Below are 72,089 nucleotides of genomic sequence, written 5' to 3' on the forward strand. Positions count from 1 at the left end.
CAAAATACCAAAAACATTAAATGTCAGGAGTCAGACGTAGTGGCAGAATCACTGTATGTCAGAAAATAGGCATGACACCCTCAAGCATTCCACAAGTCATTCCGCTCCAAATTTTATCTTGTACGCTTATGGACACTAAATCTGCATATTTATAATCAAGAAAGATGTTTCTGCATTTCCAGAAGGAAACTGAGCTACACAATCCCTCTGGTCTTTTAAAAAAACAGGATTTCTGGTACACATTTCAATTCTCCAGAAGTAGCTAGAGAAATTAAAATTAACATTCATTTTCATAATCAGTTCTTTTTCTCTAGTTTCAAGAGAGAAAATGAAAGTTTTCTCAGGAATAGAAAAACCACAGATAAAAGATAGGGCTTTTATTGGTTGCCAACTTGCAGCTTTAATCATTTTACAGGGCACCCCTAATTGCGCACATTAGTATTACTGGAAAAAATATTGTGTATAATTTCTGGTTTCATCTGCACTCACACACTTTCAGGCAAACCCAATCTCCGGATCACAACAAGCAGGTGTGCCACTCAACAGAACTAGCAACAGGGGTGCCCGTGGTGGGCATTTAACAATCAATTGCACAGTTGTTTTTAACCATATCTTCCAGACTTCCCTGGCTAGATATCAGCAAACAAGAAAAAACGATTAAATGATAAAAATAGAACAAAAGGCAGGCCAGAGAAAAAGAGAAAGAGACACGAACAACAGGCTAAAAATAGAAGGGTATTGGAGTTAATATCCATAACCTACTTTATGTGTATTTATATATCAAAAGACAACAACTTTGCAGAAACAATACTGTGGATCATTAGGATGGTCAGTCCCAACGGGAGTTGTCCCTTGTTTATTCCAGATTCAATCCTTTTAGGTATATAACAATAGTAGAATGAAAATGGAAAGAAGGACACCAGGTGATCCCTTCTGTATTCTGAACCAAGACGGAAACCATTTATTCCCCTTTGCCTTTAAAATAAGTTCCTCCCAAAACAGCCCAAAACTTGTGAACAAAAACAGCAATTTTAGATGTAAATAATGGAAAGGAGAATTATTTTTCTCCATATGTTTCCTGTTCTACTTCCATCGTTACCTGAGTTCATATGATAACTAGATCCCCAAACACTCAACACCAATTCCTACCAATGATGTCACATCATGAGACAGCATCCCGGCTCCCTCTAGAGGTTGTGAGGCTGAACTACTGCCTCTATTTCTCAAACACTGCCTAACTCTGTGATAAATAGACTCCAGATTTGCACCAGACCACATTATTCTCCAGGGTATAACACCACCTTCTTGGAACAAAGAGGAACTGTTCTTTTGTTTCCCAGCAAACAAATAAGTGGAAGCGAAAATGCTATTTAAGACCATTGATATCATTACTTCCTGTCAATCAAAGGTTCTTGTTATGCCACTTAATAAATGGAGGCTTTAACTATTACACTGAGCTACACAAAAGGTCCATCCAACCAATGGCAATTTTGCACTGTGACCAATAATGAGTACTTTGGAGAGCAGCACTACACAATTAGGAAGACACTGAAGATTTATTATACACGCTCAGAAGTGATTTAGGAACATTTCACATCAGTCCAATGTAACATCCTCTCTCCTGGTCATCCACCACCGTTCTTTTGTTCCATTAATCTTCTCCAAAAGCCACTGCTGCTTCAATGCTTGACTCTTCTTTGCACATCTTGATTTAAAGTTCAAAGAGAGGACCTCGGCTACCTAAGGAATATTACAAGCAAAAATGCTTGTAAAACACTCACTTTTTCATTTTTAACAAAAAGTAAAAGAAAAAAAGAATTATCTGTAAAATCTTTAAAGGACTGGCTCATAAAACATGAATTTCCTGTAAAGGAAAAGGGCAGAGGATTTTTTTTAAATACATTTTTATAGTCATTTAATTTTTATAGGACATCTAATTCGCAAAATTACTTCGAAAGATACAGCCCGACTGAATGCAAGAAAAGAAATAGAAGGTTATTAGGTCTGATTTTCCAACTCCCTTTTTGTTAAAGCATTCAACAGCAGCATAAACCAACTAAAAGATCAGAAAGCTTGGATAATGGAAAGGAGAATGATAAACATTTTCACTGATGTCTTGTATTACCGTTGATAGTGATTTTATATATTTGTACTGAAACTCCTCCGAAATACTACTGGGAGATAGAAATTATAGAAAAAATATTATCTTAAACACCACCCAAGTCTTTCATTTCTTTCTAAATGGGAGTTATAATTGAAAAGATATGATTCAAGCACAAGCCGTTTCTTCACAATTAACTAGAGATCAAAAAGGACGCAAAACGACGGGATGAAAGTCATATCTTGGTTGGTACCAAGTACCCTCTCAGTGCAGTCTACTTCAAGCAAGTAGCTTTTTTAATCATTTAAAACACATTTAGTTTCAAACTTTAGTTTAAATTAGAAATTTGCTGTTAATCAATAGCGGGTTGGCTCTTTTAAGTTTTTTTAATAAATATATTAGAAGTATCAATAAACTGGAAACACAATTATGCACTGAATATTTTACATGTTCTAATCATATGTTGTGACTGGAAAAAGTTCCATATATCCCTTTATTCTTCATACATTTTTGTACATGCAGATCTTTAAAAATGTGAACTTAGTAATGTTCTTTTTAAATCAAAATAGGGCAGTTTCATCCTTATGACTTTCTGGAGGAATGTGAGCAGCTATTTGTGCATGCAATGACCATTTTGTGTTAGAAGCCTGCTTGGTCCCATATTTTGAACATTAAATTAGGATTATCACCACATCAACTCAGATTCTCTAACACCTGACCAATTGGTACTCTGAGATTTCACATAACTGGACCACACCAGAATCTGAACCTGGGGCTATTTCCAGTCAAAGGAAATATTAGATAACCAAAGAGATTACCCACCCGTTACGATTGCAAAGGTTTTTTGTTTTTTTTAAAGAGCTTTCGATCACAATTTAATTTTCTTTATATATTCCACATATGTTGCTCTGGAGCACTCTGGGGAAAATCATAATCAGCCACTGCTACCAAAAGGGAGTACACAGAAAGATTCTATAATTTTGTTTCCCCAAAATGCAGAAATATTCCCCTGGGCCATTTTGCAAAAATGAGGCATGCTTCCATTACCGTTCCCAAAATACATTTTGCAGACATAGCAAAAACACTCATAGAAAGAAAGAAGGAAGGAAGGAAGGAAGGAAGGAAGGAAGGAAGGAAGGAAGGAAGGAAGGAAGGAAAGAAAGAAAGAGAAAGAAGGAAGGAAAGAAGGAAAGAAAGAATTAAATTTCTAAATATCAAATGTTTATCATTGCCTTGCTCCTTGTCATGTGTAGGGCATACCTAAACTTATTCTTCTACAGTCTAAAATCATTCTTAGTCTGGCCCTGCTTGTAATATTTAAATTAAGCTGTTATTATCCTAGTCGAGTAAACCATGAGCATTCTATTCATCAACAGTAGCATGACAACAATTCTCTGGTCAATGGTACAATGTTCAAGTGATGTCAATTATAAAGAATATACATTCAATCTCTTCCATGCACTTCAGGATTATAAATATTCCAACTGTTCAAAATATAAAAACATCTTGATAGGCTTGAACATTGGGCTCTATCCAACAAAATGCTGATCAATAGTGAGAAATATATTGTTCTGAGCTAAGGGAGGGGGAAAAAACACATGGACAGATACGAGGTAGATGGCACCTGGTTTAACAGTAATACTTGTGAAAAGAATGTAGGTGGTAGATCTAGATTAGTAGACCACAGATTAAGCATAAGGCGGCTATGTGTCCAAGTTGACAAAGAGTCAACGGGTTGTACCAATAGAGATACAGTGTTAAGATCACAAGAAGCGATAGGACCGGATCATATTGCATCTGGAATACTGTTTCCAATTCTAGTTAACACAATGCATAAAGAATGCTGAAGACTGGGAAAGAGTGCAACGGAAGAACAACATTGATAGTGACAAGCTGGGGGTTTACGCTGCAAAAAGCTATTACAGAAAACTTGATATGTCTAGCCTAAAGAAGAGAAGACTAAGAGGTACCATGGAGAGGACATGATATCAGTTTTCGAATACATAAAGGGATACCCAGCAGAAGGTATGGATTTGTTCTTCACAGCATCCAAGAGTCAGACAGTACAAATGGGTAGAACCTATACAGAGAGAGAGATCCAAACTCAAAATAAAAAGTAATTTCCTGGCTGTGCGAGCTGTTAGGCCAGTGATGGCTAACCTTTTTTGGCTTGGGTGCCGAAAGTGTGCATGTGCAAGCGATAGCACGCGTGCCCGTAACCACACCCATAATTTAATGCCTCCTCGTGCCCCCCATAAACACATGCATGACCCCACTCCCACCCCATTTTGGGCCTAGTAGGCTCCGGAGGCTTTCCTGAAGCCTGGGGAGGATGAAAACGGCCTCTCCCGGCCCCTTGGAGGCCCTCTAGAAGCCAGAAACAGATCCTTTCCAAACTTCTGGTAGGCCTGTTGGGCCCGGATTTTGGGCTTTTTTTTTTTGCCCTCTCCAGACTCTGGAGGCTTTTCTGAAGCCTGGGGAGGGTGAAATGGCCTCCCCGGGCCCTCTGAAAGACCGAAAATCAGCTGGCCAGTGCACGCATGCGCACTGGAACTCACCCTAGGGCAATAGCTTGCATACCCGCAGATATGGATAGGCGGTGGAAAAGCCTGCTTCCTGAAGTTGTGGGTGCTCCATTACTAGATGTTTTTAGAAAAGACTTGCCAGACATTTGTCTAGTATGGTATATGGATTCCTGCCTTGGGGAGTAGGTTGGTCATGAAGAGGAACCCATGATTCTATTATTTCCTTTCAGGGGGAAAAAAAGAAAGAAACCAATTTGCATTTTATTTATTTTATTTTATTTTTGAAATACCTAATAAATCTATTCAGCAAGTGCTAAAGAAAAATGTGAAAGAGATCACAGAGCGCTAGAGACAGGCACGTATATTCATATATAAAATGCACTACAGCAGGCATTGCAAAAGCACATATTCTCACTGCCGTAACAATAACATTCAGTGTAAATACGAGTCTGAAACAAATCAAAAATTTGTGGATTCAGTCTATCAGCCGAAAACTTCGCTACATATGAAATCCATATTACGCCTCCCACCTCTAAGATACTCATAAGCATTCCGTACCCCCTGTGTATTCACTCAATATTTTGTGCATTTGAAGTAGATGAAGATGTCAGAGATTTCGTCCTCTCCAGTTCCTTTAATAGTCACACAGAGAAAGAGCAGCATTGGTGTCCAGATGGGACGGAGTGCCCATTATTTTTCTCTAGTAACAGAAGTCAGAAGGTTAAATAGACAATTTTGCTCGATGCCATCACTAGATAAGCCAGCAGGTAAAGGTCTAAGACCCCCACATCTCGGGACCATTAAATGCAACTGACATTGATCATGCCTGTCCTTCCTTTCTATGACATTTAACACAACTTACATGGAAAACATGGGAGGAATGGAGAGTGGGGGAGGTAAATAAAATTTTAAAAAATCACAGAAAGGCACAACAAGATCACACACTAGGCACTCTGCCGTGACCAGTCCAGAAAAAAAAATATCAAGTCAAAATTAATGAATGGTGAGGAACCTAGCTGGTGGAGAAAATAATGATTTATAACCTGTTTGAACCAACTTAACAATAAATGACAATCTTGACTGGAACTCTGGAATAAAAGGTCACAAAATCTGAAGATTAAGTTGTGTCTGAAGTTTCAGCACTGAACAAGTGTCTCCATAAACAAGCAGATGTTTCTAAAATTGCAGCAACTCTAGGTCACATTAGCCAAAGAGAAAATACTTTTATAATAAGCAGCGACTTGCTTTTCACACTCTTGGTCTTTGGAAGAATGCTGGAGAGAGGTCTACCAAAATAGCAAAACTTGGTGTAAAAAACCATTTAATGAGCACTCTGGTGGTATTGTCTGTCATCAGCTAACAGATTTATACTCCACAACTCTTAACACTTGTTCAGAACCAGATTGACATTGTGAACGGATAGGTCTCCAGAAATTAAAAGCCCGTCATTAAAAAGTACCAGAAATACCGTAAAATCAGTTTTCCAAAAGGGAAGGTAGGTCGCATTACAACATTTATGGGATCAGAATGATAATATGAAAAATGATTATGACAGAAGATCTGTAGGTAACCCCAGAAATCCAATAAGCATCAAAAATGATCCAAGATCTCAATGTTTCAAGTTCCACACCAGAACTTTCCAAATTCCACATTTTAATTACCGTATTTTTCGGAGTATAAGACACATCAAGGTTTTGAAGAGGCAAATAAAAAAAAGTTTTTGCACTGTGCAAACCTCCCAAAAATGGCCCGTTTTTTGCAAAAACGAGCCCAATTTATTTTTCAAAAAAGGGCATGAATAGCCCTTAGGAGGCTTGTAGAGTGTTCCTGTGGGATGTGGGGGCAAAAACAAGCAAAAAACAGCCTGTTTTTTGTGAAAATGGGCCCATTTTTTGTCAAAAAAAGGACATTAGGAAACTTATAACATGCTGCTGGGGGAGGCAAAATTGAGCAAAAAACAGGCCATTTTTTGCTCATTTTTGCCCTCCCCAGCCCCGAGGAGCTCTCTGAAAGCCTCCTACAAGCTATGCACAGCCATTTTGGTGAAGGGGGAAGGGTTTCAGGAGGCAAAAAATGCTGTATTCAGTGTATAAGACGCACCCAGATTTTCAGCCTCTTTTGTGAGGGAAAAAGGTGCGTCTTATACTCCAAAAATACAGCATAACATTTTTTAAAAGTTATGTTTTTAATTAAGAGCACAAAATTCTTGTCTTTTAAAGTCAACTCTCCTCACACAAAATATGTAAAGGGTTTCTCAATTGTTATTATTTAGTAATACATTTCTATGTTGCTTTGTCTCCTAGAACAGCAATTCACCCCCCCAAAAAAAACAAAAAAAACCCAACCATCTTAAATAAAACCTTCAATCTTTAAAAATGATAAATACAAACATTAAAAAGCTCATTTTAAAAATGCAACTTCAATGGTAATTTTAAAGATTTATGAAAGACTTTTAATTTCAGACAGCATTAAGGGACCATTAAGAACCACCTCCATCTAAAAGCAACTGAAATTGTACTAACGGTGCATATAATTTTAACATTACTTGGATCTTAATTTAAAACAAGACCAACAATATCCTTTAAAATAAATAGCTCATAATAGCTACGATAACTCCTTGTATATGGGCAACATCTGCAGATGCCACATTGACGAAAGGCTACGTTACAGCTCCTGATCAACTATTCTTTCATTCGGCAAAATTGCATAATGATTTCCTGATTGAAGAAAATAGTTCTGACACAGTGAACAATATTTTCCTAGTATCTGAATGAGACAGCAATCAGACCTTAAGGAAAGTGAATCTGCTTTGTACAATTAAGGGGAAGGGTTGGGGTAAAGTGATCTTGTGCCTCTGGATTCCATGCGGGAACATCTGCTGCTGTATAGAGTTACATGCTTATGTTTTCTTTTAAATAGCTCTAAACAGAAGGATATTACAAAAACACTACAGTTCTCAAGAGCTATGTCCTCCAAGGGAAACCTCAACTGGGTAACGCAACTCTAACGAGTATTGCCATGCCTTGGAAAGTGCACTACAATTAAATTACATCCTTTTAATTAAAAAGTTGCTTCTAACAGCCATCCTGTAAACCTCCTTTATATGTTTATTTAAACCTATATTTTGATTTCCAAAATGCTCTGGCCCAGGGGTGTCAAACTCAAGGCCCACTGACCAGATGCGGCCCAAGGTGTGCTTAAATCCAGTCATGGGGCCAGCCTGGAAATATCAAAGGACTGCCCCACAGTGCCTTTGCTGGCCAAAACAGGCCAAGTGCATCTCCCCTGCACCCCATTTTGGCCTCAAAAAGGTAAAGGGCCTCAAGAGGCCTACACCCTGTTTTGGCCAGCAGAGTGCTGCAGGAGGCATCCATCCCATCTTCTCCCCCTGCCCTTGCCCACGAAGGAGAACTGCAATGCTGATCCGGCCCTCAAAGAAATCCAGTTTGACACCCTTGCTCTAGCCTTTTTCTAATTTTTTTTCTTCCCATAAGAAGAAATATTTCCAAATGATATCTACTGAAGTTTGTGAGGAATGTTTCAATCCAATTCTGGAAACTTTATATACAAACTAACTGTGTTAACTTCTTTTCAACCATTTTCTGATCCTGTTAGAAAAATTACCGAGCAATCAAACTTTCTTCTGAATTTTAAAAAGAGCATTCCAAATAAGAGAGGAACAAAATATGCATGTATACTATTGTCAATTAAAATTATTCCAAAGCCTGATTTGTGTGTGTGTGTGTTTGTGTGTGTTTGTGTGTGTTGTGTGTTTGTAAGAATTAAGTGATCAGTGAGAAGAGAAAAAAAAATCCTGTTCTCTAACAACTAGCATCAGTAACTCCAATGAATTTCCTTCATGCAAAGTACAGTAGGTGAAGGAGTAGGAAGATTTCAGGTCCGTCAACATTTCTTGATCAAACCAGCTGTGATACAATAAAAAAGTTTTTAAAAAATTATTTAACATATTCTTTGGCAAAACTGCTATGATTCACAGCAACCTGACAGCTCAACTCATGATTTTATGTATGAATCTGATCATGGAAGTCTTTGGTCTGGAGAAAGTTATAATGGCTATAATATAAGCTTCTGAAAATTAAACCAATCTCTAGCCAGCGTTAAGCTTCCATTTACTAAAATGATTGAAGGATGAACACAATTCTTTGCTGTCCCGAAGCAACACACAAAACAGTTAATGCATCCCTTGCCAATTTATATGCATGCCAATATTTTCAGCCTTCTCCAACCTGGTATTACCAGCTAGGCCGTGTTAACTATCACTGTCAACTTAATACTGAAGAATCAAATCAGTTCTACAAGCGGAAGAACACAGTCAGGCAAGGGCAAAGTGTGTTTTGCTATCTTATTTGAAAGAAAAGATGAGATTATAAGCATTGTATATAAACAGAGAACACAAAGGACAAAGCATTCAGTAGAAAAACCAAAATAAGGGGGTTAGGTTTCATCTTTTCAACTACCAAATATGGACAAAGCAAATCCCTCACTGTCAAAGTTAGATGAGAAAATAATTGTTATGGATCCAGGGAATATTAAACATAATTTCAAACAGTCTGTCAACAACTCAAATCCCAAGAAAGTGAAGATTATCTAAGGCAAATAACAAAGACTCAAGGATATCTAAAGTGTCTTCTTCAGTTATGACATTGTGATGAAACCAGATGCAAGCCATAAAAATTGTATCTTCAGTGGTCTATAAGGAAAATTATTTTCTTTCGTATTCTATATATACAGATCCCAAGAAAAGGGGTTTCTTCACATTGTGTGTGCGTAGGGCGGAACTAGATATGAAAGATTATTAGGGCAAGATACCTAAAACCAGAAGAATAAAGGATCTACCATAATCATCATCTTTTTCCTTCCTTGTGTATTAATTATATACCTAATCAGAACATCCGAAGAGTTTCCACCCCATCAATTACATTTGATAGCGCAGAATGACTTGGGATTGCTTATTATTCACAGGTGAACAATTGGCAAAACGATTGTCAAGGGAGCACAACCTAGCTGATCATAAATACAGGCCAGCAGCTGCAATTAGAGTGTTTACCTAGGGTAGGAGCCATTCCAAAATAATCAAATACTTAACACAATTTCTGGGTTTAAAGTGGAAGCAATCACCAGTGTTTCTTCTCCAGGATAATACCTTTAATGCTTTATTGGAAATACAATTTCAAGATGAAAATATTTCCTCCTTGCTGAAATTACAAAACAGAGAAAATTGAAGGAATGATGAGAAATCTAGCACTGCTATTATTACACTTCTGTAAACTTCCAATAATCCCATGCATTCTCACTCAAATGAAAACCATATGGAATGAAATACGGTAGAAAAGACTCAAATGCAGTTTAGAGATACAGGGCAGTCCTACACATGTGTAACACAAAATCAAAGCTGGATTGATCCCAAGTGCACAAGATTGCAACACTGAATTTAAAAAAGTATTTGTTGTTTTATTCACTTGGCTAGTTTTCTTTCTTTTTTTCCATCCTACCTTCTTTCTTTCTTTTCACGGTTTGTGTGTCTAGCTGTTTTAAGAAGGATATGTTTTGTATTAAACTTGTATGTGTTAATTACATCCCTGGGGGCTCCTCTTTAACCAAAGGTAAACAATGAAATAGCACAATCCCAAGTGGAGAATTTAATAAGAGTGGAAGCCACTGAAGAGTCCCCTGGTCAGACTTGTGGAACCAACATCTTCCAGAAGACAGCACTGCCATCAATAATCATTTATTGGTTAGAAAGAACAGAAAAAATGCTTTTATTTCAAAGTATTCCTCCGTAGAACCTTTCAAGTTAAAGATGTTATTTGTACTCCCTTTCCAACAATGAAAGGGAGTACAAAAATCATAAATAACATTGGAATCTATTTGATAAATCTCCTCCCTAGGTTGACACCATCCAGAAGTTTTATGGCTGAAATTCCTCTCCACACAAATGGTGATTGCAAGGAGTTCCAACTCAACATATCTAAAATGGAGATGATTGGAAAAGGCTTCCGTGGACGCCATTTAGACCAGATACTGTGTAGTAGGTTCCACAAAAGACCTTTCATGAAAGCTGCTCTAACCATGAAACTCCGCTGCACAAGGAAGCCTACCACTAAACTGATTTCAAGGCTCAAGCAAGAGAATAAGTATTAGTTATTTTTTGCCAGACTAGCAACCTAAGGATCCACTCTTTCAAAGCTAATAATGAGTGATAGAGACCATGCTCACGTTCTTGATACACATTATCCACATTATTGATAACCCAATGTTTGACTCCCAACTAAAATATCTGCAGTAGCTTCGCTGAACTTCCTCTTCCTATAAATTATCATTAATCTATAAGAAAAACAAGAGGAAGCTACACTGATATTGAGTAAACCAGAATAAGACCGAAAAATGATACAGCAGGGGTGTCAAACTCGTGGCCCATGGGCCAGATGCGTCACGCACTGGCCATGCCCACGCCCGGTTTAGCAAAAGGGGGGAAAGTTGAGATATGTCACATGACCACGATGTGAGTTTGACACTCCTGTGATAGAGCATTGCAGAGTACCATTTCTCCCGGTGCAATCCCACATGAAATTATATCAGAGACACAAAGAAATAAAGCCAAGAGCTGATTCTTCTGAAACAATCTCTTCAACGTGTTATGGTTGATGAACTCGGGAAAATCAGATTTAAACAGCATGCTTTGTTTTGTTATTATTACAGTCACATTTTGCTTTTCCTCTGAGAAGCCAAGGTTTGCACAGGATTGTGTCCTCATTTTTCTCTCCACAATCTCAACTCTGGATGGTTGGCTGCAAGACAATGGTGAAATTCATTTTTTTTTTTACTACCGGTTCTGTGGGCCTAGCTTGGTGGGCGTGGCAGGGGAAGGGTACTGCAAAATCCCCATTTCCTCCCCACTCCTGGGGGAAAGATATTGCAAAATCTCCATTCCCACCCCACCACAGTCTGGGGCCAGCCAGAGGTGGTATTTGCCAGTTCTCCAAACTACTCAAAATTTCCGCAACCTATTCTCCAGAACATGTCAGAACTTGCTGAATGTTACTCCTGCTGCAAGACCATCCTAATCTGGTCAGTTTCCATTCTGAAAATGAACTCCAACCTTCACTTGTCCCAATTCACCTTTTTAAGCTGTACCCAATAGACCCTGTCAGATGTTTTTTTCCCTTTTAGAATCCTATATTTGTGTTACAGAACAGGCATGAATTGTTTGATTACTAATATGTGGCTATAGTTTAATATCAACTTGCAGAAGTGCATGTTCAAAAAACATACAAAGAGCAAAAGGCCAAGCTCTGTATGCCCACCTTACAGAATGGGTGTATGACTGATTGTCTTTAGTGGCCTGTTAATCCACTCCTGTCTCTTTAAGCCTTCTCCCCAGCAAGCAGGGCAATCCTGACTATAAAAACTGGGCTGAGATACAGGTGTGTAGTGAAGAAGGTATGTGTTTGCAAAACAGCCTGAAGCCATTTAAAGCATCTACTGTAGAAAGAGAAAAAATTCTCTAGCAGTATTCTCAAGAAGTAGAGATAGTCCTTGACTTATGATCACGATAGAGCTGAAAATTTCAACTGCTAAGCAAGACAGTTGTTAAATGAGTTGCACCCCATTTTATGATAGTTTTGCCATGGTTGTAAAGTGACTCACTAAGTGAATCATGTAGTTATTAAGTGAACCTGGCCTTCCCATTGACTTTGTTTGTTGGAAGCCAGCTGGGAATGTTACGATTGGTAATGACATGATCCCAGAACAGTGAAACTGGCATAAATACATGCCCGTTGCCAAGTGCCAAATTCTGATCACATGATCAGGAGAAGGCGTCAATGGTTTAGGTGTGAAAACCAGACATGTCACTTTTTTCAGTGCTGTTGTAACTTTGATCACTAAATGGTTATAAATCAAGGACTACTGGTAGTGGTAGAATCACAATGAGGAAGAATGGAGTAATGATGAGTCATAGCCTATGAAGTGTGTGCGTGTCAGTGGTGGGTTGCGGGCGGTATGCCCCGGTACGGGCGTACCGGTGCCTGCCTGAAGCACCGGGTAACATTCCGGTATGGTGCTCTGGAAGGCCCACCCCCTGCCCAAGTTCCTTACCTGTATTTGAGCTCTTCGGCGCTTCCGTGCACACGCCCAGAGTACACGGTGCTTGAGGCTCACGGAGGCATCACAAGACGTAAGAATGCATATGCGTGCTGCACATGTGCGCAGGTGCGCTGCACACATTCATGTGGTGGATGCCGGGCCCCATTGCAACCGTATCGGTTGCAACAGGATCCGGAACCCACCACTGGGGGGGGCGGGTTGTTGTCTAGAGATCTGTCTTGTGTTGGGTCTTTTGTACTTAAAAGAACCTGTGACAAGGGGGACAGAAACAGACATCTATCTCCTGGCCAGTAAAGACTACTTTTTACCTGTGTACTTCTTTAAACCAGACTTCAGCACAAATAAAAAAGCTTTAAAAAGCATAAACCCACCACCACCACCACCCCAAACAAAAGCAGGCAGCAAGTGGAACAGTTGAGCTATGAACCAGTGAACTATGCACAATGTTCCATTTTACTGCTGGCCATCGCTTTCATATCCGGAAAGCAAAAAATGGACCAAGAACTGTTTTGCATTTCTGACCAAGAAAATGGAGGAAAAAACTGAATTTTACCCATTTTCTCTCTTTCCCGGATGATTCACAAGCTTTACAACATATGTGAAAAATCCTACTAAACTGTAATTCTTGAGCCCTAATTAAACCCCATGTTGTGCAACATGGTTGGGTTTTATTAAAAATGTCTATTTTTTTTTAATTCCTCTACAGATTGTTTATGTTGCTTTTGGGATCTTCTGTTGCCCTTGTATTTATGGCTTCTGAAGGATCTTGTGTCAGAACCTCTCCATTAGATAATTAGGAAAGAAGACCACGAGACTCCATGAGTAGAAATCAAGTGTACTTTTACTAATTATAAATGATTAAAGGCATAGCGAAGTGAAGACTGGTTATTTAGGCGCGAAAGCGATTGATATATAGAATAACCCATACCCCTCCCCTTGGCATCACAGTTACAGTCCAATCATAATTCTCCCAAGTGTCAGGTGTGAGATAACTTCAAAAGGCATCACGAAGATGGAATGTCGGTGCTGTTAGTCCTGGCGGGAATCTCCTACGCATGCGTAGTCCGACAGGCAGCTGAGCTCCAGCCTTCCTCCAGCACAATTAGTAACCCCTCCCAAATACCATGCCCTCCCTCCCCGTTTCATGGCAGCCGAAGCAACAGCAAAGCAGAGGCTGACATCTTGTCTGTACAGGGGCTAAGATTGTTAATAAAGTCAGTCAATCTAGTTTCTTAAATGTCAATGCCACATTGCATTTTAGCATACAAAAAGAAGGATAATAAAATGGCAGGGCATAATAAAACAATTGGCCTTGACATAAATACATACAAACTATGTAGAACAACAACGGAGCAGTGAAACTTGGATAGCTTCTTCAAAGAAGAAGAAAAATTATGAATTTCAAGTGAACTGTAACTCTGTTCTATGCAGTAACTATGCAGATCTATCTTTTCCTGAAATCTTCCACACAATAACAGAAATAACAATTTGCACATAATCGAGTTTTGGATTTACATAGTCTAAAGTTACATGCATCTCAGGATAAAATGTTTTAGTGACCCTAGACATGCCCATGTAGCTTTTAGCCAACAATACACAAATAATGCTCCAAAGCTAGTGCTCAACCTACAACCACAATTGGGACAAGAATCTTGGTTGTAAGTTGTGACGGTCATAGTTGAGACACCCACATGATCAGATCCAATCTTAAAACCCTTTTACTGTGGTTGGTAAGTGAATTGTGCAGTCATAGGTCCAAATCCATTCTCCCAAATGAGTGCTTTTTTTGCCAGAAACTGGGGAAAACATTGAAACTGGCAAAAAAAGACACAAATCACAGTCACATCACTATGGGACACCACAACCAGTCACAAATGTGAGTCAGTTGGCAAACTACTACCTACATTCTTCTTCCAATATTTGTTTCCTGTCTTGTCTACAGACTTAGAGTTTCATGAGCCTGCCCATTCAAAGTAAGCCAATCCCAATGCTGCTTAGATATACAATATTAGCTAGTAGGTATTGTCAAAAAGTCCCCAAATCCAAGGAAGGAGCGACACCAGAAGACATGTTTTTTTTTTTATGTTGGATTATATATATGGGTTGTGTATGTACACACATACAGATATATCTTAGGAGCAGTAGTGACACAGTGGTTAAAATATAGTATTGCATTCTAACTCTGCCTAAAGTCTGGAGTTAGATTTTGATGTGTCTCAAGATTGACTCAGCCTTCCATCCTTCCAAGGTCAGTAAAATGACAACCCATTTGATGTAAGGGTATATAAGTGCTATTGAGCTACAGTGGCATGGTGATTAGAATGCAGTATTATAGCTATTTCTGCTGACTGCCAAATGTCTACAATTTGGCATTTCAAATCTCACAAGGCTCAAGGTTGACTTAGCTTTCCATCCTTCCAAGGTGGGTAAAATGAGGAGCCAAATTGTTGGGGGCAATATGCTGAATCTGTAAACTGCTTAGAGAAGGCTGTAAGCACTGTGAAGCGGTATATAAATCTAAATGCTATTCCTATTGCTATGCTATATACATATATCTTACACATATACCCATATATAAAACACCTCATAGATTTTTTTTCAAACTTTCCTAACGCATCATTAGCAGGGACCAACAAGCATCCCAAGAGGCAAAAATCAATATATATTTTAATCTTGTGTTCCATTCTTGGTCTATTCTCTTGCAGAATACAAAAAACCAAACAAACTTTGGTCTAAGAGCTTTCCTGGATCCATTTCTGTTTAAAGGTATGATCTCAACATGTGGTATACACTAAGACAAAAAATAAATCTTAACAATTGAACGTGTAGCACCCTTTGGGTAAATACATTTAGTCTCCAATATTTATTTGCAGAAATGAAACTGTAAATGGCAAGTACCTGAAATTTAGGTACCTTGGCCAAATAAGCTTTATTACACATTGCATCTCAGATTTGCTCTACATAACCTCTGTCATTGCAGTAAAAGAGATTGCCGAGCATCGATTATACCACAGACCTGGTTTCTTTAAAAAGCAACACAATGCATGCTACCGCATCGCTTAAAGAGGAATATTACAGGCTGCCATATCACCTGCGATACGTCTCATGCACCTTTTTATTTTAGTTGCTCCTCCTTGCCCTTTGCATGCCTAACACACAATTAATTGTTAATAATGATGAATTCCTCAGTTTGGAATTAAGCAAGAAGAAAATCTCAAACTGCATATGCATGCCATTTACAGCACATACTAAGATAAGAGAACCATGTGAAAATTGGATGCTATATTTTAAGGATATTAACCATCTTGGAAACTCTATTTGGGAACCAAAGGTGATATTGTAGATCAGGCATGTCCAAATACAGCCCTGAACAGCTAGCAATGTGGCCCCACAAGATTGTAAACTTTTAACAAGATTATGGGGCTTTATATTATAAAACTATGTTATATTTTATTTGCGGCCCAAGATGATTCCTCTTTGCTCAATATGGCCCAGGGAAGCCAAGAAGTTGGACAACCATGCTGGAGATAATTTGCAGAATGAAAATGATAGAGAAAGTCTTAAAGGCTTGCCTTTCAACTAACTAGAATGGCAAATAAAAGTGAAAATAACTGCCACAAGAACTTTAAGACTAGCATACAAGTAGTCCTTGAATTATGACAGCAATGGAGCTTGCCTGCCATCATAAGCAGGGGTGGGCTGCTGGGGGTTCATAGGGGTTCGGGAGAACCTCTAACTAAGATTCTGTGCAGGTCGGAGAACCTCCAAATCCCACTGCTGGCTGGCCCTGCCCTGCTCACCCCACCCCTCCCAGGAATCCCCATACAGCCCATTTGGAAGCAGGTAAGTGCAGGGTACACGCGGAGGCATGGGGAGGGTGAAAAACGGGTCTGCCTCTGGTACCTGGAGAGGCCATTTTCACCCTCCCAGAGGCTTGTGGAAAGCCTCCGGAGCCTGGGGAGGGCAAAAACACCCCCCTGCCATGGTACAGGAGCTGACTAGGCCCACCCAGCAACTGGGCAGAGAACCCCTTGCTAAAATTTTTGAAGCCCACCTCTGAATAAGCGTAACTCATGATGGTCATAAGATTTTTACGACTTTTGCAGTAGCCATCAGGAAAATCCATGGTCCTTAACTGAACTCCACAATCATTAAGTGAACCAACAGTTCACCAAGGGTGAGGTTTTGCCAAAAACTAGAAGTAATTGCCATTTGTTTTGCAAAATCATCATAAAATGCAGTCACATGATCACAGGGGGCTGAAAACATCAGAGTGATTGTCAAGCACCTTAAGTGCAGTCATGTGACTGTGGGGAAGTAACCATGACAACTTCAAATCTGGACCCCCAGATAGGTCCATCAGAACTCTGAATGGTTGCTTAACCATCTTTCGTAAGTTGAGGACTATATAAGGTTGGGCATGTTGTGGCCTACCAGCGGCCAGTGAAGTTGGTGGCAGACTCAGACAGTGAGGAGGTTGGGGAGGAACATGGGCGAGTCTTGGAGCCTGGGGAAGGCTCTGATGAGGGCTCTGTGTCGGAGACAGAGATGTGGCCAGAACTGTCAGACAGTTATCAGCTGCCTTCAGAGTTGGATATCAGTGGGGCAGAAGAACAACTGGAGCCTATTCCCAATGTATGCATGGGCAGAGCTGCCAGGAGAAAAGAACAGCTAAGGAACAAGGGCCAACTCGGGAGTAAAGGCACAGGTGAACAGTGAATGGCCTCTCCCATAGGGAATAAAGAGGAGTGAAAGGGGAAGGGAATTTGCAGGAGAAAATTAGTTCAATTTATTGTGGCTTTATTTATTGTGAAGATCTGTTCCTCTTCAAGTACAGCGTGGCATTTGGAAGATATTGGCCTGGCAACTCTCCAAACCTGATAAAGTTGTGAAATCTCATGAAAGACTGTTTGTCAGGACTTAGTAGGAAAATAATTCCCTTTAACCTAAATAAAAGAGGTTTTATTGGGATGAGGAGTCTGCTTCATGATCAGGGGAGGCTTAGGTCAGAACAGGAAGGTAATTTAAATTCAAGGGCAAAACAGTGTGCTGGGTACCAAGTGGGACAGCAATCTGCATCTCCTGGAAGTCTCTGGACCTCTTCCCAGGTTCAAGTGGCCGCCCTCAGCTGCTGCACTGGGATCTTCAAAAAAGTGAGTTTGGCTTAAGCGTTGCAAACAGATGCGGCAGGCCTGCCCAGGTGTGTTCCAAAGAACCATTTTGCCTTTGAATCCAGCTCTATTAGTTTATGTGTATAATCCATTATACAAATAATGCATCTGGGATCAGATATTTAAAAAGGGTGACTCTGAGAGCTGCATTTACAAAATTAGAACACATCCCTTCCTGTTTCACCTTGGCCTAAAATGAGTATAATCGTATGGATGTTTATCCCCATATGCGTTTTTTTTCCTTTTAACGATTTGCAGTCATATAACTAAATCATTTACTTAGGTTTTCCTTTTAAAAATGCTATTTTGAAATTATTCCCTTAGTCTATATTTCTAGCATTAAACTACCTTTCTCAAGGGAACTATTCTGCTTTTCATACTGCAAGATGAGCAAATAACAGGCAGAAAATATACACATTCTTATTTAAAAATGAACATTGATCAGGTCCATTCTAGTTCTCAGATAAATCTGTTCCTGGGAGGCTCAGAAGTGGCTGTTTGCGAACATTTCGGGGAACAATCTACAATTGACTGAATGGGCAGAGTCCCTCTGAAAACCTCCCCAGTGCTTCTCAAGATTCATAGCTTTCCCAAAGCAACATATAACACAACCACTGGAGGGTAGTTGCAACCTCTCAAAAGTGCTGCATTTTCCTTCCAATGTTTTATTTACCTCTCCCCCCCTCCCAATATTGCTAGCATTGCTGGTTTTATTTACCCCACCAAATATTGCTGTGTGTTATTTTAGGAACGGAGGAAGAAAAGCTTATAGCTGGATGAAAAGGACCCAGTGCGTTTCATAAAGAAATAAACGCTTCGATAGCCACAGTCAAAAAGGGAATTTGGATCTCTCATCCATTCCAATTAAAAGGGTTTTTAAATCAGATCTAAATCTGTGTTCAGTCGCCTCCTAACTCTCTATTAATTCCCTTTCTGCTATCTTCATTTTCATCTTTCGCAGCTGCTTTCTACTGCAACTACTTCCAAGTACAGATCAGCACAGGTGGCTTCCATGTCCATAGCTCTAAGCTCTACAAAACCAAAATTAATGGAGACCTTCTACAGAACCTAAACCACTTAGAAGGTAGTCATACAGGGCAGTGGTAGGTTTCCAATTTTTTTACTACCGGTTTGCTTGTGTGTGCGTATGTTCTTGTGTGCGCACACTCGTGCGTACGCTTGTGCTAGTGCAATGCTTCTGCACATGTGCAGAAGCGTCCAGGCAGCGGGGTGAAGCCTCCCGCCACCACCACTACCGGTTCGCCCAATCCGGGCCAAACCAGTAAAAACCCACCTCTGATACAGGGCATGAAAATACTTATACTGTCTATGTCAAAACTTTCTTCCATTGCCTTCCCAATGGTTTCCGTTTGTGTGTGTGTGTGTGTGTGTGTGTGTGTTTGTGTTTGTGTGTGTTTGTGTGTGTTTGTGTGTGTGGGTGTACACATACCATTGAGTCAGTCTGGATTCCTGGTGACTGCCTGGGCTTGTAACCACAATTTGCTTAGCAAGATTTCTGGATATGGTTTGCGTTGCCACTACTTGCTTCCTAAGGCTGAGGGAGAGTGGCCGGCCTAAGGTCAACCAGCTGGCTTTCTGCATAAGGCAGGAATAGAACTGATGGTCTCCAGGTTTCTAGCATGGTGCCTTAACCATTGCACCAAGCTGTCCCTCTGTTTTGGCTGTACTCAAGTCTCTATTTTGGCTTCCCCCTTTTTAGAAATGGGAAATAAAGTTATCTTGTAATTTTTTTTCTTTCTTATCTTTAAAGGTTTACATTATTAATATCATACTGCTCATATTCTCTAATTCAGTGTTTTTCAAACTTTTTGTGGATGTAACTGCGTCTGAAGAATAATTCAAGCCATTTTTACATGGAAAGTCTTTTTAATATGATCACAAGAGAGCAGAGGCCATGTTTGCAATCTGCCTATGTCCCCAAAATGTCTCCCCAGCTATTCATATGATTACTTCCTCCATGAAGACATCCAGGCTGGCTTGTGCACATCCAGGCAGACGTCCTACTGTTAACCAGGAGTGAGAGATTTGGAGATAGAGCATGTCAAAGACAACATCTGAAACAACTGTAAGAGCTCAGTGTATCCCTTTCTTCTACGGATAGAATCCCAATCGCATTTACAGAGGCTGGGAAATCAATTTAAAAATTAGACACACATCGCCCCCTGAGAGCTAGGGGAAGACCAATCCTTTTATAGACTTTAAAAAAATTTAGAAAGGACTATGCTACAGCTTCACAGCAAAAAAATCTTGGGAGTATCAGAGGTGCTCTCCAAGAGAAGCTCCAAGTTATGGTCTCTACTGTCTTATTCCCTGAAAGATAGTGACTTCTTAACAATAAGCCAACCATTTGTCTAGGGTTAGACAATTAACCCTAGGCTGGACCATAATTAAAGAAACTGAGTCAAAATCCATGTTTATAGGCAGGGGGCAAAAAGGAGTCTTTAAACCACAGTCTGAATCATGGTCTGGTTTGGATGATGTAGTAATTCACAGTAGAGCATTGTGCAAGCCAAGTTTATATCTCAATAAGACAACTCCAATATAGATTAGTGCCGGTCTAATGCTTGTCTTAATACCAAACATAATTTACCAGCTGGATTTATACCAGGCACTGAATATGTCCTTATCTGCTGTCTTAAACCTACCCAATCTATCTTCAATAAGCATTATTTGGCACTATATTTATTCAAGCATTTATATATCTTCCTACTGAAACAACGTAAGTCAAATCTAAACCATAACTTTGCAATAAAATTCTATAAAACCATTTAAAGACAAGATTTAATCAGAAGTAAGAGATTTACACATTAAAATGCAGTTCCAAATAAAGCAACCAATTAACCCTAAACCCTAACCAATTAAAGAAAAATAAACCAACATCCACGTCCATAAAATACATCCAATGTGCGAGCAATTCAATCCCCACAAAATTGTCTTCAGTGACCTCCTAAAGGACAACAATGAAGAGCCCCATCCAGGCTTCTGAGCGGAAGCAGTTCCGTAAAAATAGGGCAACCACTGAGAGGAACTTCTTCCTTCAGATTCCCTCTCCCATCTCTTGGAGGGAGGACCCTAAACCGCCAATTCAGCACAAGATAGAAAGATTCATCTCAAAGCAGATACCCCCATAGGTGCAGGGAATCCTCAACATGCAGCCATAATTGAGCCCCAGGTTTCCATTGCTAAGCAAAACTGTTGTTAAGTGAACTTTGCCCCATGCTATGATCTTTCTTGTCACAGTTGTTAAATGAATCACTTACTAACAGAACTAACATGTACTGAAATGAATCTGGCTTCCCCATTGACTTTGCTTGTCAGAAGGTTGCAAAAGATGACCACATGACCCTGGGACATTGCAACAATCATAAATACATGTCAGTTGCCAAGCATATGAATTTTTATCACATGACCATGAGTATGATGCAAAGGTCATAAGTGTGAAAAATCATCATAATTCACTTTTTGTTCAGTGTTGTTGTAATTTTGAATGGTCAACAAATGGTTTATGTTGAAGACTACCTGTACCGATACATACTTCATATATAAATTAAAAAGCAATGCAAGATTATATTGACACCACTGAACTAATCCATTTTAATAGCCATCTGCTCTTAAAACCAGATGACAACTATATCCAGGGAGAATTAAACAAAACAAAAAAATTACCCAAGAAGATTTCATAACCTGATTCTTAAAATCATTTCCCAGGATGATTAATTGTGTTATCAGTCTATATATAAATGAGAAATCTTTTGTGAGTGTTTCCCATTGACTTCTCAGACCATCTGTTCCTTACAAAGTATTTTCAAATACTCTACATAAAAACTATTTCACCCATTTGGCTTTGATTCCATTCGTAAGAACTCTATACTTTTGTGACTGTGGTTATATTACCCTTTTATCTATTTCTATGAGTAATCTTATGTCTGAATAAGAGTGAATATGATGATTATGAAAGTGCAAACGGAAAGAGAAGGAGGAAAACAAGACCTATAGAAAGGGCTGTAATAACACCCTGTATATGTAACTATTTCACAACTGCAACAATTAACGTAGGTAAATATTTATCATACACATTATTTCCTGCTGATAATTAAGGTCACGTGGGGACTTATCCCACTTCTTCCCCAAGGGCTATGAAGAAATTTGCCAGGCTGGAGAATGAGCTAAGTATATTTAAAATACAGCAGAACAGGGTTATTTGTCCATTTTTCTCCCTTTTTCAGAAAGAGGGCAGCTGAAGGCAAAGTGATCCCTCCCCCACCCTGGTTGACTCATCAGAGAACTGATACTGCCATTAAGCCAGCTGCTGTTGAACATCTGGCAAGGATAGTCATTTGCCATCATAAGCGGTAATGACTGGGTTCACACATTGTGTTAACCTCATAGTATGTTTTGCTTAGTTCAATTTAGCCTGCAGTATGAATCTTTATTTACTTCGTATAACATACTTAAAAGAAACAATAGCTTAGAATGTGGATAGGCTCCCAGTACAAACTATCAGTATTTATTTCAATGACTATTGAGATTATGGCACGATTAGAACATGGCACAGAACTCCAAAATTCTGTGCGGATTTGGAGAATTGTTAAAGAATGTTATAGCTTGGGAGTCTACCAAAAGAGAAGGGGAGCTGTACAGTGTCTGAATTCCTGAAGGGGTTCAAGAAATCAGCTTCTGACTCCTACTCTGAGCCTTAGTAATATTATGGAACAACAACGTGAGTCTAAAAATCACAAAAATATTTCATAAAGTAGCATGCAGCTCTTTGTACTTATATTTAGCAGTTGACACTATAGAAAAGGTTTCCTCAGATTATCTAACTTTAAAAAAAAGGATCAGAAAAAGAATCAGGTCCATAGCCAGAACTGTAAAAGTGGGGGTGAGGGTGGGGATTACAGGCAAACAGCATCTTGCAAGCAACAGCTACAACACATCAAACTTGTTTGAATGCTCTTCCTGATCCAAATGTAATGAAGGAGGAGGGAACATGACTCCAGGGCACAAGTCAGCAGCCTACCATAATGCATGCATATGGAGCACAGCAGCTAGCATCTGTCTAGTCCTCCAGGTACAGGATGAGGGGAGGGAGGGATGAGTACTAAAATGGTGCGCCAAAAAATACAAATGGAGGTTACAGTCCTATGCACAGTTAAGCCCCTTCAATCCTATCAACTTCAATGGGGGTTTAATCATCCAACCAGCAGCGTTAGCCTCACGTCTGAATGCATTGGGGGCTTCTATTCAGATCAGCACATCTCTGCTTAGCCAGGCATGCCTGTTAATTTTAGCAACGTCAATTGTAGGCATAGACTGAAATTCAGAAAAGGCTATTTTATAAAATATCCAAAATGGAAACAAAATTATGTGGATACACATACGATGGATTTCCCCCACAGAATTAAACCTCACATTTTCATCATAGCTATCTATGAAGCAGTCAAATATAGCACAATATTAATACCACAGTATTAATTTATTTGTCATAATCCAATGATACTTTATGGATTGTGAGCAGAGTTTTTCCTCAGGGAGAAAGAAGATATATTTTCCAAACAGAGTAGCAGTCTCTTAAACGTACTTGTACTTACCAGTGTCCTCATTTAAGGACCATTTGTTCAGCAACCATTCAAATCTACAACAGCACTGAAAGAATGGTAGTTATGACCAAACCTCATACTTTTAGCTATGATGACAGCATTGCAATTTGCAATCTTCTTCTTTGCGCCAAGCAAAGTCCATAAAAAAGGTGGCCAGAAGTGAGAGTCATCTAAGGTCCTCGCTTAATGATCCATGTGGTCCTCACTTTATGACAGCAGTCGGGACTGTCATCATTGCTTAACAGCAGAATTTTCAGTCACAATTAGCATCATTAACTGAGAACTATTTGTATTCCTATAGCAAATTCCAATGGTCCGCTATGGCTTCAGGCCTACACACTCATCCCTGAGAATAAGCCTTATTCAGTCAAAAAAAAGTTTTTATTTTTAATTTATTTATGGTATTTATAAAGTTTATTAGCCACCCATCTTACCACAAAGTAGCTCTTCTACTTTTCAGCAGACACATGGGATTGAACTACACATTCCCCTCATAATTGAGCCATCTACATTATTGGATCCAATATGTCTAAGCTTCACAGTAGAGCTTGACAATAAATCTTGATGCTTCAGACACTTAACCCATTATTAGGGAATAGGCTTACTCAGCGGAAGGCTGTTGGATAGGACTTGGCTAAGTCAGACTCTACTGCAGACAAAAAATGAAGCCATGTACAGATTTGTCCTCTGCGGTGCAAAGAAGTCAAAGCCTTTAGATAAATCTAAGCTCCAGAGCTTAAACTCCAGTCATTTTTCTCCCTGTCTCACCAAGTTAACAATGATTGACAGCTCATTTGGCAGCCCTGGACAGCTCTCCTGGATTTCTAAAAGGCTTCCTTGGAAGCAGAACTGTAGGCGACTCCTTGCAAGATTCAGCCCTTATGAAGATGACACTTCCTGTTTTATGAGTGGGTAACAAGGTTAAGCCCTCTTAGCCCTGTTATTAGGTGGGAGGGGCAGCCTTCAAAAACCAGAAGGGAAGCAACTCTTGACTTTTCTATCCATGTTTACTATAAAATAGGAAAGTACATCAAAGCAATCCTGTGTAAAACAAAAGAAAGTCAAAAGTAATGAATACACAAAGGATTGGGCTAGATAGGAAGGAGGACCACTTGGTGGTTTAAAAAATGAGATTGAAGGTTATTATTACAGAAGAAACATTAGTGTTCACTTATGGGGAGAGGAAGTTTCTTACTCTACATTCATACAGTTGTAATTCTGCCATCTTCTTCAGCCAATGTGGTCAATGCATTTGAGAACATCAAAGGGAAAAGTGGTCCAGTACAATCACTCATTCGTATGTGTGTGTGTGAGATTGATATTGTCTTGGCAACGTTTCGGCGAGGTCTCACTCGCCATCTTCAGGCTGGTGTTTTCTTTTGTGTTGTAACGACCTGGGTGGTGGGTGTGGTTCATTTGTTGACTAGGGCTGGTTTCCAGATGTCTGGTAGGCGGGAGGTATCATCACGTTTATTCATGTTGTGGAATGTTTCTCTATTTCGATGGCTTCCATAATTATTCTCTTGTTGAAGTGTTCTGTTTTGGAGATTGATTGGTTCCTTCAAAAACAATTTCGTGTCCTGTTGCTTTAAGGTGCTAGAAAAGGGAGGAAGTTTTTTCTTTTTTTCTGACTGCGTTCTTGTGTTCTGCGATACATGCATTTATTCTCCTATTAGTTTGTCCAATATATGTGGCAGGGCCGATTTTGCATGGTATTTCGTAGACTCCTTGGTTTTCTATCTGGATCTTGTCTTTGGGGTTTCTTAAGATGTTGGCTATTTTTTGGTCAGCCCTGAAGGCTCTCTTGATATTGTGCTTTTGGAGAATTTTGCTGATTTTGTCTGTGGTGCCTTTGATGTAAGGGAGGAGGGCGATGCCGTTGTCCCGTTCTGTGTCTCGGTTCTTGGGGGGGAGTCTCCCTTTAGATTCGGTTGGTAATTGTTTTTCTTTGGAATCCGCTGGAGATTAATACATTTGTGAGTGTGTGTAATTCAGTTTTCAGGTGGTCTTTGTCGGCTAGGCATCTGGTTCTGGAAATGAGGGTCTTGGCTGCAGAGTTGATCTGTGCAGGGTGGTGATGGGATTGTGCGTTTAAGTAGCAGTTGGTGTGTGTTTTTTTCCGAAAGATGGTGTGTCCTAGGGAGCCATTGGGTTTTTTGTAGATTAGGATGTCCAGAAAGGGAAGTTGGTTGTTTGCTTCTATTTCCATAGTGAATTGTATTTTGGGGTGTAGGCTGTTGAGATTTGTGAGGAAATTGTCCAGTTTTTCTTTCTTGTGTGGCCAAATCAGGAAAGTGTCATCAATATATCTAAGCCAGAGTTTGGGTTTGTGTTCAGATTTATTTAAGGTGTTAGTTTCAAAATATTCCATGTATAAGTTTGTGATGACGGGTGAGAGGGGTGATCCCATGGATGCTCCTTCTATTTGTTTGTATCTTTCTATCTGTTTGTATCTTTGTCCATTATTGGTTAGGCAGTGGTTAGTCAGGTCCAGGATGTATTTAGGGAGGTTGTGTTTGTTCTGGATAGCTGTCAAGGCTTCTTTTATAGGAACTTGGGTGAAGAGGGATATGACATTGAAGCTCACGACTAGGTCGCTGGGTTGTAGGTTTTGTTTCTTGATTGTTTCTATGAAGTGGAATGAGTTTTGTATGTGTGAGGTGATGGATTCTGTGTAGGGTTGAAATTGTTTGGCATGGAATTTGGCAAGATTCTATAGAGGTGAGCCTATGGGGCTGACTATGAGTCTGAGTGGTGTGCCTTTGTGTATCTTGGGGAGGCCATAGAGCTTGGGAATAGAAGCAAACAACCAACTTCCCTTTCTGGACGTCCTAATCTACAAAAAACCCAATGGCTCCCTAGGACATACCAACTACCGGGGGAAAAAACACCAACCGCTACTTAAACGCACAATCCCATCACCATCCTGCACAGATCAACTCTGTAGCTAAGACCCTCATCTCTAGAACCAAACGCCTAGCCGACAAAGACCACCTGAAAATTGAATTACACACACTCACAAATGTATTAATCTCCAACGATTCCAAACAATTACCAACCTAATCCAAAGGGAGACTCCCCCCAAGAATCGAGACACAGAATGGGACAACATCATCGCCCTTCTCCCTTACATCAAAGGCATCACAGATAAAATTCTCCACAAGCACAATATCAAGACAGCCTTCAGCACTGACCAAAAAAATAGCCAACATCTTAAGAAACCCCAAAGACAAGATCCAGAAAGAAAACCAAGGAGTCTACAAAATACCATGCAAAATCTGCCCTGCGACATACATTGGACAAACTAATAGGAGAATAAATGCATGTATCGCAGAACACAAGAACGCAGTCAGAAAAAAAGAAAAAACTTCCTCCCTTAAAGCAACAGGACATGAAATTGATTTTGAAGGAACCAAATTAATCTCCAAAATAGAACACTTCAACAAGAGAATAATTATGGAAGCCCTTGAAATAGAGAAACAGCCCCACAACATGAATAAACCTCCCGCCTACCAGACATCTGGAAACCAGCCCTAGTCAACAAATGAACCCCACCCACCACCCAGGTCGTTACAACACAAAAGAAAACACCAGCCTGAAGATGGCAAGTGAGACCTCGCCGAAACGTTGCCAAGACAATATCAATCTTACAAGGGAAAAGAACTGAATACAAGACCAGCATACCTACACCCGTGAAAAATCTACGAAAACTTACGTATATGTATATGTATATGTATATGTATATGTATATGTATATGTATATGTATATGTATATGTATATGTATATGTATATGTATATGTATATGTATATGTATATGTATATGTATATGTATATGTATATGTATATGTATATGTATACACACACACACACATTTTCTGAGGTTTTCGCGGGTGTTTGTATGTAAGTCTTTGGTTATTCGGGTTTTCTCCCGCATAAAATTGCTCCTGGAAACACGAAGCCAAGCAAACCAGCCTGAAGATGATGAATGAGACTTTGTCGAAACGTCGCCAAGACACTTCCAATTTTACGCGGGAGAAAACCCGAATAACCAAAGACAGACAGACAGACAGACAGACATTCTTAAGATTGTCCCATTTAAAACTGCCTTCCAAGCAAATATGGTTAGGTACACAGAATGAAATTTTTAAGTTTGTTTTGTATTGTAGTTAGCTATTATATGAATAATTATGCTTCTTATTTGAATCTTTGATATTGAAATATTTTTTTATGATAAGCATGTATATATTCATAGTCTGTTATTTCTTCTTGCCACTATCTATGATTGCTATCCTGCTATCCATCCCATCACTGATTTAAATACCATTGCATTGCTTGGATAGCACTTCAACAGTGAATTTTAAAGGCTTTGCCTCCATCTATCTTTTTTATTGAATAGATTTGCCAGAGTACCTTGAAGAAATTGTTTTATACACACACACACATAGAGAGGGAATCCCTCTTTTTATCAAGTTTAAGTTTATTTAAGGTTAGAAAGGATATCCTATTTTTAAAAATTGATACCCTGATCCTAAATATAATGCAATGGAAAGAAGTCTCATTGAATCATCAAAACCCAAAACTAAGTACAGAACACCCGTCTCCAATGTATATTTACTACTCAGAAAAGAAGTCCCAAATTTACATGGGCTTACTTTCAAACTAAATAAGATGTCAAGAATAAATGCCATGGGAATTATTGGGAATTATTATGAAAGAGGTATTTGTAGAGCTGAGAAGATTGGTATGCTATGAATTATAGCTATAGAGTCCAATCCTATGCGTTGTTATTTAGTAGATCCAACAAAGATGCAATCTTGAACTAATTTACTTGAGAGCAAATCTTCTTGATCCATAGAACTAAGCTATGAGACAGGTAACTTACAGTAAGTAAGTATGAAATTTGGAGATTGTTATACTGCAAAGCTAAACACTTATGTATAATTTTGCACAGCACCCCTTGTATTTCACTGAATTCAATTGGTTTTTTCCCCCCAAAAGTGTCAAAAACAATTCTATTAGCACACTCTCACTGGAAATGATTGTAATGCGCTGACTTTAAAATAAACATGCTCAGGATTGTGCTGTCAATCATTAAACTCGTTGAGTCAAGGACTTTTTCATGAGCATATCAAGTTTTTGAATCACTATATCTTCCATGTAATTATTGTAAAAGAAACCTGAAATTCTTCCCACCTGATATTGGTACCATCAAGAATCTTTAAATGAGTCCTCCGGGATTGGGCGGTCTATAAATCTAATAAATTGAATTGAATTGAATTTAAACACAAATCTCATCATTCTTTAACCAATGTATATGCTGGCCAAGAATTATGGAACCTGTGATATGTCACATCTGGTAAGCAACAGATTGAAAAAAGTTGTAGAGAATTAAAAAGAAAGAAAGGAGACTAAAAAATAAAAAATCCATTGCTGTCAATCTATTGCTGTTCTTACCAAAGAAAAAGCATCATTCATCATTTTATTTTTTTCAAAGCTCAGTAGGTAAGTAGAACATGAAGATGATCCAGTTGACCTCCAAATTAATGGCTTTTTAACTACTGATCAAACCATAAATTAAACAAGTAGTAAGAACAGTATAATCCACTGACTCTTTAGAACACTAAAACAAAGAAGACAAATCCAAAGGTAATCCAGTATTAGTATGTGAAGGAACAACTTCCAAAACAAGAGGTTTTTTTTAATAGACAGGCAAAGCACTTATCTGCACAATTTCAAAAATCTGAAAGAAAAGTGATACATGAATAAGTATTCAATCACTGCAACTTTAAAAAGCCACTCAAAATATGTGCTCTTCTCTTCCAAAGACTAATTTATCTTTCTGCCAAGAAGTAGTATTCTGCTTTGAAAAACAGCCCCCTTAATGAAATGTCTTGATTTTATTAGGAAGCTAAAAAGTTTTCTCTCTTTCGTGAAGCCACCTCAAAGCAGCTATTGCTAACAGAGAGCGTGAAACACAAAAGCAGTGTCCCTGAAGATTAGCTGCCTTCTAGTTACTCAACAAACCTACACTATCCTTGACACCACTGCCTGAGACATAAATTCATCATCTTGACATTTAACTACTGACTGAACCAAGAAAGGCAGAAAGACATACACAACCCAAGTATTGCTCAGCATCTGATAACTACACAGATGCAGTTTACTTGGCAAAGACACACAAGTGACTTACCATCACCTGCATTATTTTTTTTAACTTCCCAATCTAGCTTAGCCTTCACCCTGGATATTCTGATATTTTGATGGTGGTCTCCTAGCCAAATACTAACCCTTGTTTGGCTTCCAAGCCTTGGAAAAAGTTAGGTGCTGCCACCTGCTGAGACATTAAGAAAAAGGGGGGGGGGATAGTTCCCCAAATCATAAACAGAGATAAAGCTTCTGTTGTATATTCAATACCAGACATCACTTATAAACGCAAACAACTGACACACAAACAAGGTGAGGGTTATACCTCTAGCGGCTTATCCTACGTGTGTCTAATATTTATTTTAAAATGCCAGAACTGTGGCTGGTTCTTTCCTCTATTTTCCATAAAATAAAAACTGAGCTCCGTCTGAACAGCAACCTGTGATGCTTTTTTTAAAAAAAAATAACAAACATAGCCCCATTGATTTTAAAGAATCTGTTCCAAAGAAATGATACCGATATAGTGTTCAGTCTCTGGAAAAAAAGACACTGGAATAAGAAAGGAAAGTATTTGAAGCAAGGAAAAGAAGAAGAAAAATCAGTGCGTATATGCTTTTATTTCTTGCCAGAAGCTTAATCCTAAACAGGACAGCTGTATTTTTATATTAAGATAACTGGCATAGTGCAGTCCAGAAACACTACTAAACTGTAGTTTCATTTAAAAGTCACATTACAACCTATTCTTGAGCATGTTAACAAGGAGAAATCCAACCCCCACCCCCAACTGAATTAAAACCTTCTAAATTCTCTACCAACCGAATGTCACATACTGTATGTTTACTCTAAAGCAAGTCACATTGGTGTCAGTGCTACTTACTCACTTCTCTGGCTTCTGCGAGGGTCAGTCCCAAGTCAGCATAGGGTCTCCCCTAGTTGCACCCATCCTTTTCTGAAACCTATCAGGAGACTTTGCAAATCTGAGCACCATCCACAGATTTTTACACGATTTCCTTGCAAATGTTATGCCTCCAACCTGCTCTCACGGAACTAGCATACTGCGGTCGTCTGCAAACTTCTGGGTTGTATCGGTGGCAGGAATAACGGGACGGGGGAGGGGGCTGTGCGGGGGGGGGATTAAGCAATCGCAATGCAGATTAACAACCATCCCAAGGAGTGTGTGTGTGTGTGATTTTTTTTTTTTAAAGGGAGCGAAGAACACAAATTCTTCTGGGAAGCCACGGATATCCTTTGGCCATGTCAGCAATTTGGATCGGGTCAAATTTGACCGTTTCGCCTTACCCTAGATTTTCAATTAACGACTGCTGGATTTTTTTTTAATTTTTTTTTTTTTAAGACAAAACAAGAGGGGAAGGAGAAGGAAAAGTCGGATCGGGGACCGGGAATCATCGACAACGCGCAATCTTCTCCCCGGCTTGTCTGCCGGCGCTTGTCTCTTCCGAAGTAAGTCCCTGCCGACTTCAAGGTGGGAGGGGGGTTACTCTCCGGTAAGGCGGAAGGCAGCCTTGGAGATGCAAGCATCCTCGATCCTGCCTGCCGCTTCCCGTGCCCCGATCCCTCCGTAACCTCCGGAGGAAAAGCGTGGCGGGAAAAGCACGGGGAGGAAGAGCGGGGTTTTGCCCGGGAGCCTTCGCCTGACCCGTCTCCCCACCATCTCTCCCTCCCCATCCCAAGTTGGCATCCTGCGCCAAACGGAGCGAAGGTTGAGAGGCTCCCGCACGGAAGCGAAGCGGGCTCGAGCACTTACCGGACTCGCCTGGGTCTGGCGACGGGAGCGGCGGGGACGCGTTTCCCCGGGCGGAGGAAGGTGAAGGTCTAGCAGCAGCCCACCCATAGCCCGGCGCCGATGCCACAGACCCCCGCGAGGTGTCAAGCTCCTCCGGCGGGGAAGGCTCGCTCAGGCTCGCCGGCGAACGCCATCTGCTGTACGGCGCCGCCACGCCATTGGCTGCTGGGTGGCTCCCGCCGGCCAGCCGCCCCGCCCACCCGCCTCCGCCGGGAATGGTAAGTAGAAGCGGCCGGGCGGTCAGGCGGGCTTTCCTGGGCGCGTGGAGTCGCGGAGCGAGAAACGTGAAGAACCCACACCCGGGAAAGCCGAGTGGACGCTGAGGGAAAAGGGCTCTCCGAGTCCCCTTTCGTATCCCGGCCACCTCCACCCTCCCAGACCAGCCTTTCGGCCCTTGAGGGTTTAAAGCGGTCGAGTCTTGAGTTATCCCCGGCTACCACGCTGGAGTTTGACATTGCCAAACACCACACGAGTGGCAATATATCGCTTCACAGTGCTTTTACAGCCCTCTCTAAGCGGTTTACAGAGTCAGACTCTTGCCCGCAACTGTGGGTCCACATTTTACCAACCTCAGAAGGATGGAAGGCTGAGTCAACCTTGAGCCTGGTGAGATTTGAACTGCCAAATTGCAGGCAGAGGGCAGGCAGCAGAAGTATGCTGCGGTACTGCATTCTAACTACTGTGCCACCATGGCTCCCAGAACTTGAGGAGGCTTAGACTGGGTTGAACATAGCTTGGAGCCCTTGGCGATTCTTATGCGGGGAAGCTGCTCTTGGGCTATGGGGACATTCTGCCAAGAGCAAAGCGGTTGCTGCCCGAGGCAACTGTGCTTGGTCTCCTGAAAGGGACCCACAGTACCGCATTTTGTGGCGTTGCATTTGTCTGCTTCCAGTTAACTGGCCTTGACAGTTGTAAGAAGTAATTACACAGCCTCCTCCCAGAAAATGAAATATTTTGAGAAATATCAAAAGAGGCATAAGATTATATTCTCCCCCTACTGAAAAATGGGGAAATATTTTTTTTAACAAAGACAGAAAGCAGCCTCAACAGCCTCCAGCAGATGACTGAAGTCTTTAATGATGGATGTGTTGTGCCCATGAAGAAAGATTGGGCCAAAGATTGGGTGATGGGATTAAGAAGGATAGAACATGACCTTTAGGACATAATAGGATCAACCCACCACCATTGAAATGGCAAGAGACACAAAAGCCTCTTCATTGCACAATCCCAAGAACAGTTCAAACTTCAGTCACAAAAATCTATTATGATCCATCCACTCATGCAGCCGTTTTGTCAGCTGTCCCAGAACTACATACTGTTGTTGGTTCTGCTCATCAGTAAACAGACTCCTTTTTTTCTAACCAGCCTCCATTTTATTTCCAGCACCTTTCTCCCAGTTTGGAACCAGACCAGATTTTTCTTCCAACAGCATTTTGCCAAATGGATCAGCCTTTCCCATCATGCTACCAAGACAACAGGCAACCATGTGGGCAGAAAGAGTGTGAAGGGGAAGGAGCAACTGTGTTACAAGCAGTCCTCAGTTTATCACCATAACTGAGCCCAAAATTTCCATTGCTGAAGTGAGACAGTTATTCAGTGAATTTTGCCCGGTTTTACAACCTTTCCTGGCACAGTTGTCAAGTGAATCACTGCAGTTGTTAAGTTAATAACATGGTTGTTAAATGAATCTGGCTTCTCCATTGACTTTGCTTATGAAAAGTTCACAAAAGGTGATCACATGGCCTTGGGACACTGCAACTATCATAAATGATCCAATTGCCAAGTGACCAAATTTTGATCAATGGACCATGGGGATGCTACAATGGTAATAAGTGTGAAAAAGAGTCTAAGTCGCTCCTACATTGCTGTTGTAAGTTCAAATGGTCGAGGATATTACCTATACTGTATTTGCCTTTTTATTGGCAGCCTTTACCATCTTAATGCATTGGGAGGTTGGCATGGACAACTTTGCTTACTTTCCATGTTCTGACTTAGTGCTTCTTTTGGATGACACACCCAAAGACAAGGGCTATTACATGAGAACATGGTAAGGGTTTCCATAAATTGTCCATTTTGGGGGACCGTAGATCCAATCCTTTGCCTCGCTGTATAAATTGAGGTAGATGAAGCGTAGAAAGATTACGCTAGTCATCAGAAGCAGTGATAATAGTTCCATATGCAACTCTTTCCTAATTTCCTCTTCTACAGCGGATTATTCTTCAGCAAATTTCGCTCTTCTGCGCAGCTTTTATATTTTATATTTTAATTTGTATGGGGAGTGTTTGGTATGACTATGGTTGATTGAATGTACCCACTTTTACGGATTATATTGTTGTTCCTTGTTTTTAACTTGTTTGTGAGGGATTGACTGATTGTATGTATGTGTATGTGTGAGTAGGCCGGGACCACGGCCGGGTACCTCCTACACTGAGTGCTTTGCAGAAGTGTTAGGGGGGCCCAGGCCCAGGCCCGTCCTTAGGATGTCTGTGTCGACGGGCCTGCCGGGGAATGCGGTGGCCAGGGGGGAGGGACATAGATGTGGGAGTGGGCCGGAACATTAAGGTCATAATGGGGAGGGGCAGATATGGCGGGGACTTTAGGGCAAGCCATTACCGGGGAAGGAGGGTTTGCTATGTCACAGAGATCCCTCCTTCCGGCCCTATTAGTCCCACTCTAAGGCCAGATGACATGAGTAGTCAGGACCCTGGTCTCAGGCTGTTGTCACTAAATGCCAGGTCTGTGGTTCACAAGGCTCCCCTCGTCCGGGACCTAATTTTAGACGAGAGGGCAGACCTGGCATGTATTACTGAAACCTGGCTGGGCCCGGAGGGAGGAGTCCCCCTCACTGAAATGTGCCCAGAGGGTTTTCAGGTGCTTCATCAGCCGCGACCCCAGGGAAGGGGTGGAGGAGTGGCCATTGTTATCCGGGAGTCTTTAGTTCCTCGTAGGATCCCTGCTCCGGAGCTTGTCGGGTGTGAGTCCTTGCTGGTGAAGTTGGACCTTGCGGGCCAAGTGGGCTTGTTGTTAATGTACCTGCCTCCCAACAGCATGACAACAGCTCTCCCCTCGCTTCTCGAGTCAGTAGCTGAGCTAGCAGTTGAGTTCCCCAGGCTTATGGTGCTGGGGAACTTCAATTTGTCTTTGCTCAGCGAGCACTCTGATGGAACGCAGGAGTTCATGGCTTCCATGACAACCATGGGCTTGACCCAAGTAATTCGGGGCCCGACTCACTTAGCGGGTCACACGCTCACCTCGTATTCCTCTCGGAGCAGTGGAGTTGTGATCTTGGTTTGAGGGGTAATGAGATCTTGCCCCTGTCATGGTTGGACCACTTCCTACTGAGGCTTGACTTTCGGAGGCCAATCCCCCACTGAAGGGAGGAGGAACCGATTAGGTGGTTCCACCCCAAGCGCCTTATGGACCCTCTGGGCTTTCAGATGGTGCTTGGCGTTGTTCCTGATACTCTCGTCCACAGTCCGGTGGAGACCTTGGTTGCTGCTTGGAACTCAGCAGCGTCGGAGGCTCTCAACCGGATTGCGCCTTTATGGCCGATCCGAGGCAGTGGATCCAGGAGGGCTCCTTGGTTTACTGAGGATCTCCGGGAGATGAAATACCAAAAGAGATGCCTAGAGCGCCGCTGGAGATCCAGTAAATCCGAGTCAGACCGAGCACTGTTAAAAGCCTGCATCAGAGCTTACCTCCGGGCAATTCGGACTTCTAAGAACACATATATTGCCGCTCTGATTGCATCTGCTGAGTCACGCCCAGCCACCTTGTTCAGGATAACCCGCTCCCTCCTGCATGGGAGGGATGCGGGTAATCCCTTACGAGGTAGAGCTGAGGAATTTGTCCAATTTCTTGCAGATAAAGTTGCTCGGCTTCGGACAGACCTGGACTCCAATTGCGCAGAGCCAGCCGAGGTACCGGGGGAGGGTCTTGAGCGACATCTTTGGATTGATTTTCAACTTGTTACTCCTGAGGAAGTGGACAAGGCCATGGGAGCTGTGAGTGCCTCCACATGTGCGCTGGACCCGTGCCCCTCCTGGCTGGTCGCGAACAGCAGGGAGGTGACGCGGGGCTGGATCCAGGCGATAGTTACTGCCTCCCTTCGAGAGGTGTTATTTCCCCCCCCCCATTAAGCCAAGAGCCGAGGTGGCGCAGTGGTTAAATGCAGCACTGCAGGCTACTGCTAGATCAGCAGTTCAGCGGTTCAAATCTCACCGGCTCAGGGTTGACTCAGCCTTCCATCCTTCCGAGGTGGGTAAAATGAGGACCCAGATTGTTGGGGGCAATATGCTGACTCTCTGTAAACCGCTTAGAGAGGGCTGAAAGCCCTATGAAGCGGTATATAAGTCTACTGCTATTGCTATTGCTATTAAAGGCGGCGGTGGTGAGACCCCTCCTGAAGAAGCCATCTTTGGATCCAGCCATTTTAAATAACTATCGTCCAGTCTCCAACCTCCCCTTTGTTGGGAAGGTTGTCGAGAAAGTGGTGGCCTCTCAGCTCCGGCAGTCCTTGGATGAAACCGATTATCTAGACCCCTTTCAGTCTGGATTCAGGCCTGGCTACAGCACGGAAACTGCTTTGGTCACACTGAACGATGATCTCTGGAGAGCCAGGGACGGGGGTCATGCCTCTGTCCTAGTGCTCCTTGACCTCTCAGCAGCCTTTGATACCATCGACCATGGTATCCTTCTGCAATGGTTGCGAGAGGTGGGGGTGAGAGGCACCTTTCTTTGGTGGCTCTCCTCCTACCTCTCGGACAAGTCACAGTCGGTGTTAGTTGGAGGGCAGAGGTCGACCCCTAGGCCCCTTAAATATGGGGTGCTGCAGGGTTCAGTCCTGTCCCCCCTCCTATTTAACATCTACATGAAGCCGCTGGGTGAGATCATTTGGCGGCACGGGATAAAATATCACCAGTACACGGACGATACACAGTTGTATCTGTCTGCCCCGTGCCAACTCAGTGAAGCGGTTGACGTGATGTGTCAGTGCCTGGAGGCTGTTAGGGTCTGGATGGGGGTAAACAAGCTTGCACTCAATCCTGACAAGACTGAGTGGCTTGTGTTTTTTCCTCCCAACAATTGGCCAGGTATTCCATCTCTCAGGCTGGGGGGTGAAATTTTACGCCCCTCAGACAGGGTTCGCAATTTGGGAGTCCTCCTGGATCTACAGCTGACTTTAGAACATCATTTGTCAGCTGTGACCAGGGAGGCATTTGCCCAGGTTCGCCTGGTGCCCCAATTGCGGCCCTACCTGAATCGGAAGGCTCATGCCCTTGTGACCTCAAGACTGGACTACTGCAATGCGCTCTACATGGGGCAGCCCTTGAAGAGCATTCGGAGACTTCAGCTTGTCCAGAACGCAGCCGCGCGAGTGATTGTGGGTACACCTCGGTACACCCACGTTACACCTATCCTCCGCGAGCTGCACTGGCTACCTATTGGTCTCCGGATACGCTTCAAGGTGCTAGTCATCACTTATAAAGCCCTTCATGGTATTGGACCTTGGTACTTGAGAGACCGCCTGCTGCCAATTACCTCCCAAAGACCTGTTAGATCCCATAGATTAGGCCTCCTCATAATTCCATCCGCTGGCCAATGCCGATTGGCGACCACCTGGAGGAGGGCCTTCTCTGTGGCTGCTCTGGCCCTCTGGAACGAGCTCCCCGTGGAGATCCGGACCCTCACCACCCTTCAGGCTTTCCGCAAAGCCGTTAAAACCTGGCTGTTCCGACAGGCCTTGGGCTGATGAGTTCCCATCCCTGCTCGAATTGTGTGGCTGTTGATTGCTTTTAAATTGTCTTGTATTTTGTTCGCTTGTCCTTGTTTTTTGTAGTACTATCCCCTCCCCGTGGTTTGTTAGCCACCCTGAGTCCCTCCGGGAATAGGGCGGCATAAAAGTGAAATAAACCTATAACCTACAACCTCTTTCTCTGCTCTTCACCTAGCATTCAAGAATATAAAAATGAATGAGCAGACCTCATCTCTACCTACTGGCTGGGGAATTCTGTGAGTTAAAGTCCACAAGTCTTAAAGGTGCCAACCCCTGGTCTAAATGCTCTATGAACTATTCTAACGTTCTCTTGATACTTTTTTACTTATCGAACTCAGATAGGTCCTAATCCACTCAACAGAACCCAAATCTTCCAGGATTTGCTGCACTTCTGTGTAAGTCTTAAAGACTTGAAATGCTGGATTATCAAATGTGATTTCCGCACCCATACAGAAATGAAAAAGGATAAATTAGGATCTCTCTGCTCCTTTGGAAGCAGATTGTATTTGTGCTACTTCTGTAAATGAATAAAGTAACAGAATTCTGGGTAGGTAATTGCAGTCATACTACCTCATACTGCAGGCAGAAAGCTGCATTCATTACCTTCAATTACCTTCCATTTTTTAACAAATAAATGTATTTTTTAAAAGCAGCCTAACAGAAAAAAGTTATCTCTTTTTTCTTACTATTATTCTGGTTTTCAGTTGCAAAACATTTGTACTATACCCTCATCTAAAATCTTAAACATTTTGATCCAGTCTTCAATCTCTTTGCTATGTTGACAGTAATATCTGTTTCAGATGAAAAGTAATGTCTCCACCTCTATAACTTTAAATAAGGATACTTTAATAGATAAAATAGAAAAGCAATCCTTGAAATGAGCTATTTGTCACCTGTGTTTACTTCTCCACATAATCACCACCATTCATTACACAATCCTGCCAACTATTGAGAAGCTTCTTAAAACTGTCAGGAAAGAATGCCAAGCGTTGTCTTTTCAACCAGTTCAGTCCTTTTTATAGTACTTCATTTGATTCAAACAAATGTTCATAAAGACATTCCTTCAATCTTGAGAAAAGGTGGAAATTACTTGGCTGCCAAATCTGGACTTCATACAGAAATAAGATGTTATGATCCAACTTTTCAGTTGTCTCTCTCTACAAAATTGTCATATCATATAAATTTCTTTCTTGGGATTCCAACTTTAGCTTAATCATTGTTTTAAGGTTTTGAGTGTTAGACAAGGTTCATTTCAAGGAGTATTTGAAGGCATTACTTTTCACTCAGCCCGCATACAATTATTCCCCTGTTCTGGAGTTTAGAGCTTCTTTATTGAAGGAATGTGATTAAATTAGCAATGACCAACTGTTCAACTGGTCCCTCTTGGGTCAAATGTCTTTTTACTTATTCGAGTTATCTATAGATGAGCAGTTGCTACTTTTGATATTTGTATTAATCATACTGAGGTTTGTTGCCAGAGCTGAGATCAATTATGTCGCCACTATGTAACAAATAGAATGCAGGAATTCTATGTGAGGACTATATTTTAACATCATTGGAAGGTGTCTGCATGAACTTATAGAGTGAGCTAATGATTGCAGGATATTTCAATTGAGTTTTAGACAGCTGGAGGATTGATTTCTGCCTTCTACAACTGGTTGTAAAACAAAGTCACCTCTTACAATTCGGCCAATATCAGCCTTCTCCAAATGTGAACATTATGCTGATGATAGTTATAATTGCAAAGAATAAGGAGTTTAGAGGTGGTCTTGTGGCACCAAGCAGCACCATTCTGGGGGGTGCTGTGTTTATTTAGAAGCCGTTGGCAGTATGACCCTTGGTTCTCCTGTATAGACTCTGGAGCAGTCCAATTGGGATAAGTAAAATACATTGTTACAGGAAATAAGATGTACAGAGAAACAAGTACAAAAGACCTATCAGCACCACGCTTAAGGGAGCAAAATTTCTTCTGAATAAGGAAAGATCTGCTTTATGAATATAAAACTAGCAGTGAATATTAACATGATCAGAAATCATATCCTAAATTTGGAGAGCAAAATGTGTAGTATATAAATTTAATAAATAAATAAGATTTATCCTTGGGTGGTGATTTCTGCACATTTTACTTGAATTCTACACATTTTGTCTCCTGATTTGCTGGAAATGCTTCTTGAGAGATTTTCATGTCTTAGATTCCCATTAGCATGAGTGTGTCACTAATATATCAAGTTGTACATAATTTAAAGTTTATATATTCATTTGTTTGGTTGAAAAATTATACTGGCTTTCTTTCCCCGTTTTTATTTTGTTTTTGTTTTTCCTATGTTTGTATTGTGTTGTTTTCCGGTCGTAAAAATATTGTATTTTTCTTTGGTTTCCATTTGAAATAATTTATTTGAACCAGATGGGGTAAAAATGTTCCTTTTGAAGTCAGTGAAGCAAAGCAAACATTTCCCCATTTTTGAATCTTACAGATTTGATAATTGGTATCTACACAATAAAAGATGTGGTTCACTGTTGTTGTTGTTTTCTCTTGCCAAGAAGGGAACCCGTTTATCTTTCATGGATTATTCTGTGGTTTGTAAAATAAAAACCTTTGTTGACAGTGCTGTGCAGCAGCTCAGGGATATTACGGCCATAAATAGTGAGAAGTTGCTGAAGTTGAAAAAGGAAGGCATTGGTGACAATTGGCTCCTTCCCATGTTGAATAAGGGCTGCCAGCTTTTCAGCCCTGACCTACACTATAGCTTTAATAGTGCTTGTAATAGCTGGGGATAGTATGCTAAGAATAGTTGGTACACCAATATTTTTAATTAAGCAGACTACTCAAAAGGGACTGTGACATTTCCTTCTTCTAAGCCCCTAGTTGAGCGATCTACTAGAAATCATTTCATCTGAAATGTGTCATGGGGAAGATAATCTGTCCTGTCGTGTCAAACATTTCACTGGTTCCACCTCATGTCCTGCTACCTAGCACAGTAATGCCTCATCAACTACTTTGTAGGTGTCAGGTAATAGCAACCAGAAAAATTCTGTGAATAAGCCAAAGCCGGTTTGTTTTTTTAATTGTAGATCACCTATTTTCAAGAAACTCACCAGCTTGACTGCATTCCCATGTGAGTCGGCAGGTAAGGACTTTGCTGCTCTTGGCCTATGTCACTTCCTCCCCCAGAGGGATTCCATACTGCCTTGCCTCTTTACTTGCTGTTCTTCTTTAGCCAGTGATTCCACCACATTAGATTGTAACCTAATGACTTCTCCCTTGTCTTCCCCCTAGCCTACAGCAGAGGCAGCTGGGATGAGACAAATGCAGCATTTAAGTTTTGCTCTTTTAGGCCAAAATTAATATTTTTCTTCTTGCCATATGAATGATGTAAAATACATCTGAACCAGAGGTGGTGTTCAGCAGGTTCTGACCACATTTGGAGAACCGGTAGCGGAAATTTTGAGTAGTTCAGAGAACTAGTAAATACCACCTCTGACTGGCCCTGCCCTCATCTATTCTCTGCCTCCCGAATCCCAGCTGATCAGGACAAAATGGGGATTTGCAGTAACCTTCCCCTGGAGTGGGGTGGGAATGGAGATTTTACAGTATCCTTCCCCTGCCGTGCCCACCAAGCCATGCCCACCAAGCCACACCACACCCACCAAGCCATGCCCATAGAATCTGTAGTTTAAAAAAAATGAATCCCACCACTGACCTGAACCAGTTTTGCTAATGGATCGGTAGGGATTCTGCCCAGCTTCTATTGATCATACTTTCCTTTCCCGGTCCACTTTTCCAGAATCATTATCATTTTTGGTAATGAAGAATTTCTTTCAAAATAGTCTCTGTCTTGTGTCAAAAAAGACCCATTCCTCCATGTGTCTTCTGCTTGCACATAAAAAATCCCTCTAACTTCCCCTTCTTCTGTCCCACTGAACCTGATCCATTTTTTCCCTTCTCTATGACCAGGGCTTAGAACAGGGCTGTCAAACTTCCAGCCCATGGGCCAGATGTATCACATTATGGCCATTCCCACATCCGGTTTAGTAAAGGGGAAAAAGTCCCTATACATCACATAATGCTGCTGGAACAATATGAGTTTGACACCTCTGGTTTAGAAGAATGGTCAGAGAAGTGGGAGGAAAAGAAACAAGAAGTAGTTCTTTGAGCAACAGTTCTTCAAACCTGAAGCAAAAGAAATAGGGGAGGTAGAAGTGGGACAGGAAGTGGTTAGCTCATAAGTCCCTTGTTATCAGAGAACTATTTACTAAAGAGCTACGGTACTTCTCTTCCTTCCTATACAAGCCTTTGGGAAAGGCTTCTTCGGCCAACTCCCCCCACCCATGGGTATACTGCCTAATGAGTTTGGGTGTCTCCAAAACAAAACAAGTAATGGCCTCTTTTTTACCTGGCATATAGATACTTGTAAATCAAGATTGCTATACCTGACCCACAATGGTGGGTAGATTATGCCTGGTAGGGCTGCATCTGATCTATGGAATGGTCATTTCTGACCAGTAAAGGAATAGATTTGCCATTTTGCTAGGGAGAAGTACATAGCATAGATCAGTGTTTCTCAACCTTGGCGACTTTAAGTCCTGTGGACTTCAACTCCCGGAATCCCCCAGCCAGCTGTGCTGGCTGGGGGATTCTGGGAGTTGAAGTCCATTGGACTTAAAGTCGCCAAGGTTGAGAAACACTGGCATAGATTAAGCAGCTCAGTATCAAGATTTGACTGATTGTCCTCCAGTCTCTAAAAAGTTGCCTGATTATTAGGGAGAATGGTTTTAGCTTTTTTTTTTTCTTCCTGAAAGTGACATCAGGATACTTTCCACCAATTTTTCTTTAAAATTCCCCATATTAAAATGGCACTGAAGCAGAATGGAGCAGATAGGGCATTGCAATATATGTTAATAAACTTTGGGGCTGCTTTGTATTCTGGATGAAACCGCCTGTCTATGCATGGGGAGAAAACCACAGATTGGGCCTTCTTCAGATGCTGTCAGCTGGCAACGCCCCGGAGGAGAGCCTTCTCTGTGGCTGCTCTGACTCTTTGGAATCAGCTACCCCCAGAGATCCGGACCATACCCACTCTCATGGCCTTCAGGAAAGCTGTAAAAACCTGGCTGTTCCGGCAGGCCTGGGGCTGTTGACCTCACTGTTGAGGTCCAGCCCCGATTAGAATGAATGTATGTGGTGTTGTGATTTTAAACTGGTTTTTTTCTCTCTTTTTTCTCTTTTTTGTAAGCCGCCCAGAGTCCTTCGGGATTGGGTGGCATATAAATTTTATAAATAAATAAAATAAATAAATAAATAAAACCTAAACTCTGAGAAAAACATCTAAGCTGAAATTGAGAACATCATAGGATGGTTCTCCTTGGATCTGTAGGTCAGATAAATGCATCAATAAAATGAAGATATCCAACCTATACATTTCAATTATCTTTCCTAACTGTAATGTCAAAGAAAAAGAAGCATAAATATAGCCCCATGTTACTCCATAGTCCTCTGGCATTACTTGTGAAAATATTCCACCTGAAAGAACTGAGATCCAGTGAAAATGATGCACTTCCACATTACATTACCCAAATATTGTAATATATTCCAATATTCAATATTTCAAATATTAATATTTCATTATGAGGAAGAATATCGATCAATATTAAACGCTGTTGAATGATTGAGCAGTGATGCAATCCACTTGTAGAGTTTCCAGCACAGATCATCCAAGGGAGATCAAACCAAACCTGAATCTACTTTCCTGCCCAACAGCTTTTACTATCCAGGATTGATAAGAAGGGAATAACTGGCCTCATCTACATATCCTCAAATTAAACAAAATGAAGCTCATTCATTCAAGAAACACAAACCAGCTGCAACCACAAACTAACTCATATAATGCTTTTATGAGGAAAAATGTTCTTCAAACTAATTACAACAAGTTGCTGAGGGTCCTCAGGGTGTCTACCCTTTCTGTAACTGAAAGAAAAAACAGCCAATTCTTTACTGCTAACAACAAACTATGATTGCTGCCAACTGATTCTCCTGCTGCCATCAGGAGGTAGGCATCCAAACAGGTTCCATTTCAATTCAATTTTCCTAACTCTACTATTGTCCTCACAATCTGGCATCCAGATATCCTTCTTCACCCTGAGCTCCTCAGAAAACCAAAAAAATGGATTTAAAAGCAATGGAATTAGACATTTTAAAGGGGCTTGTCTTCTTTCCACCTGGAGCTTCCTGGGATCACATTTTTTAGAAAGATAAAAAAAAAATCATGACATTGTTTGTATAAACAAATATATCCTAAATCAGAATGAGAATTCTATGTATTCTTTTAATTGATGTTTTATTATTGAGCTTACAATTTTAACCTGTGTTTTTTTTTCAATCTCAAAAAGACAGACAATTGTGCAATCAGTTTTAGCATTTATGGTTGGAGCAATTTGAACCTGTAAGTGGTTTACATGTACTGGTTGCCTAGACAAGGGCTGAACATGCGGAATCTTCCAAATATCTTTGAAAAAACTTCTGAGCAAAGTTATCAGGGTCAGGTTTTTATGAAGCTTAAATTAACAGTTCTTGATATGCACCAGGAACATTTGAATTGTAATCAGAAACAGATCAAAGCCCATGAAATTCTTTCAAAACTGACAAGACACGTTCCATTTGGCCAGACTGAGTCAGGAACTAGGCAGCTGTATTTTACAGAATTAGAATTTTAAGAAATCTTCAAAGACAGTACATACATCCTTGTTAAGGACAACTAGATTATTCTATTTAAAAGATTACTGTATAGCTAGGCTTTTATAATAATGCATTCACCGCTACCAACAGTTCCTTGAGTCCTTACAAAGGAGGCTGGATTTAGGAGCACCGCTGAGTGCAAACAGGATCTTGGGGGCAAGCTGAACCCACTTCAGACAGATTGAATGCGGTGTTTTGAACAATACTAATAAAAAGTATTGTGTGCCTTGAAAATACTTTCTTTGCCCAGAAGGGGAGAGGAACCCTCTTCTTTTAGAAGACATAGCAGCACCTATGAAGAGCATTCCTCTGTTTGGAATATAGAGAAGGAACAGAATCAAATCCATATTAAGTGCATTTCCTAGCCATAGTAACTACAAACAAGAAGGTGAAGGTTTATTATGTAGCCATCCTTCATGGGGGCATCTTTTTCCTTTAACAGAAGAGCAGCAGAGGGAGAAAGCACTAATCCTCTTGGAACAGAGCACTTAACACCTATGTGGTAGCTGATAAATGCTGCATTCTGAAGGGATTAACACAAAAACAGCTGAAAAATTGTAGCATTAAAAAAATCCCTAAAAGCTCTCGCTTCACTTTTCTAAATGAATAGGGTCATTTTTTTAACCCTTTATTCCTGTTTCCATACTGGAGCAAATGATTGGAGTCTCATTGGTGCTTTTTAACAACTGCAGTTATATGTAGTTTAATTAAAATCTCTTGAAGAGATTGAAGAATCCTAAACTCTATTGCCAAGGGCAGGGGTGGGTTCTGAGTTCAAAATTTTTAGCAAGAGGTTCTTTGCCCAGTGGCTGGGTGAGGGTGGCCATGGTGGGCGTGGCCTAGTTGGCCTCCTGCACCATGGTGGGGGGCGCTTTTGCCCTTCCCAGGCTCCCGAGGCTTTCTCCACCCTCCAGGAGGGCGAAAATAGCCTACCCAGGCTCTGGAGGCCCTCTGGAGGCTGGAAACAGGCCCATTTATGACCTTCCCAAACTTCTGGTAGGCTTGTTTTTTGCCCTCCCTGAGCCTCCATGCATACCCTGCACTTCAAAATGGGCCACATGAGGAGGACGGGTTGGGGTTGGTGGGGCCAGCCAGGAGTGGGATTTTGGGGTTCTCCAAACTGCACAGAATCTTAGCTACAGGTTCTCCAGAATCTCCAGCAGCCCACCCCTGGAAGGCTCATCTCTCTATTGGGTCTATTTCCAAGAAACAAATTAAAAACAAAGCATTTTCTAAATGCTTCTAAAACCAGAGGCACAGAACAAAACCACAATGATCCTAAAAGCACAATAATAATATGTATTAAAATGTGGAACAATAATAGAGCCAGTTTGATCTAGTTAAAGAGGCTAAAACCAGGAGACAGTGAGTTCTAGTACCACCTTAGGGATGAAAGTTTGCCTGAGTTACCTTGGCCTGTCACCCTCCCTTAGCATAACCCACCTCACAAAGCTGTTGTGGTGGGGAAAATAGGAGGAGGAAGATGTATTGGATATATTTCCAGTCTTGAGTTATTTGTAAAAATAATAAAAGTGAGATATAAATAAAATAAAAAATAACATAGAAATGTATGAAAGAAATATTATGTTGAAGGCCACTCAGAGTCTCCTCGCAAAGAATGAGCAGCAAGCAAATTAAATAAATGAATGAATAACTAAAATAATTAAATAATGAATTAAATAAATAAATAAATATTATTGTAAGCAGTTATTTTAAAAGCAGTTCTTTTGGGTATTAGTACACATGCATAGTTTGTTGCAGAGGGCATAACCTAAAATCTTGGTGTTGGAAGAAGTGTCCATCTGGGTTCAGTTCCAAGTGGGGAGAAAGACATTAGAAACATGGAGACTGATTGGAAAGATGGTTTATTGAGGGACAGGACCACATGGGTTTGAAGTCCTAGGCAGCTGACCACATGGAGTGGAGAGTGAGTGTTATTTATATCCTTTCTTGGGCCTTGCCCTTGAGCTTCCTGTTCTTGTGGCAAGGGCATGTATTCTATTGGCTTCTGTCAGACTCCCATGAGGCTATGCAAGGATCATAGCTAACTTTGTCTAAGCTCCCAGGATTGATTGAAATTTGGAGGGTGAAGGTGCAATGAAGAGCCTTGTGTTCTGAAAGGGTGTTGGCCAATCCCTATTATGGCTTTGTCCTGGCTTGGATCTTGAGTGTGGGCTAACCCTATTACCCTGAGGCTGAAGGTCTTTTGTTTTATAGATAGGATGATCCAATCTTTCTGGGGCTATTGATAAAGGTGGGGGCTGCTTTCCAAGAGCATGTTCCTCCTTTTCTCATCCAGGGAGGTATAATATTCTGTCTTTTTAGTATTTCCTAAAATATTTCATTCTTCTAGGAGAGGGGTAGGTGCTAACTTCCTACATTGGTTTCTGAAGTAAGTCTCACATTTGTATAACAAATCCAAGACTACCAAAGTCTGTTTGCCTGCAGAGTCTGACTGCTATTTGCCCAATCATGTGGTCTGCTGCATTGCAAATATCAAGGAAATCAGAAAACTGCTTTTCGACTTCTTCATATGCTTATAAAAAATATAAGAGAGTTGAAAATAGAAAATAAAATATAGCAGTGCTGGCCAGCTATAATTTACAGCAATTGTCCCACAGATCTCCTGCTCTGGGAATGTATCAGGAATAAATGTGGATAGAGAGTATTGTCCTCCTCTTTTCTCAATATGATTTTTGTTTGCTTACATTTCTATCCAGTGCCTGGCATGATGCTCTTTTCATCTTGCTGCTGTTCTGACTTGTATGTTACATAGCTAGACTCTCAAAGAATTTTCTTTTTCCTCTCTTCTTATTGCTGAGCGAATCTACTTATTTTCAAGCCTGCTATTCACAGTCATTATTTTTTGCTCAAGAAATTAAAGCACATGTTTGCTTTTCCAACCCTTGATAAAGCAATGCAGACAAATGATGGCACTATAAGAAGCTATTTTTTTAAACATTCCTATTTTTCGAGGGGGGTAGATAAACATACAAAGAAATATAAAATATTTTCAGATGATACTCTAATTACAGTAACAAAACAGACTGATGACTTCTACCATTTTCCATTCTTAAAGGCAAATTGTTTTTTTTTTCTCTCTCTGTCCAGGCTTTCATTCACTAAAGTAAAATTCAGGCAGGATTTTGAGAGAGCAGTTTAGCCTTTTCACAAGACCTGCCATAGCAAAGATTCCTCTCTATGTCTCTTGGCTTTCTAATACCTACAAGAATTCTTTATCTGAGTCCTTCCCCCCTCCCACACCAGGATCCTGTTGATCTAGTCCTAGTTTTCTACCATTCCCTCAATTGTGTTTTTTAAATTTTAGATGTGCTCCTCTGAAGCAGCCTATAGCTGAAAACACCTTTTAGCTGTTTTACTGGATCAGCTAAACTGGATTCACAAAGAGATCCATTCTGTAGAACCATGATGGGGGACCTATGGCATGTGTGCCGGAAGTGGCACGCAGAGCTATCTCTCCAGCCATGCCAGCTGTCACCCGGTGCTCTTCCAGGTTCTGGCCAACTGGTTTTTGCACACGTGGGAGCCCCGTTAAGCAGAAGAGCAGCTCCCTGGTGTGCATGCCAGGAAGGTGAGCTTCTGATTTCTGGCACTGCTCTTCTAGCTTCCAGTGCTCCCCTGTGCACATGCGCGCTCCCATTTTGGCACTCAATGCCGAAAAGATTCGGCAACACTGTTCTAGAAGTTTTTATATCCCGATATCCCTTCCTCTGAAAACTCTAGGATCTATATTTGTAAAAGAGAATGAATGCAAAACTCCTTCCATTATTCCCCCAGGTCATGTAAATTGACATTAGAACTATGCATTGCATCACTAATTTTACCTGTGAAGATGCTAGAGGTGCAAATTCAATGGTACTTGTTTTTCAGCCTCTTATATGACCTGCTGACCACAAGGGGGTAGCACAGTAGGGAAGGATTTATTTTATGTTCCCTCTTTGTTTATCACTCTGAATCAGTGTTCCTCAACCTTGGCAAATTTAAGAAGTCTGGACTTCAACTCCCAGAATTCCCTAGCTATCCATGCTTGCTGGAGAATTCTGGAAGTTGAAGTCCAGACATCAATAAGATTAAGAAACATTGACCTAGATGTTCTTTGTTTCAGAGATTCCTAATCTCAAGTCACTTTCTTTGTCTTTTTTTCCCTAGACACATTTTTTTAGTCATTTTAGTCATTTTATTAAGATTTATAGGCCGCCCTTTTCCCTGAGGGGACTCAGGGCGGCTTACAATCAAAGGGAAGTGGGTGCAATATCAAAGACAAACAATATGTGAACAAAAGAAAGAAAATAATAAAAACACAACTTGCATTCAACAGTCAACACTCGGGCGGGTAAATTGGAAACCTATCCCCAGACCTGATGGGAGAGCCAGGTCTTGAGGGCTGTGCGGAAGGTCTGGATGGTGGTGAGGGTACGGATCTCGACGGGGAGGTCGTTCCACAGGGTCGGAGCTGCAACAGAAAAGGCTCTCCTCTGTGTAGTCGCCAGTCGACATTGACTGGCAGATGGAGTGCGGAGGAGGCCCAGTCTGTGCGATCTAATCGGTCGGAGGGAGGTGGTCGGCATAAGGCGGTCTCTCAAGTACCCAGATCCACTACCATGGAGTGCTTTAAAGGTGGTCATCAATACCCTGAAGCGCACCCGGAGATCGACAGGTAGCCAGTGCAGCTCGCGGAGGATGGGTGTAACGTGGGCGAACCGCGGTGCGCCCACTATCACTCGCGGCGATGGATGTTGTACATGCTCTTTGCATTCCATATGGTAGGATGCAGAATTGTGCTAGGCTTTGCCTATCCATAGAATGTGCTTCCTGTAAATAGAATCTGTTATTTATTTGTTTATTAAATTTATATGTCATTAATTTCATTCTGCAAAGTGACTCTGGACAGCTTCCAATTAATTTTTTGTTGTACAACCTGCTTCACTAACTATTGCTCTGGTCAGATTCCTACTCTGAAAAGTACTCACATGCACAAATAAAATGCTTCAGGCTTCTCAGAGGCATACTATCAGAAGGGATCACTTGATGAACACTCACTCCAATGCATTAACAGAGGCCATTCAATACAGTACGTGCACAGTCCTGAAAGTCAAGTCTGCAAATATCAATAATACACAGGCAAACAATAGATACAAACTCAAGGTAAATCGTTCCAAACATGATTGCAGAAAATACGACTAAAGCAAGAGAGTGGTCAATGCCTGGAATGCTCCACCTGACTCCATTGTTACATCCTCAAACCCCACAGCTTCAACCTTAAACTGTCTACCATGGACCTCATCCCATTCCTAAGAGCAGGGTGAAATTCTACTGATTTGGGCCGGTTTGCTGAAACCAGTAGTAAAAAAAATGAAAAAGTAAAGAAAAGTTTGGTGCACATGAACGCACAAGCGAACCAATAGCAGACTTCAGAGCATTTCACCCCTGCCTAAGAGGTCCATAAAGGGGGTGTGCATAAGCGCACCAACGTGCCTTCCGCCCCTGTCCTACTGTCCCCATTTATTTGTATGCATTTCCTGTGTTCATGTCCATGTTTATACTAACACCTGTTATCTTGTATATGTTTGACAAAATAAAATAAATAAATAAATAATAAATATTTGCATGGAAGGCTTTGCTGATTTCATTTGAGCAATGTAGTAGGATATACAGCTTATGGGACTGCTAAATACTTAGCAATTCCATGTTATTTATTTTTACAAGAGTCCTGCCTCTTACAGAATATATTTTTTTAAATAGATCCTGACTTAATCATTAACACTATAGGTGCCAAACAAAATAATTCATAAAACTTTCCAAACCCTCAAGGAGGCACTCTTGAGCTACATGAGAATATAGGGGCTTGATGAAAGAACCTTCATTCAAATTTAAATAATTGCTCTCCATACCAGCACCATAGCATGTGTGACCCCTTCTCTTACTTTGAGATACTGGTTGATTTAATCAAGGTAGCTCTGAGAAAACGGAAGTACTTCTTTTCTTGGGGGAAAGTATGCTGTCTGGAGCATTAAACTACATATTATTATTTGTATCTTTCCCCATAATTTCAAAAATGCAATCTAAATCCCAGTCCCAATCCTTTCATTATATTCCATTCAAAACGTAACATTGGAGGCATTATTACAGGTCTGTGCAGGTAGGTGATCGGTGACTGGATAGAAAAAGGAAATTAAAGCAATTACATGGTGAACTATTGTATTGCATTCATGGTGATGCAATCTCCAAATTGATTGATTGAGCTGCTAGAATGACTCATAATATTTCTGAACTTGTCCAATTGCCCAAAGAAAACAGTTTACACAGGTGTAGCCAGGTTATGAAAAGAAAGTTGTTGCTTACGATTCATGCAAAGAGTACTTTCTAAGTACTCTTTCCTAAGAGTACTTTGCATAGTATGCTGAGGATTTGGGAAGGGGTCCCAGAAATATTAAATCAAAAGAAAAGCAGGTACAAGAAAACCCAAAGGAATTTCACCTTTATTTGCAATCTACAGATAGTCCTTGATTTACAACCACAGTTCAGCCTAACATTTCCGTTGCTTTTAAGTTAATTTTGCTCCATTTTACAACTTTCTTGTGCAACAGTTCATCACTACAGCTTTTAAGTTAGTAACACAGTTGTTAAGTGAATCTGGCTTCCCCATTGACTTTTGCTTGTCAGAAGGTCACAAATACTGTAATCGTCATAAATACATGCCAGTTGCCAAGTGCCTGAATTTTGATCGTATGACCATGGGGATGCGCAATGGTTGTAAGTGTGAAAAATGGTCATAAATCGCTATTTTCAGTACCACTGTAGCCTTGAATAGTCACCACACTAACCATTATAAGTTGAGAACTGCCTGTACTTCATATGACAAATATTTGGCTGCAAGCTTGTTCTTCTTTTTGTATAGTATTACTATGGCATAGCAAAAACATGATTGTAAAATGCATTAAAATTTAAAATGATGTTACTAAAGAAGGCTTAGGAATGAAAAAACAATAATTTCAGTTTTTCTCCATTTGTTTTTTCTACAAAATGTGTTATCTGTTTTAATTAGGTATAGATTTTTTTAAAAAAAAATCATAGTTTTCAAAAGATTTTAATTAAAGTGGGTGAGTTGCACACATCTCCAAACTCACACAGATTGGCCCAATGTATACAGCTTTTGTACAATTTTATCTAATATAATGCATTCTGTATATTAATTTCATGAATATTTAAATATAGGGTACAGTATCAGTATACTAATCAGTGCCTGTAAAGAAGGATGTGGCAAATCTAGAATGACAATTGAATCTCTTTAGGTTGGGACAAAAGAGGGCAAGGACAGAGATGACAGAGATAATAAAATAATGGATGACAGCTAATATGGAAACACCATGTCTCCACATTTCTTTTCTCCTTTCCCAATGTTAAAAAATTAGTTCATTTCTTAAAACAAAATGCAAGGAGATTCAGGATTGAGTACAGGAAATACTTTTTCACATTACTGTGCATAATTAAACTGGAATTTGTTGTTAGCAGTTATAGTCACAGAAGCCGGTTGGATGGTTTTAAAAGAAGACTGACATGTACATGAATGATTAGGCTATTAGTGATGGCTCTTCTTGACATACAGACATGCTAGAAACAATGGTTCAAGGGTACTTATCACCCTCCAGTCCTGGCTTGTACTCTTACCACATATAGCTAGTTGACCACTTGTGACACAAAATGCTGAACAAAATTGATCTGGTCCAGCAGGGTCTCCAAGTACAGGATAGTGAAGAAACTTATACATTCAGGGGAACCTAAAAATGAAACTATAATTAATGTGCAAGCCATACAAATTATTCAATAATATTTGGGCTAATGGCATACAGGACAATGAAATAATCACTTGGTATTCAAAAGTAATTATTAACTGTCTGCAGGCTACCACAGAGATCTTCAGCAGTTATTAGTCTGCGGGAAACTTAATATATTCATTTCCACGAGAGAAAGGATGAATTCAAAGAAAAGTGGAGAATGTATGATCAAGGCTTCTTGCAGAAGCAAAGAAAGCAAGAAGTTGAAAGATACAGTTTCAGATATATGCACAAATGCAAAAAGGAAGTACTGAGCACAGCTTATCTTTTGCACAAAGAACAAAGGAGAAGGAGAAATTTAGTTTAGAAAAGAAGGGGGGAGGGAATTGGTTGAGGTGGAAGGTAAGTTGTGGGGAGAGAGAATCATTCTTCTATGCAGCACCATTTTTTACATTTTCTATGGGGAATTCCTTTCAAATAATTCACACCCAATTCTCAATTCAGGATTTGGGAAATGTCAATAAGGCGCCAGGTGGAAAGATATTCTGGTCTAATTATCCCTCCTCCCATTAGTCCATCAAATTTTGCCTATTTTTTTCTAAGGAAATGGATTGATAATTTATTCATGTAGCAGTAACACAGGGAAACCATCAGACGCTACTATAATGCATGAAATGAAGAAAATTACCCACAATATCTAATGTAACCAATTATCTGAGCAGACCAGCAACTACTTCTAATTTCATGCAATAGAACAATGCAGTGTGCAGGTTGTTCCTATTGAGTGTATGTCAGTTTTGAAGGTCCAGAATTTTTTTCTCTCTCAAAAAGCAGCTCATCTCTAATGGCTGTCAGTTGATAGACTAACAACAGATAAACAGGAACGAGCTGCTTAGTAGATCCGCTAAGAATCACCTGGTCAACTAAACTGCATATGCATCAGGGGTGGGTTCCTGCCAGTTCTAACCTCTTCTATAGAAGAGGTTCCACAAATCTACAGTGCCATTTAGAACTGGTTCCAGCTCCCTCCCCCCGCCCGTCCACACATCATCAAGATGAAGAGCAAGAAGAGGAATTCTGGGAGTTGAAGTCCACAAGTCTTAAAGCTGTCAAGTTTGAACACCCCTGGAGTTTTTTTTTTCTAAAGGGTTAGGCGTGCAAGGGTCTTGTAACTTGACAGCTTTAAGACTTGCGTGCTTCAAATGCCAGAGTTTCTGAGCCAACATTTTGGTTGCTAAGCAAGAGTATTAAGTGAGTTTCACCACATTTTACAAGTTGGCCACGCCCACCTAGTCACATGGCTGGCAAGCCACTCCTACCTGGTCACATGGCCAGCAAACCACTCTCACAAAGCAGGCCAACAAACAGAAGAGGTTCTAAAAATGTTTGAAACCCACCACTGATATGCATTCATATTCCGTATCTGACCATAGATGTGGTGTTAGCATATTCTCCAAAGAGTTATATATCTTGTTACAGATGCCAAGTCAGCTTATATACTTGCCAAGCCTCCCTCATTCTTATACAGGTAGTCCTTGAGTTACAAATGTAATAGAGCCTGCCCATTCCATTTGTAACCCAAAGATTGATGGGAGTGAATCTTGTACCTTGAACAAGATCACTCTCTCCTTTCGCCCACACATTCACTAATTGAATGATGCATTTCACGGGGGGGGGGAGGCCATGGGGGGAGGGCTACTGATGGAACAGGCCACCTGCCTAAGAACACCCAAGGCCTCCCTGACCCACTGAAATACTCCATATTCCCCACAATTGCTTCCCCCCAACCTGCCGCACTGGGTCACTTACCTTGTGAAGATCAAGCAAGCAATGTCCTCTCTAGCCTCTCAGTGATGTGTGCCCCTCTGCAGTTCTGTTGGACTCTCTGTGGGCTTCCCCTGGCCCATTGCAGGCCAAAATGGAGACTCTGGGGGCCAGATCCGACCCTCTGACACTCCGTTTGGCCCTCCACAGGCCTCTCACGACCCATTACAGGCCAAAATGGAGCCTCTGGATGGCTGAATGGGGCTTCTGAGGGGCGGATCCATCCCTCAGAAACTCCATTTCAGGATGGAGGACGAATTTCCATCCATTTCCCGCAATGTGCAGGACGAATGTTGCAGAGCCTCTGTGGTTGAACAACTGCCATGGTGCTACAAGTTTAATAGTTTCAGGCCTTGTTTGCAATGCTACGGGGCGCTTATCTCATAACTTCGAACGCTCGCTAAGGGAACGCTTGTAACCAGGGGATTATCTGTATTGTGAATGCTTGAGCATTGGTCCACTGTAATTTCAAAAGCTCATTCTCAAGTACATATGGGCCTGTTTGTTTAAAAGTTCATTAAAGATATTTGAAAGAGCATAACATCTATTTAAAAAATGGAATACTTAACCTAGTATGGGCAGTGGAGTGCTTCTCAATTCCCAGGCTGCCTCCAGTTCTTTTCCTACTTCATCTTACATTCAGGTGCTGCATTTCTTCATTCCTGCTCCTATTTCTCCTGGGACATTGCGGAGCCTCCCAAGTGGTACTCAAGTAAAAATCGACGAAAACCTGAAAGTAAGGCCTGTGAATAAGGCCAAGGAGATCCTCATCTTTTATAGAAAAGTTCTGCAAATCAATATGGGAATAGCACGACAAGGTGAATGACAGGTTGGATCAGGTTCATAATGACCTGGTTTGTATAGGCCAGGTGTTGTGTAGATTGGAGCTTGTTATTGTGCATCCTTTTGGCAACCTGCTGTTCATCTGCTGGTTCCAAGAAAGCTGGGCTCGGTGCCATTTGCTTAAGCAGGTCCCCTTCTCCACCAACCAGACAGGAGATGCTCCTTTTCCATCTCCCATAGGAATGACAGGCCTGCTGCTCTGTTCTCACTCTTTTGAATATATTAAAAAAAACACCACCCCAAACCCCGCAAGCCAAAGTACAAAGATAAAAGAAATCTGGATTTAGTACCATGTATTTAGCAAGGATATAACTGTCAGGATGCCTTTTCACTTCCCTTCAAATATAAAAAGCAGTAAGAAAAGTAACCCTTTGTAAGACCTATTTTTCCTTTTGTCTTTCGAAGCAAATCAGCTAGGCTTCTTACAAATGCTAGTTTATATTTAGAGACTTTTTAAGATGTGGGAGGGTTATTTTTCTAGACTATTTTCCTGAGCTAAGGAATGCTGAAATGTGTACGAAAGTTCAAACAAGTACAATAAAATGTGGACACATGGCCGACTTCTGCTGTTTATTTATTTGTTCAATTTATATGACAACTCAAAGCAACTCTGAATCAGAGGTGGTATTCAGCAGGTTCTGACCAGTTCTGGAGAACCGGTATTGAAAAATTGGAGTAGTTTGGAGAAACGGTAAATACCACCTCTGACTGGCCCCTCCCCCATCTATTCTCTGCCTCCCAAGTCCCAGCTGATGGGGAGGGAGTGGGGATTTTGCTGTAACCTTCCCCTGGAGTGGGGAGGGAATGGAAATTTTACAGTATCCTTCCCCTGCCTTGCCCACCAAACCACGCCCACAGAACCAGTAGTAAAAAAAATCCCACCACTGCTCTGGATGGCTAATACCACATACAAATTCATTAACACACAATACAATAAACAATAATGTGTTCCTTTCAATTGTTCCCCACTGGGGATCAATCCTTCAAAGCCTAACACTCAAAGCATACAGAATTGTTTCTGTAAGATTAATATTGTATTAAAAATGCAGTGGCCCAATGAATAAAGACAAGAAAGCTGCGATTGGTCTTTGATCCTATAGAATGCCAATCCTTGTCTTAGGCAGAAGTTGGATAAGTAACAAACAGATGAGTGCATATGTACATGGCAATTTAAGATAGTATTAATATTAATTAATGAATAGTTCTTGGTTCTATCATCAATTTTATGGTTGCAAGATTTTACCATAAGAAATGAACAATCATTTTGGAATTGGCAATTCCATCTTACCAGGTAAGGTATAGTTTGGGTTCTATTTATAATGTTAATAAGGTCAAGGTAAAAATGATTCTGCTCTGTTAATTTCTTTATTGCCTATTACTTGCAATTAATTTAATTAATTCTCCATTAATTAATTTCAATATATTGAAGTTGAGATTAATTCATTATATTCAACAACATTCAAGTGTATTAGATTTCTATTTTTATCCAGTTTTAATCCATTTTATGGATTTACTTGATTAATCTATTCTTTTAACAGATATTATTATAGAATTGTACCACAGTGGCCAGTTGTTTCGCCGGATTTGGCATTGATTACTAGTCGGGCCCCACCCAGAGGCCTTGGACGTCATAATGTATTTTCGTAATATGCGTGCAGATCCAAGCAGTGCAGCTTTTTGCATTTGACTGATGGTGATTTTGTCAATTTTTAACTGTTTTAAATGTTTGTGCCATAATCATTGAATTTCAATTTTTAAGTCCTGATATTTTGTGATTTTTTTCGTGTTCCTTCTTGTCAACCCTGCTATCACCTGGTATTGCGATGTCTATGATTGTAACCTTATTTTTCTTAACCAGTGTGATGTCTGGTGTATTATGCGCCAGTATTTTGTCTGTTTGTATGCGAAAATCCCACAAGATCTTGACCATCTGACTTTCGGTGACTTTTTCAGGCTTATGTTCCCACCAGTTTGTTGCTGTTTTAATATTATAATTTTTGCACAAATTCCAATGGATCATTTGTGCTACTGAATTGTGCCGCAATTTATAATCAGTCTGCGCGATTTTTTTACAGCAGCTGAATATGTGATCAACAGTTTCTTTGCAAAGTCTGCATTTGGCATCATCAGAGGATTTTTCGATTTTGACCTTAATGGCATTTGTGCGGATAGCTTGTTCTTGCGCAGCCAGGATTAGTGACTCTGTTTCTTTCTTTAATGTACCTGCTGTTAACCATAACTAAGTTTTTTCACTGTCCACTTTATCTTTTATTTTTTCCAGAAATTGGCCATGCAATGCTTTGTTCTGCCAACTCTCCATTCTTGATTTTATCACATCTTTTCTGTATTCTTGTTTCGTCTGTTGGGCCTTCAGTAGATTTTTGTTCTTTACTTCAATTAATAGATGTTCTTGACTTTCTTTTAAATAATCAGCCAATGCGTGTTTTTCTTTTTCAACTATTTGCTTCACTTGTAATAATCCTCTGCCACCTGATTTTCGGGGCATTGTCTATCAGTATCACCACCTGGATGTAAACTGTAGTGCATTGTCATTAGTTTCCTGGTTTTTCAGTCCAAAATGTCCAAATCAGCTTGTGTCCAATTAACTATACCAGCTGTGTATCTTATAACTGGTATTGCCCAGGTATTTATGGCCTTGATTGTATTTCCATCATTTAATTTAGATTTCAAAATTTTCCTAACTCTTTTGGTGTACTGTCCCTGGCAATAGTTTTTACTTCTCCATGCTTGATGTTATCCAACTGCAGAATGCCTAAGTATTTGTAGGCTTCATTTTCATTGCATTTAATTAGTTGGCCATTTCAATGGCATTTCAATTCCCTCACATGTAGTGATTTTGCCCCTTTTTATGGATACAGTGGCACATTTTTCCATGCCAAACTGCATTGAAATATCGGTGCTGAATACTCGGACTGTGTTTGTCAGTGATTGAATTTCTATTTCTGAGTTTCCATAGAGTTTCAAATCATCCATATATAATAAATGCGAAATTTTTTCAGCTTCTTTGGCTGTTTGGTAGCCTAATTTCATTTTTTTAAAGATTACTGATAGTGGGATATTATTATTATTATTATTATTATTATTATTATTAGTAGTAGTAGTAGTAGTAGTAGTAGTAGTAGTAGTAGTAGTAGTAGTAGTATTTTATTACTTATAAGTTTTATTTGAATTCTGTTTCGGTAAGATAGCCAATATAAATTTTTAAAATTTATTTTCAGAAAGCTAATATAAGGATATATCTAAGGCCAACAGATATACACTGATATCCAGATATCTACTAAAAAAAAATCAGAAATAAATACTGAAAACTTTCTTTTTTGCTGATCTAGTGGTTGTCAGAGGTTTTTATTTTATTTTATTTTATTTTTGCATCCCAGGTATGTTAGCCCCACTACAGCCAAAGGAATACTAGATATTCTGGATTTTAAGTGCAGCATTTAATTATACATGGTATAAAATTAAGTTGAACAAAATTTTGCTTGTTACTCATACTTTTCAATTATGCATACTTCTGAGTTCTACTTTAACTCATACATTAACTTCAGTGGTGGGATTCAAAATTTTTTATTACTGGTTCTGTGGGTGTGGCTTGATAGCCATGACTTGGTGGGTGGGCAGGCGAAGGATACTGCAAAATCCCCATTTCCTCCCAATCAGCTGGGACTCGGGAGGCAGAGAATAAATGGAGATGGGGCCAGTCACATATGGTATTTACCGGTTCTCCAAACTACTCAACATTTCCACTACCGGTTCTCCAGAACTGGTCAGAACCTGCTGAATACCACCACTGATTAACTTATACATTAACTAAGATGGGCTCAAATCCACATCAGGACTTCAGTATAAGAGATTATGCAAACCATGGATCCTTGAAAAAAAATGCTAAAAGAAGTACTAAAGCCTCTGGGCCCACATATATTCTAGGTAAACTATTCTTCTCATAACAAAAAAATTCTGCAAAGTCAAGTGAGCTCAGTACCAACCCAGCCCCCCACCAACATCCCTGCTTAAAAACAACTTGCTATGGTTCATTAGGCAAGATTTGCTTTTTTTCTCAATGCAACCTATTGGACTTCACAGTGATTACGTTTGGATCATGCTTTTTGTTGGTCTCCAGCATTACCTTGCAAAGCAAATGGCTTATTCAAAGCTGTTTGGGCTATGTTTTAAGGCAAAAGGAAGAGTAGAAGGAATAGAACTGATCCTTCAGCTGCAACCTTAATTAGAATTTCATTAAAAGCATAGCTTTTGATTGCAATAAGATTTTTTCCTCCCTCCTCCCCAGAGAACTGGATTAGGATGCAGATTTAAAAAGTACACCACTTCCCAGTTTGTATAGTCTTACCCCAGCAATTCCCAATTCTTATTTTTATTTATTTAGAGAATTTATACGGCCACCTACTCACTTTCAGTGACTCTAGGCAGCTTACAAAAATCAAAGCCCAATAAACAAAGAGTAAAAACAACATCCCCATCAACAGTAATCAAATAAGCCACACAATGGGCTCCATCCCATTCCAGCGTCTCCAGGCCTTTTGGCAAAACCAAGATTTCAGGGTTTTGCAAAAGAGTTTCAAAATGAGGGCCGGGCCTAATGCCAGCAAAGATATGTTCCAAAGGGAGGGAACCACCTCCCTTTTATCCTTTTCTCTTGGTGGAAGGAAAAGAGTCAAATGCATGGTAGGCCCAAAATTCCAGAGGACCATCTACAGCAGGGGTGTCAAACTCAATTTCATTGTGACCCGTGTCGGGGTTGTGTTTGACCTTGTGGGTGGTGGCCAGGGGGGAATGGCCAACTTGATGTTACTCTAAGGTGACCAGATTTTCAGATTGGTAAAGAGGGACACCATTGACCAGAGGGGGGGGGGGGCGGCTTGATTAAAAATTTTATATTTTGTCAAAAGGTCACACAAGGCGATTACATGACCCCAGGACACTGAAAGCATCATAAATATGCCAAACATCAAAATGTTGATCACGTGACCATGAGGATGTGAAAAATGGTCGCTAAGTGTGAAAAATGGTCATCGGTCACTTTTTTCAATGCCATTGTAACTTTGGTCACTAAATGAACTGTTTGAAAGCTAAAGCTAGCTTGCATTATGCTAGCTTATATTTTCAAGAGAGAGAAGCTAAACTCCTTATTAGAATTGAAATAGAAATGAGTAGAGTAGAGTAGAGTAGAGTAGAGTAGAGTAGAGTAGAGTAGAGTAGAGTAGAGTAGAGTAGAGTAGTTTATTAGACAAGTGTGATTGGACACACAAGGAGTAGAGTAGAGTAGAGTAGAGTAGAGTAGAGTAGAGTAGAGTAGAGTAGAGTAGAATAGTTTATTAGCCAAGTGTGATTGGACACACAAGGAGTAGAGTAGAGTAGAGTAGAGTAGAGTAGAGTAGAGTAGAGTAGAGTAGAGTAGAGTAGAGTAGAGTAGAGTAGAGTAGAGTAGAGTAGAGTAGAGTAGTTTATTAGCCAAGTGTGATTGGACACACAAGGAATTTATCTTCGGTGTACATAAAAAAAATAAAATAGAATACACTCATCAAGAATCATGAGCTACAACACTTAGTGATAGTCTCTCTCTTTCTCTCTCTCTCTCTCTCTCTCACACACACACACACACACACACACTCCTCTGGATTCAATGGGACTTTTAGAAAATCCCCCCTCCTGTGCACACATTCCCTCTTTCTCTCTCTCTCTCTCCCCCCTTCTCTGGATTCAATGGGGTTTAGAAAATCTCCCCTCCTCACACACTCCCTCTCTCTCTCTCTCTCTCTCTCTCTCTCTCTCTCTCTCTCTCTCTCTCTCTCTCTCTCTCTCTCTCTCTCTTTCTCTCTCTCTTTATCTCCCCTCCTCTGGATTCAATGGGGTTTAGAAAATCCCCCCTTCTCACACACACACTCTTTCTTTCTTTCTTTCTTTCTTTCTTTCTTTCTTTCTTTCTTTCTTTCTTTCTTTCTTTCTTTCTCTCTCTCTCTCTCTCTCTCTCTCTCTCTCCTCCTCCTCCTCCTCTGGATTCAATGGGGTTTATGAAATCCCCCCTCCTCACGCACTCCCCCCCCCTCTCTCTTCCCTCCTCTGGATTCAATGGGGTTTAGGAAATCCCCCCTCCTCACACACTCTCTCTTTCTCTCTCTCTCTCTCTTCCCTCCTCTGGATTCAATGGGGTTTAGCAAATCCCCCTCCTCACACACTCCTTCAGCCTCTTTCTCCCCTCTTTCTGGATTCGCTCCAAAGTTTTTAAAATTACCTCTTCTGTAGAGACCAGGTTATCAGCCACGTGAGAAACACACTGTGTTTCTATGGCACAGTAATTCCCTCCTCAAACAACAACACGCAATGCCAATTTAGAAGCCCCGACAGCCGAGGAGAAGCAGCAGTCAGGGGCGGGGGCGGGGCTGAGCTTGGACAGCATCGGAGGCAGCTGCTAGCTCCGAGAGAGAGAGAGAGAGGAAGAGAGAGGGGGGAGGGAGGGGCTGCTCAAAGAAAAAGAAAAAATTTGTGGGACTTCCCTCATGGTCTCCACATGGACTAAGTCTTCTCCCTCAGCCATTGGCAACAGCTCCCAGGGACGTGCGGGCGGGAATGCGCTCGTCTCGAACGCTCCCAGTTGCTAGGAGAGCCTTGGCAGCTGGAGGCCTTTTTGTAACTTTTTAAAAAATCAAGACTTTTTTTTAAAAACCCAGGACGCGGGAAAAATTGTGAAAAAGCACGACTATCCCACCAAAAGCGGGATGTCTGGTCACTTTATGTTACTCCTGTTGGGAGTCCGAGCACTTTGTTAGCGAAAACAGGCTCCTGAGCTCCATTTCTGGCTACAGAGGCCTCCTGCAACCCTCCGGCTGTTTCCGGCTGTCATGGCCTCCTACAACCCTCCAGTGAAAATGGAGGGTTGTAGGAGTTTCCGGCTGTCATGGCCTCCTACAACCCTCCAGTGAAAATGGAGCTCAGGAGGGCAGTCCTCCTGAGCTCCGTTTCACTGGCAAAGGGTTGTAGGAGGCCATGACAGCCGGAAACTGAGCTCAGGAGCCTGTTTTCGCTGGCGGAAGCACCACAGACTGGTTCTTCATTGTTTTCAGGCAGCCGTGTGGGATAGATCTAAGTACTCCGTGGGCCGGATCCAGCCCTTGGGCCTTGAGTTTGACACCTCTGATCAAGAGGGCCACACATTACCCCAGGATGCCTAATTGAGAGAAGAAGTGGCACCAGAAACCTTCTAGAAACCTGTTTGCTTGGCTACTTTGCTCTCGGTGTCAGAAATGTATTTCTGGATGATGTCTCGCCGTCTTGGGAAGTGAAATGATACCTTCTTATCCCAGGAATTGATCTCTCAGCAGTATCAATGTTAATGAACAGACAGCAGCAAAGGAAACCAAGGTCTCATCTCTTCTATCAATGCCAAGGAATCACAAGGATCTCTCTGTGTGTTGTCATGTGTAGTTAGAAGAGCAGAGATGTTAGGCAGGCAGGCGTTCATCCATGGTTTACACAAGGTGTTATATTTGGCAGGTTGAGCATAGCTTGATTTGCAAAACATTCCATTTAATATGGTCCTTGCATAGAGTGCAGGATCGAAAAATAGAGAAGGAAAGGGGAAACAGGTACACATACACACACACACACACACACACACAGGTTAAAATCAAAAAGAGATCCCAGATGTGTCTGTGACCCAGAAAACCCAGCCCTATAAAATAGGACTATTAATAAGGTTGATAGACAAGGTAATAGTTGAATGGTCTTCTATGGAAAAATGTCTGGTTCCAAATAAATTCCTCATTTTCTTTTATGACCCTCATGGATCATAAAAAAATTAGCACACCCCAAATATCAGGCCTAATACAATTATTATTCCTTTCCTTTCTTTTACCTCCTATTTCCCTCTCACTTCTCTTCTTCTTCCAGTGCTCTGCAAGTAAATGGAATATTTATTCCACCAACCAATCATACTTACTTTGCTTAGAATGGAGAGATAACTAAGCAGCAAGCATTGTTGGAGGTGAATCCTGATTTTATTTCTGTTAGGATGCTTGCCAGAATGGAAAACAGCAAAGTTGCTCCTCAAATCTCAGTATGTGTTAATCTGGTAAACCACAGTCGATATTTGCAACTGGTGAGAAAACACATTATTTCATAATTACTTCTCTGGAAAGGAAGATAAAAGCCTTTTACACCTTAACGTGTAAACTATCTTGATTTCCCCCCCCACACAGCACGTATATGGAAAGAACTTTGATGGCTGTTTCTAATAATTTTGTATTATGTTGGGTTTCTTTTTAATGCCCAGGGACACATAGATATCTATCTTTACATTCTTAGGAAAAGTTGCAAATATGTTACTCAGAAGAGAAGGCAGTTTTGGAATAAATATGGTAAAAACTATGGAATATGGAGTAATTTCTTGAGTATACAATTAAAATGGTTGTCTTGACCATCTCACCAGTCTAATTTACCACAGCTTTGCCCTACTGATGCTACACGTGGATAAATTGGTAGATCAAATTAATAATGCACAATTGATAACTAAATGGAAGAAACAAAGCAACAGTTGGCATTATGAATACAAATGTCAACATACATTAGGGACATCTTGCAGACTAGTTATAAAAAAGAGCTCAATATAGCCACAAGACAGAAAACAAAATGTCCGCTTTCTATTGCAGTTCACCTTTCCTTTCACTTTCCTTTTTCCCCCAAAGGAAAGTGACTTAAGTAATTGTCAAGTCTGGAGTATTCCTGATCCAGCAATATTTATTATAGATGTTCAAAGCTTCAAAGGAGCACGGTAATTTGAGGAAGGTTCAATTAAATTCCCCCATTGAAGTCTATTCTTGAGTTGAAAAGGGGCCCAGTTTCAAAACAGGAAATCAATCCAGTGGTTTCAAAAAGTATTTCATAAGCTTTTGAAGCTATTTTCGGACTTCATAACTTTTTTTCACTTTCAGATTGTTGCAAACAATGGGGAATGGAGAATGATGGGTAGAGGTGAGGGGGGGCTCTTGAAAGTGGCCAATCAAGCGCCTTATTAAACCCTCAACACATTATAGCTGATTTAGGGGTGCAAGACTAACCTTGTAATCACCTTTACTTTCTCACCTCGCAGACTGTAGCATTGAAGTCTAAACTCTCTCTCTCTCTCTCCCTCCCTCCCTCCCTCCCTCCCTCCCTCCCTCCCTCCCTCTCTCTCTCTCTCTCTCTCTCTCTCTCTCTCATGGAATGGCATATTTTTGCTGGATCTTACCAAAAGAAGTATGATTCAATTCATCTTCAGTACATTCAAGATGGACTCAAACCCAACCAGTTCCATTATGCAGTCTTGAGTGAAGTCATTTTTCTACACTTGATTTGAGACATGTTAAAAATTCTTAACAATGAATGCAAGGATGAGAAATCCCTATTTAGAGGACTTATCTCAAACATGGTTTAAAGATTGGGAAGTGACCCTTTTCCGGGCCCATCTCTTCCTCTATAGCCATGATGGCAAACCTATGGCACGTATGCTGGAAGTGGCACCCAGAGCTATCTCTCCAGGCATGCAAGCCATTGCCCGTTGCTCTTCCAGGTTTTGGCCCACCAGCCAGCTAGTCTTCACGCGCAAAGAAGTGCCGGAAACCAGAAGCGCAGCCACCCGGTGCGCATGTGCGCATTGGGTAAGTGCTCTTCCGGTTTACAGAATATGCATGCACACCGGCCAACTGGTCTTCCAGTTTCTGGTGTTCATGAGCATGTGAAGACTAGCTGGCCATTGGGCATGCTCATGCCAGAAACCAGAATTATCATCTTCCCGGCTTGCACACGTGCACTGGGCAGCTGCTCTTCTGGTTTTCATCATGCGCATGCGCACCGGGTGGCTGCTCTTCTGATTTCCAGCACATTTGTGTGTGCACGCACTCCCATTTCAGCACTCAGTGCCAAAAAGGTTCACCATCACTGCTCTATAGCTTGCTTGCCTGTGGCACTCTTTTTCATTACTCACCTCTGCTTCCTGTCCTAACTAACTAATATATACTATTACAGCAAAAACAGTTTCTGTCTGTGAGGAATGGTCCTTCCCAGGTAGACCATGTTGCCAAGAAACTATTCCAAGACTCCTGGCTCCTCAGAAAATCCAGTGATCAAAGGCAGGAAATCTATATAGTACCACATGGGCCGGTGAATTGTCATTCTTCTGAATCCTGCCAGAACGAGACCAAGCTTTGCCAATGAGAGATGATAATGTTTTCTGCACTTATCAGCATAATAATTCTGGCTCCTTGTTAAACCATTGTACGGCACAATTGATGTGCTTTCTTCATCCCTGTAATCTCTGCCTTAAAATCGGTACAGTGGATCTATTTCATTTATTGCGGTGAGAGACGTGAAGGTATCCGGGTAGAACTTGGCAGAGTTATAATGTTCTCTAAAGAATCTATCACCCTTATAATTTTCATCCCATTCTGTTAAAAACTGAAACAGCTGCAGGGGTTTGGATGTTTCCCTATTATAGCCTTTGGTCAAATAATTTTTGAATCAAATCTGAGTGGCACAAATTGAATCACTTTGCCCTTGAATCTTGAAGTACAAATTGAAATAAAATCAGATACAATTTAAATCAAGTCAAAGTTGATAAACCCAGGCCTATGAAATTCATGACAATGCAGATTTGAGGAAAATTACATGTAAGAGAATTTGATTAAAGAGAAAAGGGTCAAGAGAAAGAGATGTGGAATCGAGGTATTTTTTGATTGGGAGGATTAGAATTCCTTTCATTTTAAACATTGATCAAGATGGCCAGGGGATTATATAATAAGAAGTGATGGTCCCAATTCTGTTGGTACAGTGGTTAGAATGCAGTTTCGCAGGCTAAACTCTGCTGACTGCCACAGTTCGATTTTCACCGAAGTCAGTAAAAAGAAGACCCAGATTGTTGGGGGCAAGATGCTGACTCTGTGAACCACTTAGAGAGGGGCTGTTAGCACTTTGAAGCGGCTATGGCAATTAACTTTTTAAAAGGTTCTTGTTAATCCGAGCTTCTTCCCAGGCAGATTATGTGAAAACATTTTAGTATGTGGAAAGTAAATTATTTGTTTCTGGTGCTGGGCATTTTTATTGATTATTTGTTATATTTTGATGTTTTTAGCAGTCTGTAAACAGCCCAGAGCCATTTGACAAGTAGGCAGCCATACAAATAGAACAAATAAGGAAATGTCTGAAGCACGCTTGGTTGCAGAAGTATAGCCCAAACTCTAGTTAATAATTCTGTGACTGTCTTTTGTGGCTTATATTACCATTGTGATTCCATGACATGACAACTAAAAAGAAGCAATGTATGTCAAGTAACTGCAGGGAACTGATTTCCATGCATTGGTTTGAAGTAGCTAGCCAATTTTTAGGCTCGCCGGGTTGATACCAAGCTGAATTGCAATACAAATGATAGAGAAAGATAAATAGAAGATGAAATAAACTCTGGGCTCATGAGATTTACAAAAGCTTGCAAACTGGAGAATAGCAATTGCCAGTGGTGCCACGAGAGTAGAAGTACAGGGCAGATATTTACAGCCCCACTCAACTGAGTGTAGCAAACACTCTACAAATTTTAAAATGTAAAATATTGTGTGACACCTATAAAACTATTCAATCCTGAGTTGTAGTTAATGCAACCAATTCAAGTTTTAATGAAGAGACTCCAAACTGATGATGATGTACTTGATTCTCCCATTGGCTCAGCTTGGTTATCTTCTACTACAGGATAGTTATTCTATTTTGTAAATGTTTCGTTAATGATTATACTTTATGTAACACTAACCAGAGTTACATTGCTTTCGTTGGATGGCCTTATAAATGTTGAAAGGAAGGAAGGAAGGAATAAATGAATGAAGTCATAGAAACAATTTCTACATATTCCAATATAAACCATTATAATTTAAACAGACATACATATACACATACATAACTTGTTTCTGTGACTTATGTATATCTGCTGTAGGGATTTTCTTAAAAAGAGCAATTACTGAGGAAACACTTGGAGAGGAGACTCACCAGAATTTGTAGTGCAGTGCAAAGCATACAAAATTAACATTCCTCAAGATGATGAGGGAGCAGCATCCTCCAAAAAGTTCAGTAGTGCTTTCCTCCATCATCACCATTGCATGCTCCTCTGACACAACTGCTTTGCTTCTCTGGAAATCCCTATGCTTAGGCAGGAAACAAGGAAAACTTTCAATGCTGTCATATCGAAACTTTCAAGGCATGTAATTGCCTAACTTTTAGAGAGTTGCACTTCACACGGCATCCTTTCAGATACTTTGCCCTAAAGTTAGTGGCACCCTACATTCTATTCTTTTGCTTTTTCCAACACTGAATCACAGATATCGGTGATAGATTTCTCAGTAAAGAAGGCTGACAATAACATAAGCTAAAACCTGAGATACTAGTAAAAAGAAAACAGTGAGAAATTCTTCATTGGGGGTTCATTCCTATTTTTAAAAGTATCATCAGTGACTACAAGCACCAATTAGTCACTTCTGTCAAAACTGCCCTCCCCATATTGTCTGGTAAAACATATTCCTCTTCCATAACATCTTTTAAACACAGTCCATCATAAAAGAAGCAAACACTTGTTGGAAGAAATGTCCATTTGGGTTCAGTTTCAAATGACCTGGATGACTGAGTATCTCCGTAGACATCTTGTGAGCTTGGTTGGAATTCCTCAACTGCAGGAGCTGACTACTGAAACTTCAGTTCCTGCAATTTAGTCATGAAAGCAACTGCCTGGATGATTTGAAAGTAGATTTTAAAGTGATATGGGAAAAGATGTCATACTGGATATGTAAATGAAACCAGATGATGTCTTAATAATTAAATATATAAATAATAAATCAAAAGAGCGGCCTGAATAATTTCCTATATTGGACTTATAAAAAGTTTTGTTAAAGTTTTGAAGGGTTTTGTGAGAAGAGACAAAGAAAAAAATGGAAAGTTTTTGAATTCTACAACAGTATTTGAAGAGATTAAAGATCAAGATTCTTAAAAGTAAAAGGTAGGAATATAAAGTTGCTTCATTTGATCAATGTTAAAGTAGGGGTGTTGTTATATCTGGTAATGGCTTTTGCCACTTGTTTTTGCTGACATCAGAACTGAAATGATAAGACTTGGATTTGTTCATAGATAAGAGTTGATACATGGAGAAAAAAGATCTTTGGTCAAAATGTTAAAAAAGTTGATATGTTACTAAAAATGTTAGACTTGTTATGAAGTGGGAAATCATAGTTAATAGTTAATATATCTTTTTCTTCACTATATTATTTATTTTCTATTTTATATATAAGGTGCCATGAAAGGAGATTTTTTTAAATAAAGTGCATCTTTAAATGATATATACATTAAATGTTCAGCAATCCCAATGGCAAGAATTCTACCTGCCATGCAAATCAAGAAAAGCTTTGTGAAAATATCTACAAGTTAGTAACCTTTCTTGATTGGAGTCTTGAACCTCCTTGCTGGAGAAGGAAGTGTATGCCACCTATTGTCACACAGAAATTTCTTGCTTGAGAATATTTTTCCTCTAGGCTTTGTTTTGGTTTTATTCTGATGAAAAGTAGAAAACTGAGTACAGCAGAAGCAAAGACCAAAAAAGCTACAAAAAAATTAAGAATCTCTGAAGAGGGTTCAGCAAGGTTCATCATATCTTTGTGTCACCCATTAGAAGCAGCTTTGTTAGGGGTGGCAGTTGGAAAATGAAGGATTTGCAAATCCTTGCAGAGTGACATCACTGCATTTACCCAAAATTCCAAATCAAAGATCTACAGAATCCTGGCTTATCAATATTTGGAATCCTGGAAAGCACTAAGTTAATCACCAAGTTTCCAATTATTTCTAAACTGTGCCAAACTAATCAAAAACTTGTGCACTACAAGCCAGATCCCATAACCCTGTTAAAAATCTTTGTTTAAATTGTCATATGTTAGAGAAGATAGAAGTCAGAAATTCCACATTAGGCCACAAACCAGGACATGTTTCGCTGAATGGCGGCCAAGCCGGCATGGCTTTAAAAAATAAATAAAATAAAATATAAAAAATGAAAAATAAAAATAATAAGTGGAGGGGGGGGTAGAAGCAGAGCTGAGCCTCTTGCCGCTGCGGGCCTGGCTTGTGGAGTGCCAAAAGGGAAGGGGGCCTCTTGGAACACCCCTCCCCACCCCTCTTCACCTTTCGCCTCCGCGGCTCTCGCTCCAGCCTCGTCTGGGCTATGGGCTCCTCATTTGAAGAAGTCAGCTTCTTTTTACCACTTTAAATATTCTTCAGGGATTCAGGGAACTATTTATGTTTCAACTAGTGAACCAACCAAATAATACATACATGTTGCAGTGAAGAGCGAGCCTCCTCCTTCTCCCCCACTCCTCTCTCCTCTGAAGCGGGCCCTCTGAAATAACCTGCCCAACGTAAGCGTGCTCAACTGCAACAACAAGGCATGATTCGCTGCTCCCAAATCAGGAGGCGGGAGAATCAGTGCCTCCTTTGCATATGAAATTTTTTGCTTTTTAATTCTTTCTTAACTTTTAAAAGGCGAAAAATTCCTTATGCAAAGGAGGCCCTGAGTTCTCTCGCCTCCTGCTTTGGTTAACACTAAGCAGACACCAAGCCACTGTGACTTGGAATCTGGTAGCAACTATCCTGGCTTTAATTATTTTTAAAAAATTCTTTAAAATTCTTTCCTTTCCCTCAGGAGACTGGTGAGGCCCCGCCTCCCTTGCCTCTAGTGACTGCACGTCCCTGATTAGGTCTACTGATATTATTATATCTGTTGCTAGGATCTATTATTACTTGATTTAAGCTACCTATTGCTACTTTAAAGTCCCAGCCTGAGATATCTGTAGTGGGTTTTGATGGGAGGAAGATGACCAACTCCTGTGCTGTCATGACACTGCTTTAATCATTCTGACAAAAGCATTGTATCCTGCAGATGCTTCTGATTTTATGGGGAACAAATGTTTGAAAAATCCTCTTGCTTCCAATAGAAACAAATGCCCAGGAACAAGACAAGAGCTTAAGAAGTATTAAGAAAACATTTCAAAGAAACTATCTAGAAAAAGCAGTTCAGGATTGTCCCTCTTCCTGGGAAAAGGCATAGACCAGATGACAGAACTGTTCAGCTTATGTTCCTTAACAAGTACCTTTGCAAAACATTCTTCTTTGAGTATATTTTACACACCTATTATTTTATGTTTCACACTTTGTTTGTTTGAATTGTATGCTTCCTAGAGTCTGTGAGGAGTGGAGCAGAATATAAATATATAATCAATATAATATAAATTAATAAAACAAACAAGAGATTAATTAACCAGACAGAAGAGATACTAACCAACGAGTAGGTAACATATCTAGAAGACTCATATTGATGAAAGTTTCATTGAGAACTATTGGATAATAATAATAAAAATATTAAAGGAGGCAAACGAAAAATGAACAGAACAAAACATTCATGTATGTAGAACAGCCACCTATGCAGGTAGTTTTTAAAAGAAAGTAGAATAAATTGACAGAGGGCAAGGATAAGAATCGTTTTCATGCTTATATGTCATTCCCAAGCTCAGAGGCAGGATGCTGAAGAAAACCTCTGAGATTCAACAACTGTGAGAATTATCATCTCCATGTCCTTGTGGACTTCCATGAATCTAGATAGGACTTTGGTCTGTTTGATGTTTGCTATCAGACATCTAGTAACAAAGGGGACCTTACCTAGAGTGCCAGTAATACTATAGGATTCTCTTGTAAACCTCATTTTATTAATTCTCTAGCATTTTAAGCATGGGCAGTGTTAATTTCAAACGCTGAAAATTGAGTGTTTTCCCACCCCCAGAAGTTTGTTATTCCAATTATTTGTTTATTGACTTTAATTATTCATTGGTTTGTTAATTTTCATTGGAAATTGGGATAAAGATTACAGTAGTTAGCAAATAGCTTCAATAAATATAATTAAAATATTGAATAACTTGTATGCACCTAAAAACTACTCAATTGACTTTAGTTTTGTAGTATGAACGATGTAAAAATGATTGCTGATAATATAGTTTTAAACCAGACAGATTTATAAACCAAGCCAATTATGAAATTTAGTGTGATATGTCTTTTTCTTCAGCTGATGAAGCATTTCACTGATTATTTGGTTCCTGTAACATTACATATGAACAATTCATATGAATCTACAAGTGCTATGTTTTCCTCAAAATGAGACCCGGTCTTATATTTTTTTGGGAACAACAAGATAAACACTAGGGCTTATTTGGGGGGAGATGTCTGATTTCTTTTGCATTTATGGGAGACCCACTTCTTCTGCTTGCTCATGGCCAAAATGAGACAGGAGGTCAAGCACTGCACCAGTGCCACTACTGCAAGGCAGGGGGAGTGGAACTGCCCCATGCACCCTGCACCAGCTTACCTCAGCACCCCCGTAGCCAAGCCATCCACATCCCAACAATGGCCTCATGGTGGCAGCACCAGGAACCATGTCCATCAAGTGTCCACATGCCCACTGGCCCACTTCTTCTGCTTGCTCGCAGCTGCAACAGAGCAGGAGGCCAAGCGACATATTGGTGCCACAGTCACAAGGCGGGGTGTGGAACTGCCCCATGTGCCCTGACCTGGCTTATCTCAGGGTCCTACAGACAGGCCACCCATGCCCCAAGACCTGACTTACCTTGTGGCAGCAGCTCCGGCTCATCATTCAGCCTCCTGCTCCATTGTGCTGTGAGCAAGCAGGAAAAGTGGGTCGGTGGCCATGTGGACTCCTGTTGGACATGATTGTTGGTGCTGCCACTGTGAGGCAATTATTGAGGTGTGGATGGCCTGGCTGCAGGTTTCCAGAGGTAAGCTGGTGTGGGGCACATGGGGCAGCTCTAGCGCCCCACCTGCCTTGCCTCACTTTGTGTTGGTGGCACCACAAGCAACCAGATGGAATGGGCAGATGCCCAACTGTGCAGGCTTAAGTAGGGCTTATTTTTGGAAGGAGGGCTTATCTCAGATGCACATGTAAAAATCACGCCAGGGCTTATTTTTGGCCTAGGGCTTATTTTCAGGAAAATATGGTGTACAAGATTTCCATACCCAGGTAGACATGGCTTACAATCAAAATAAAATTTAAAGCAATATCCTCAGTGAGATAAGCATTGACAAAAATATTTTTAAAATAGTTTATTTATGTAATATTCTGCTTTTATTATTTTTATAAACAACTCATGTTGGTGAATATATCAATATTCCTTCCTCCTATTTTCCCATAACAACAATTCTATTGTGCTGAGAAGGGGGGACTGGCCCAAAGTCACTCAGCTGTCTTAATGCCTAACATAGGACTAGAACACATGATCTCCTAGGTTTCTAGTCTGGTGGCTTAACCACTATACCAAACTTTCTATAATATCTCCTATAATAAATACAACAAAATCCATGATAAGATCAAAAACATGAATAATAACTCAGAAACAGCCATAACCAAAGTTACATAATATTCTGTGTAGGATAATTATCAATTACCAAAGGCTTTCTGAAACAATCCAATGGAAGACCCTGAGCACAATTGTAGTCTATCACCTATATATAAATGAAATATAGTGTTCTGCACTCTCAG

This window comes from Thamnophis sirtalis, unplaced genomic scaffold (genome assembly GCF_051295495.1).
Source record: "Thamnophis sirtalis isolate CommonGarterSnake01/CBP01778 unplaced genomic scaffold, rThaSir2_p1.2 scaffold_1, whole genome shotgun sequence".
Taxonomy (NCBI): domain Eukaryota; kingdom Metazoa; phylum Chordata; class Lepidosauria; order Squamata; family Natricidae; genus Thamnophis; species Thamnophis sirtalis.